The sequence below is a fragment of the Cricetulus griseus genome, chromosome 2, assembly GCF_003668045.3.
Source record: "Cricetulus griseus strain 17A/GY chromosome 2, alternate assembly CriGri-PICRH-1.0, whole genome shotgun sequence".
NCBI lineage: Eukaryota > Metazoa > Chordata > Mammalia > Rodentia > Cricetidae > Cricetulus > Cricetulus griseus.
Genome location: NC_048595.1, coordinates 259,820,644 through 259,892,732, shown reverse-complemented (window position 1 = coordinate 259,892,732; position 72,089 = coordinate 259,820,644). Strand labels below are relative to the sequence as shown.

At 41.0% G+C, this 72,089-nt stretch overlaps 1 protein-coding gene and 1 pseudogene across 1 annotated transcript; one reads left to right on the top strand and one right to left on the bottom strand.

Moving 5' to 3' along the window:
- Positions 1 to 17,790: 17,790 nt before the first annotated feature.
- LOC107980159 lies at positions 17,791 to 18,444 on the top strand (annotated as a pseudogene).
- Positions 18,445 to 29,013: 10,569 nt separating this feature from the next.
- Positions 29,014 to 53,819, bottom strand: Hdac2 (histone deacetylase 2). Its single transcript, XM_027402138.2, has 14 exons — positions 53,553 to 53,819; positions 44,281 to 44,393; positions 43,083 to 43,200; positions 41,036 to 41,110; positions 39,215 to 39,353; positions 37,306 to 37,447; positions 35,996 to 36,088; positions 35,812 to 35,920; positions 32,936 to 33,076; positions 32,565 to 32,673; positions 31,843 to 31,973; positions 31,291 to 31,446; positions 29,950 to 30,007; positions 29,014 to 29,331 (listed from the first exon to the last, which is right to left on the bottom strand). The coding sequence occupies exons 1-14, from the start codon at positions 53,602 to 53,604 to the stop codon at positions 29,301 to 29,303; spliced, it is 1,467 nt and encodes a 488-aa protein (XP_027257939.1). The 5' UTR covers positions 53,605 to 53,819; the 3' UTR covers positions 29,014 to 29,300.
- Between the last annotated feature and the right edge of the window lie 18,270 nt (positions 53,820 to 72,089).

The following is a 72,089-nucleotide window of genomic DNA, read 5'->3' as shown; positions in this document are numbered from 1 at the left end:
CAGCAACAATAAAAACAATACAACAAAATACCGATGACAGTATTAGCTGTGAAATGTCACAATTTGGAAGCCACCATCACTGCTCTGGTTAAAAACATGTGGAACATCTTTTAGAACTGATGAGAGTTTTGGGGACTCTTGGATGGAGGAATGCCCAAAATGTAGTCATTCTGATGCCAATTTTTACTAAACTATGATCTTATTTTTCATCACAAACACTTTTTCTTCAATGCCTAATTGTTATAAAAATTATCAATCAGAGGGTTCTTTCCCCCCAAAATACATTTTCTTAAGAAGAATAAACCTTGAAAGCTTGTGTGGAGGACTCTGTTCAAAGAGAAAGTAAACCTTGGCTCCAAATTCGTGTTCCAAATCAGGAAGCAGCAGATTTTTTATTTTATTTTTTTTTTTAGAAAAGCATTGGCGTAGGGAAGTAGATTTTTTCACCCATTGGTTAATTATTTTAAAATTTTTGAACTAAAAACATTACCAGCCATATCTATCTAAAAGCTGCTTAAGTGTCTTAGGCAATCAGCAATTCGGTCATTTAAGAAATATGTGGAAACTTCAGGGCCAAATAGCAGTCATATTTATTGCATTTGGTACATGCACACGCTCTAGGGATAACCAAATGTGTGTATAATACCCCCTTGTCTGTTTTCAAATCCCTCTCCAAAGCTCTGGTCTGAATTATATCCTCTAAATGTATCCTCCCTCAATTTCAGGGGAGTTATTCCCAAGCCAGTTTCGAACTGAACACACGTCGCATCTGTTTTCTGTATGTGAATTTCCAATGCTTGGCACTTTAATTGGGATACTTTTCTTTGGGATGAAATCATTTCAAATATTCGCTGAATCAAAACATTAGTCTCCTTTTGCAGTTTCCATCATAGATTGTTGGTAGGCTTCCCAGATCTTCCTTCTTGTGCTTCAGGGAGGGCCCCTCCCCCCTTGTTGTGTAGGAGGGAGCAGATGGGGAAGCTGGCTGTATCTGGATGACTTGCTCAATTCTTCCCCATTTCCCATCCTTTTCTAGATGCCACCTGACTTGCAGGCTCGTTTGTGTTCTTGGTCATTTTTAAACCTTTCAGTTTCGTCCTTTTTGATCATTTGAAACTTCCTTTTTTCCCCTTTGAAACAATGGTTTCTGTTTTGTTTTGTTGAGACCAGGTCTCATGTAGTCCAGGCTGGCTCCAAATTCATTGTCTTTGTCTCATTTCACCTGTTGTGAAATACCCTGACAACAAGTAATTTAGGCGAGGAAAAAAAAATGTATTTTAGCTTACAATTCCAGGTTTGGTTTGTTATTTCAGGGAAGCTAAGGGAGCAGCAACTTGAAGCAGCTGCTCACATGGTCACATCACACCCACAGCGCAGAGCAATGAATGAATGCATGCTTGGAATTCAATGCACTTCTCCACTCTCGAAACAGTCCAGGCCCCAACTCAAGCTATGGCCCTGCCCACAATGTGCTGGGCCTTCCCAATTCAATCGACCCTTAAGAAAATCATCCCTCACACGAATGTCCACAGGCCAACCTAATCCAGGCAATTCCTCACTAAGACATTCCCCCATGGTTCTAGGTCCATCCTGCTTGTCATAGAGTCAAGAGCGACTTTGACTCTCGATCCTGCCTTCACTTCTTGTGTGCTGGGATTATAGCTATGGACCACATGCATGGTTTTCTACAGTGCTGAGGATGATTGAACCTTGTGCATGTTAGGCAAGAACTCTCCCAACCGAGCAACATCCCAACCTATCTTTGAAAAATCTGCATGAGAGCAGAAAGCAAAGCAAAGCAAAGCAAAGCAAATGAACAAACAAAACAAGTTCCTCCACAGATGAAGATCTGTGGAGCCACTGGAAACTCACACCAGCCTTCTCTGGTATAACTAAAAAGTCTTGGAGGCCTAGATATTTTGGGGACATGGTTAAAGGAAATTAATATGGCAGCCGAGAAATATCAGAAAGTAGAGTGAGTATGCTTTCTAGTAGCAATCTTAGATTCTAGTTAAAAACAGATAGCCATTTGTCTTCTGTCTTTTGGAACTTGGGGAAATGACATTTCCTTTGGACCTGATCTCACCATAAGAAAAAAAAAAAAAAAATATATATATATATATATATATATAGAGAGAGAGAGAGAGAGAGAGTGAGAGAGAGAAGAGAGAGAGAGAATTTGGAGGGATAAACAAGTAGACAAACAGAATCTGAATTCATGAATGTAGTATACATACATACATGTAGACAAACCACTCACACACATAAAAAAATCTAAAAAAGTTGAATTATGTTTCATTTTATATATATAGAACATAGAAATGCATATAAGAAATAAAAGATCAGATTAGTCCCATCTTATGTACATATTCTATTTATCCCTCCAGATTCTATGTGGTACTATGTGGTGCCTATCCATATACCAGCACATGCTGACCTCTAAGACTCCTTCTATATCACAAGTACCTGGCACGTTTCAAAGTCCATGGAAGCATCTTAGCTTTTCTCACCTCCTCCCTCACCCCAAACTTCTCCAGCTCATGGGATGCCCTCTCCTCAGCTACTCAGCTACTCATTCTCCTTATAAACCTGCTATTTCTCAATCTATCTCTCTGCTCTCTCTCTCTTTCTTCTCTCTCTCTCTCTCTCTCTCTCTCTCTCTCTCTCTCTCTCTCTCTCATTGTCTTCCTGTCGCTATGCCTTCCCTATTCTTGCTTCCCTCATGGTCAGATCTAGTCTGCTGGCTATGTTTGGTCTATTACTTTCTCTCTCTGCTCTAGATTTTTTCAGATGTCTGTGGCTGTACTCTCATATCTACAATAAACACCTTCCTTTCAACTCTACCATGGAGCACATGTCATGAGTTTATGCATCTGGTTCCAAAACACTAGAGATGGGCATAAATCCATCACTTTCCAAGGGGCTCAGCCTCTCTTCACTGAACCAAGCTGCTGATTCGACTCTCCGAAGGTACGGATTATTTGTTTCTGCTGGCTTCTGCCACTCACCATCTTTACCTCCAAATTTTAGAGTCTGCCTCTTCAGCCACTTCTTCCCTCCACCTGCCATGCTTCTACACTGTGATTCAGAGCATCTCTTGGTTTCTCTGGCTCCTCTGTTGGGCATCCACCACATAGAAAGGGATGCCTCTCTTTTGTGATTTGGGACATTTATCTCTGATAAGTCTCTTTGCCACTTGGGGATGCCTGGGCTTGAAATTCTTATTACCAGGGCACTTAACCCTTCCCTATCCTTGCTTTCCCTCCCCACATGTTCTGTCATTCAGAATACTCCTCACCTGCCTGCTCTAATCTCTTCCTCCGTGGATTCAGAGATTCCATTATGTCTTGCTGCAAATAGCTTCGCCTCAGTCCAGCTCAATTGATGGCCAAAGATTGCACATTAGATTTTAAAATTCTTACAGTGTGCAATAGCTTCTGCTACCACACAAACAAATGATTCCAGAAGTCTCTTAATTCTAAGCTTTTTTCTACTTTCTACTCTTGAAAAATCTCTTATGTCTGTGCTTTCTTTGCTCTCTGCTCACAAAACAAAAATCTCTTAAGACCATTGTCTAGACTATTCTTATCTCTAAGATTATTGGGTGTGGTTAAAAAATTCTGTGGCAAAAGATAGGCTAAAACTGAAACAAAAAGTTTATAGTTAAACTATACATTGGTAATCTTAATTTGCTACCACATGCTTTTATGCAACTTGGGTTCAACTCATGTTTAGAAAATAGGTGTTAAAAAATACAAGCAAACAGAAAAGGGGTGTGTGTGCCTAATCAGTTCACTTTGAAGTAAGTAGCAATGATTTGGTTTGCTGGCATCTTGGCTGATGATGTCATCAGGATGGAAGCAACCCTCTGGTTGGCAGCCATCTTTACTAAGGTTAATGAGAGTACATGCCATGTAACTTCAGCACCATCTTGGTTAAGATGACCACAGGATATAAAGCAATTAAGGGAGCACCTATAAAACATCTTAGTCCCACTGAGCCCTCTGCTTCTCATTGTATCTCAATGAATACAGAGGCAACAACAGATCTCTTAGATATTTTGGATGAGTATAGATTTTCATGTCATGATTTTTTCCAGAGACTAAAAGTTTTATATCAGGAACAGTGTATATTTCATGAATAAGTCTTACAAATTGCTAAGGTCTACCAGAAACTGACTTGGAGATGCATGTCTAACCTCTTTGTCTTTGCTAACTATGTTAAACTTTAGCTATTTGGATAAATTGAGTCATAAAAGAAAGCAATATTCCGTAGGTTGAGTTTCCCTGTCCCAACAACTGGCAGATATTTCCCAAACAACTTATTCTGAGACTTAATATAAATTATAAATGGCCAGCCAATAGCTCAGGCTTTTATTACTAACCAGCTATTATAACAACATATTTCTATGTGCTGCTCAGAGGCTTTGTCTCTATCCCATTTTGTGTCTGACTCATTCTCCATCTGGACCCCTGTGACCCCTGCCCTTCCTCATCCCATCATTCTCAGTTTGGCTTTCCTACCTAACTTCATCCTTTTCAGCTATTGGCCAGGCAGCTTGTTTATCAAACCAACCATAGTGACATATATTCACACAGTGTATAGAACGATTATTCTGTAACATATTCTGTAATGTTACACTATGAAAAGATCACAAAATTAAGGCCCCCGATCTATCTGTGAACTGTATTTATGGTTTAAGGTTTTATTTTTGATGCTAAAAGGATCTTCAATTAAATCTTAAGTTCAAATTTTTAAGGCTCAAACTTTACAGGGATAAAACTGTAAATTCCTAATCTTATAAACGCTACTTACTCGTTATAAGCTGTAAAAGATAATTAAGACATGCAGGTTAATGGTCAGTCACCTTATAAATGATCAAATTCTCTAATGTGATTAGAAATATACTTGTAGTCATGCTAAGTACAAATGTAATTTATTTTCAGGGACAAGCTTTATTTAGCTATGAAGGTTAAGCTTGAAGAAAGTAACTAAAAAAAATAAAGTTTGTTTAAAGACAGGTATATTTAATAGATTAGCTGCTGGCCCTCAAACCCCTCAGAGAGAGCTGCTGAATGTGGAATTTAAGGTGGTTAATGAAAAAAGCCACCCACAGTAGAAAGAAATGCCAGCTCCTAGCAACAGTCCTAAGGGCTCCTCCAAAGAAAACGACAGAGCACAAAGTGTACCAGGACCTTGCTTCAAATGTGGCAAAGCTGGCTACTGGGTGGACTGCCCTTCACCTTGCCCAAGCCTAGGATCCCTCCCAAACTGTGGACAAGCAGAACACTGGCACATTGGCTGCCCCTCCTTTCTTTGCTAAGGCAGGTCAGCCTTTCAAGTTCCTCATCCACCAACTTTTTCACTTCCAGGGAAGATCTCCTTGGCCCTTAGAGAGCCACAAATACTTAGAGATAAAGTTGCTTTAGCTATATTGAATCTTTTCATTGGTTCAAGATTCAAAACTTAAACAAAACCAAAAGTCATAAATTAACATAAAACATCACACTCCTCTAATTTGTAGATGAGAATTATGTTAATAACTAATGTTACATGAGCACATAAAATGTTGCAGGCACGAACACTTGTGTACCTTATCCTTTGGCATTCCCATAGCAAACCTCTGAGGGCAACATTTTCATATTATCAGCCTTATTTTACAAATTAGGCAACTAGAGAATAATGATGGCCCTAAGTCAGTCATTTTGTTTGTGGAATATTTGTTTACACTGTGAAGATTTGTCTTTGCCAAGGCACCTTCTGATTGGTTTAATGAAGAGCTGAATGGCCAATAGCTAGGCCAGAGAGGATAGGCAGGATTTCTGGGGAGAGAGGAAAAGAGGAAGAGGAATCTAGGTGAGCAGATTTCACCAGCAGACTTGGAGCAAGCCAGACATGCCATACTGAGGAGAGGTAACTGATCCATGTGGCAGAATGTAGATTAAAAATATGAGTGAATTAAGTTATAAGAGCTAGTTGGAAGCACACCTAAGCTAAAGGCCAAGCTTTCATAATTAATATAAGTCTCCAGGTTGTTATTTGGGGACTAACAATCCAAAAGCAGTACTAAAAGACATCTTTTAGTACTACAAGTTGTTTAGGGCCAAAGGCCAAAGTAGTAGGGGGTACACATGGAAGGATGAGTGGGATGTGTCCCAGGGCATAGCAGGGCAGTGAAGCCATCCATGAAAAAAGCACCTCATTGGTACTAAAGCCTTAGCATGGAGACAGAAGCCAGCCCCCACCTGGGGAATGAAGTTGGCTTCATACAGGCCACTAGTCTAATAAAAATGTTGGGCCTAATTGGAGATTCACTTAATACTTATAGATAAAGAGCTGCAGTGTAAAAAAGAAATAACTGTAGAATAAAACCTGTGATGTTAGACTAAAATTTGAGGTATCAGTATGTACTCTGTACTCAGTATGTACAGAGAGATTTGGAATATTGGTGTGTGTGTGTGTGTGTGTGTGTGTGTGTGTGTGTGTGTGTGTGTGTGTTCCCAAATCCTGACCACAAATTGGGCTTGAAAGCAATTGCAATTCTAATAGCAAAGAGCATACACTAAGATCTTATAAATACTAAATTGTAAACAGTAAATTTTAAATATTATCCTCAACTAACAGGAACCCAATCTCTGCCAAGTGATGGCTGGTTCTGAGTCAAGGACAGAAATAAATTTAAAATTCTCTTGTAATAGACACTGAGTATGGAAGTGCTTGAAGCATGATTGGTTACATGCAAAGATACAGAAGTCAATGAGGTTCCCACCGACCAAATCTGGTACAGTGTAAGCATTAGAATAATGGCAGTAATGGATAAATTGGAAACTTGTGAGTTCACATAATAGAAAGAACAAAGTTTGAGGAGGAACTGGGTTTCCAAGTAGGTTCAAAGTCATTCTCCTCAAAACAATTCCTACACATGAAGAATAACTTCACAGGAAGGAAGCGTTCACACATCGCCATCACCAAGCTATCTAAGAGAACACATCCAGACTAAGACAAGTGAGACCATCTGCCAGCTGGTGCCCTGGGAACTGGCACAGTTCCTGGGATCTCCTGTGAAGGACAAAGCTGGCTCTAACTATGAAGAGTATTGACACAGCTGGCTTTAACCATGAAGAGATATCAGATGTGCCCACATTAAATGAGTATCAGATGACTTTTACCTTAGTGGAAGAAACAAGACAGGAGCTATTTATTCAGACTTGCACATCTGGCCTGTTCTGTTCCATCCACTTCCACAGATAGCAACTAAGGGCTTGTGTGCTCAGCTCTCTTCTAGACACTGGAGATTCATCTTCAATGGAGAGTGGGAAAAAGCCCTTGTCCCTATGGAATGCATTCCAAGGGGGTAACCTGATATTCCACTAGTAGAGTAAGTAGGCAATGCTTAAAGCTGAGCAAAGCCATGGAGTATATAAAGCCAGCACAAGTGGAGTCTTAAGAGATTGGATTTCACATTACCTATTTCACATTACAAACTCTGACGCTTTGTAATATAGTTTCAGAATTCTGCCACTCATTCCATTAAGAATCTGCATCTCCACCTTTAAAATCTGGCAGACTTTTGTGACTCATTCTACTGACAAAAGACAGTGGAATGACAGTTGTGAGATTTCAGATTCCATTGACAAAGGCTATACATCTTCCTCCTGGGTTTCTCTGCTGGGATGCTTGCTCTTCAAACCTGGCTGAGGTATGATGAAAATCAGGCCACAGGGAGAGGCCTTGCACAGGTGTCCTAATCAGCAGCCTGATGCTCAGTAGAGATCAGCACTGATCCCTTGCAGATGGGAAGTATGGTAGTTTGAATGAAAATGGTGCTGTAAGCTCACAGAGACTGGCCCTATTGGGAGATGTGATCTTGTTGGAGTGGGCATGGCTTTGTTGGAGGAAGTGTATCACTAAGAGTGGGCTTTGAAGTCTCAGAATGCTCAAGCCAAGCACAGTGTGACATTGACTTTCTGCTGCCTGTGGATCCAGATGTAGATCTCTCAGCTATCTCTGTAGCACCATGGTGTCTGTGTGACACCATGCTTCTTGTCATGATGATAACGGACTAAACCTCTGAACTGTAAGTCAGCCCCAATTAATTGTTTTCCTTTATAAGATTTACCATGGTCATGATGTCTCTTCACAGCAATACAACCCTAACTAAGACAGGAAGTTTCCAATAGACTTCCAAATTCAGCACCTGCAAATGCTTAAGGGATCCAGCATCAGACCCAGTCAGCATCCAGAACAAGGAAAGATAAGCCACTAAAATACCTGAAATATGAGTGGTATACATACAGAAATGCAGAGGAAGATGACGGGGAAAGACCAGACTTATTCCTCAATCCACTTTCCCCTTAAAAGAGGGGTCATCACATGATGGGGGAAGTACTTCTGTGTATGTTTATCTTATAGATTGTTAAATAAAATACTGTTTGGCCAATGAGACAACAAGTAGCTGGGACTAGGAGTCAAAGAGGATTCTGGGAAATGTAGTAGAGAAATGATGATCCAGACAGGAAATGACATAGCAAGGAGACTCATATTTAAGCGAAGGAGAAACAGGAAGGGCCCCCTTTTCCCCTCCGCTCCTGCTCCAGCAACAAGATGTGATCCCAGCAAGGAGAGATGCCAACAAGACGTCCAATAAGATAAGTCCTATAAAATATATAGGCTTATGATAGTTAAGACTGAGCTAACAGATGAGAAGTCCTAGTTATTAGCCAAGCAGCTTTGAACCTAATACAAGTTTCTATGTATTCATTTGGGCCTAACTGGGGCAGGCGGCTGACATAAAGCTCACACATGGCAGTGGGACTCAGGCGGCATTTGGCAGAAAGATTTATCGTAACAGAATGGTGTCAGAAGTGGAATGACTCCATGCCCCAAGGTTCCCAGAGAAAGAGGTAAACCTGCCGCCAGAGCCTGCCCTGTCGGGCTGCTGAGAGGCATCAAAATAGCTTCCATATGCTCACACCGACTCAGCACTTCTGGAGTTTAGACTCAACATTTCTAAGATGATAAAGACAGATCCAGATAAAGAAATACCTCTAAAGGTTTACACTGCATTTAAAAATATATGTAGGCTTATGAGAGAAGGAAGCAGAGGCAGGCAGATTTCCACAGAGAAACCCTGTCTCAAAAAAAAAGAAACAAAAGAAAGTAAAAGTAAAATAGTAAAAAAGCCACCTAGAGATGAAAAATACACAGAGAATCTGGATACTATATGCCATACTGTTGTCTTTAAATTGTTTGATTGCCGAGCAAAGATTTACCGCTACTAAAATACATTTGATTATAAATGCTGCTAAATTAATCCAACTTATACATTTTAAAAATGCCTTGACTTCAAAATTTTTTGCTTGTATTTCCACAGAAAATAAAAAGCTGTGGATTCCTTCCAGACTAATATGGTTTGATCAAGCAAGACCCCCTGAAGCTGAGATGATACAGCCTTACAGACTACAAAAACAAGGACTTGGTCAGTTTTCTATGTTTTATCATGATCCTATGGTAAATGAACATCGTCCCCAATCAGCAAAAAGCAGTTTAAAAAGAACAATGCCCATATTCCCAAATACTGTTTATAAATGTTTGTTTTCATTTAAATGGGGTTAGTTATAAATGATAATGAGCACAGTCAATCTCTTTTTAAAGAAAAGGGGAATAGGATATAGGAATGAATACTTTAAATTGGTAAAGATTTTTATTTATTGATACAACTTTAAGGTCAATTTTGTGATATGTATATGTCTCTTCTTGTTTAGGTATTATGTTTATACAGATCTTTTACCTATAATAGTCAGAATTTATAATTAGGTTAGCTAGGTTTTCTAGATATAGAGATGTATTTAGGATAGATAGGTATTCTTCAAACCTTTCAAAGACCTACAGAAATATGGCATTTAAATGGTTTAGGGTTTTTCTTGGCAATGAGACACAACTGCTCCTGGCACACCAATTATGTCAGAAAGGAGGATGAAACTTGTTATGGAGTTTGCTTTCAACATGGCAAGATTAGCCATTTGGGCAAGAAACTGCTCTTGCCTGGACTGTTTATTGCTGTGTAAACTAGACATACAGGACCCACAAGAAAATGACTGCTGAACTTACAAAGCAAGACAGTACTAAAGGGTTCCTATTAAAATGGAGAAGTGTGCTAGACACACTATGGCCTATAGGCTAAAGATGGATGCCCCAACGTTAAAGAGGAACTTTGGATGACTATCCAGGTAGCAAGAAGTCTCTTGTCAATTCTAGAGTTTATATATTATCTTTCTATGGTCTTTGATAGAGTTGAAGATAGAGTTGGGTATAGTTTTCTTCAGTTATAAAAGATAAGTTAGCCATTTTATTTAGACAGAAAAGAGGAGATGATGGGGGAAGTACTTCTGTGTATGTTTATCTTATTGATTGTTAAATAAAATACTGTTTGGCCAATGAGACAACAAGTAGCTGGGACTAGGAGTCAAAGAGGATTCTGGGAAATGTAGTAGAGAAATGATGATCCAGACAGGAAATGACATAGCAAGGAGACTCATATTTAAGCGAAGGAGAAACAGGAAGGGCCCCCTTTTCCCCTCCGCTCCTGCTCCAGCAACAAGATATGATCCCAGCAAGGAGAGATGCCAACAAGACGTCCAATAAGATAAGTCCTATAAAATATATAGGCTTATGATAATTAAGACTGAGCTAACAGATGAGAAGTCCTAGTCATTAGCCAAGCAGCTTTGAACTTAATACAAGTTTCCATGTATTCATTTGGGCCTAACTGGGGCAGGCGGCTGGCATAAAGCTCACACATGGTGGTGGGGCTCAGGCGGCATTTGGCAAAAAGATTTATCGTAACAATCACAGGTGACTGGAAGATGAATATGTGTTACATACACATGATGGAATATGATTCTGCTATGAAGAAAAATTGCAGGAAAAATGGATGGACTTGGAAAGCATAAAATTAAGCAAGGAGATCTGAATTCAGAAAAGCAAAAACCACACATTCTTCCTCATATGTGGAATATATAGCCTGTAATGTACACATGGACACATGTAGACAGATGTGAGAATGGACATAGGTTTCAGTGTTTGGAAAGGAGACCAAGAAAGGGTAATGTGAGGTGATGAGAAGGAGTGGAGTCTAGTTAATAGAATGCTGAGTCAGGAAGGAGGTTGTTGAGCTACTTCCGCTGTAGTTTCAACTCTGCCAGGTTTCCATTTGAGTGTGTGGTAGATACATTCATGAAAAAGTAGTGGATAAGGAAGGAGGGGGAACTGGGATTGAAATGTAAAAAATAAATTAATAAAAAAAGAGGAAAAATATAGTTGATAGTGAAAGTATAAACCCTTATGTGTAGCTCTCAGTTTCAGAATAGCCATCCCAACTGTATAGAAGATTGCCGAGATGTCCATAGTTTGGGACTTTACAAGGGGTTTGTTTTTGTTTTGTTTTTTTTTGTTTTTGTTTTTTTTTTGTTTTTGTTTTTTTTTTTTTTTTTTTTTTTTTTTTTTTTTTTTTTTTTTTTTTTGGCTACCTTAATCTAGCTGTGTGAGAGATGGCCAGTGGTGAAAAGCATTTGTTGCAGTAGCAGAGGATCCAGGCTTCATTCCCAGCATCTACATATTAGATCACAAGTATCTGCAACTCCAGTTCTAAAGGATCTGATGCCCTGACCTCCATGGGCACCATGGGCACTGGCAAAAAAATATCTTGATCTATAATCCAGTCTGGTGGCCTAGAACTTGTAATATCCTCCTCTCCCAAGTGCTTAGGCTATTGGTTACCATGCCTGGTCCTGTACGCATGGACATTACAAGATGCTAATGGGGATGGAATGTAGAAAACTCATTTTCTCAGTGTTTTACTACTCAAGTGAAAAACATCAGCTCCTGACTCTCCCTCCCTCCTTCCCTTCATATCCCTGTCTCTGTCTTTGTCTCTGTCTCTGTCTGTCTGTCTGTCTGTCTGTCTGTCTGTCTGTCTCTGTCTCTTTGTCTCTCTGTCTCTCTGTCTCTCTCTCTCTCTCTCTCTCTCTCTCTCTCTCTCTCACACACACACACACACACACACACACCTTTCTGGCTGTTAGGGAAGTGGGAGCTATATATCCCAAGAATCAGAGGTGATATGAAAACATTGCAACCACCAGGCATAAATCTCTATTGAACACTGTCTAAACTTCAGTCTAAAATGAATATTTGGAAATATATTTGTTGTGTGTAAATAGAATTTTTCTTACATCTGAGCTAAATATATTTTAAGGTCTTTTTCTTTGGTAGCATTGGAAATGCTAAAAATCATGTATTTTTTAACTGCATGTTTTATCAAAATAAAATCAAAGTCAAATGAGAAAAAAGAGATAGCATCCCCTTGTCCTAGTCACTCTACCTCAGGCCTAATAAACAGAGGGCTGTTTATGCCTTCTTGTTAGCATCCTCTCAAAAGCAACTTGCAAAGCAAATACCAAAAAATTTTGAGAAATTATCTGTTTTGCTATATATAATATGTGCTCATTATGGAAACTTAGAACAATACTTCAAAGACATGAGTCTTGGGGATCAACTTAGGTCTTCAGGTTTAGTTCCTTTATCCAATGAACCACCTTGACAGCATTCTCATTGTACAAATGTTGGTTTGAGGCAAGTTCAAAACACCAGTATATAGTGGGATCATGGGAAGTTAAGGAAGCCTCTTACCCAGTCTGACTGAGCTTCCCACCAGCTGAGATGCAAGAATTCCCACACAATTAACAATATTTATTGTGAAGGTTGCTAACACAAAATATTATCCACTTACGTCAAAGTAGCAATAACCTAACTAGGTGACATGGTGGCACATACTTTTAATCCCAGCATTTGGGAGGCAGAGGAAGGCCATCTCTGAGTTCCAGACCAGCTGCACAGGGAGACCCCCATCTAAAAAACACTGTAATTTAGGAAAAATGTGGGCAAGTATACAAGGTAAAATGTAAAACACTCATAATTTCACCATCCACTTGAACAGTCAGATTTGTCTTCTTCAAATTCGGTAGTGTCTGTGTTGTGTATTATTCTTTCATCCACATCCACAAATGACACTTACCTCATCCTGGTTTTGACTTACGTTTCTCTAAGTGATGCTGAACATCTCTCCATGTATTTGATGGCTGTCAGGACCCTGGAAGATCCCTAGGTATCTTCTTTGGTGTGACTTCAATTCAAATCTTTGTCCAGGTATATTCTGGATGCTGGGCGTTTATAAGACATGCAACTTACAAATATTTTCTCTAATTTTGTATGCCAGATCTTATATATTTATTTGTTTATTTTTGGAAATGTCATTGGTACACAGAAACTTTAGTTGCAAATTCCAATTTGCTTATTTTGTTTACTGCTTGTGCTTTTAGTGTCATACATACCTCAGAACCCACTGCCAAATCTAAAATCATGATTTAGCCCTTGATTTTCAGAGTTTTGCTATTTTAGCTCTTACGTTTTGATAGTTGGTTAAATTTTTGTTTATTTTGTTTATTTTGTTTTATTTTGTTCTAGTTAGGGAACAAGCTTGTTTCACATGTAAGTCCCTTCTCCCTCTCCCTCCCCTCACCCCCATCCCTCCTCCCCCACCCCCAGCCTACCCCCCACCCATCCACCCACCACTCCCCAGGCAGGGTAGGGCCCTCAACGGGGGCTCTGCAAAGTCCACCAAATCTTCCTGTGCTGGTCCTGGGCCCTTCCCCATGTGTCCAGGGCCAGAGTGTAACCCTTCACGTGGGATGGGCTCTCAAAGTCCCTTCTTGCACCAGGGAAAAATACTAATCCACCACCAGAGGCTCCCTGGAGTGCAGAGGCCTCCTTATTGACATCCATGTTCAGGGGTCTGGATCAGTCTTGTACTGGCCTCCCCAACAGCATCTGGGGTCGATGTGCTCTCCCTTGTTCATGCCAGCTGTTTCTGTGGGTTTCTCCAACCTGGTACAGACACCTTCGCTCTTCATTCCTACCTCTCTTCAACTAAATTCCCGATTTCAACTCAGTGTATATCTGTGGATGTCTGTCTCTGCTTCCATCAGCCACTGGATGAGGGCTCTAGTTCGGTCGGCGGAAAGGGCTGGTTAAATATTTTGAATTAAGAAAATGCATGTTCTATTTTTGTGTAAGAGTGCTTTGCCTTTGTGTATGTCTCTATGCCACTTGTGTGCCTGGTGCTCCCAGAGGTCAAAAAGAGGGTCAAATCCCCCCTAGAACTGGAGTTACAGATGGTTGTAAGCACCATGTGATCATTGGAAATTGACCTTGGTCTCTGGAAAATCAGCCAGTGCCCTTAACTGCTGAGCCATCTCTCTAGCCCTGATAGCTGATTTATTATGAATATATATATTGATAATGAATGTGTGTGTGTGTGTGTGTGTGTGTGTGTGTGTGTGAGAGAGAGAGAGAGAGAGAGAGAGAGACAGAGACAGAGACAGAGATAGAGAGACAGAGACAGAGAGACAGAGAGAGAGATAGGGATTTAACACTATTCATTTGTATAGATATCCAGTTGTTCAAGATCATTTATTAAAGAAACTTCAGGGCCCTGATAGCATGGTGGTGCATGCCTTAATCCAGCACTTGTTCAGGCAGCTGCAGGAAGATCTCTGTATTTGAAACCACCCTAGTGTACATAAGAAGCTCCAGTTCATCTAGGGCTATACAGAGAGACCCTGTCTCAGAGAAAGACAGGACGACAGAAAGAAACAAATTAACAAACTTTCTTTGCTCACTGAATGGCCTTGGCCATCTTTAAAAAAAAAAATCTAATGACCACAGATGCACGGGTTTATTGCTAGATGGTTTTATTCATTTGATCTAAACTTATGGAAGTATCATGCTGTTGTGAATGCTGTAGCATTGCAGTTCACTTTGAAATCAAAACACCTCCTACTTAAAATACGCGCACACACACACACACACACACACACGCACGCACGCACGCACGCACGCACGCACGCACGCACGCACGCACGCACGCACGCACGCACAAACAAACAAACAAACAAACAAACATACCAGAACCCTGTGAATTCCATATTAAATTGAGGGTTGGGTTTCCTAATTTTATAGGAATTGCCCTGAATCTATCAATTGCTTTGAGTAGTAGTGGAATCTTAGGGATAATATTTTCTAGTCCACAAATAGAGGGTTTTCTTAGTTTTACCATTTATTTTGGTCTATGTTGATTTCTTTAGACATTTTTGTAGTTTTAATATGTGTCATTGACTTCCTTGGCTAAATCTATCCTTAATATTTTATTCTTTTGGATAGTATAGCATATGGAATTGTTTTGTTAACATGTTTTATAGATTATTGTATAGCAATCAATTTATTAGCTCTAGTAGTATCTTTCATATATTCATTCTCTTGGAATTTTATACAGATATACAATGTATTTTGATCATATCTACTTTCTTTCCCTGATACTATTCTTCCTAGAGCCATTCCTTCATATCTGTGTCCCAATTTTGTGTTCTGTCCTTTTTTTAAAATTCTCCACCGAGTTCAATTCATACTCTGTATATGTGCATGGGGGTAGGGCCATCCACAGGAGATAGGCAGTAACATATCAGGGACCATACCTCTGAAGAAAACTGACTATCCCACAGCAAATATCAACTGCTAGTAATCCCTCAGTTAAGGGTGGGGCTTTGTGAACCTCTGCTCTTTTCATGTTGGAATGTTGGATGACTTGATTTTGTACTGGCCTTGTGTCAGCAGCTATAGCTGTTGTGAGTTCATGGTGCAACAGCACTGTGGTATCCACAAGACATCATTTCTCAGCAGTCCTCCCATCTCTGGCTCTTACAATCTTTCTGTCCCCTCTTCTGGGATGTCCCAAGTGTCTTGGGGGGAGGGGGAATGATATAGATGTCACATTCAGGGCTGAGAATTCTAGTCACTTATTCTTGTCACCTTGACCAGTTGTTGGTCTCTATACTAATCTCTGCACACTACAAAAGAGAAGATTCTCTAATGAGGAGTGAGAGTTGTGCTAATCTGTGACTACTGGATTAACTACTTACAAGATAGTTTGATTCTATGTTCATTTAGTAGAACAAAGTAGTGTGTTCTTCCTTAGAGCCTATGAATTCACCACCATGGATTCTTGGTCAGATTTATAGTACCAGGTATGCACTACTTCCTGAGGGATAGGCCTTAAATCCAATCAGAAAATGATTGGTAACTGCCATGACACTCATGCCATCATTGAACCAAATGGCATAACTTGTTGAGCCAATGATTACTGTAGCTTGCTGGGTTGACATCTGAGTAAGACCATTTACTGATGAGTGACCCTCCAGGAGCCTGTATAGCAGCTTCCTGCTATACAGGAATTGACCAACATGGAGATGTCCTTGACAGTACCCACTTGCTCTTTCTATGTACTGTTACCAAGGCATGTGATGTCTTCAGCAATGAGTTTTACTATCAAGTTCTGGTGAGCAACCAAGAACAATGGCAATAGCCGTATTGTTTGGGGGGACTTTGGAAACCTCTAGTAGCATTCTCAGACATTTTCTCTGTGGGATCACTTCGTCTGCAAATTATTTTTCTCATCTTTTCCCAATTTGGTTGTCTTCTGTCATCTCGCTTAATTGCATTGCTGGAACTTAATACAACTGTAAACAGTGATCATGGAAGCATACATTTTGTAGTTTCTTAGTTCTGTATCATGTTAAACTATTCTAGAGGCACAAGATTGCTTCCCAGCTTCTACCTTGAAGGTGGTTTCTGTTACCATTCAGTAACTTTACAGAATGATCATTTCCTTTTATGTTGTGAGGTATTTTTTTTCATCTTTGTATCTTTAAAAAAAAAAAACAAAACAAAATCTTTTTCCTCTATTAGTGGAGCTTTCAGAAGACAGAGTGATAAATTAATTTCTCATTTAGTCTTGGCCTGTATGAAGTTGGTGTTAGTTCCACTCTTGGATAAGGAAACTAAGCTTAGGAAATATGTCCAATATCATCACAGAGACAGTAAATGATGGAGTCCAGATTTAATGGTCTTCACGCTGCCAAGATAGCATTACTAAACATAGTGTTACACATTTTTTTCTAATGTGATTTAGCTTCAGCAAGTGTTCTGAAACAAGTCTTTTATCCTATTATATTTTGTTTATTTATTTTCTGTGTGTATGCATATGGGGGTGCATGTCACAGTACTTGTGTGGAGGACAATTTGTGGGAATCAATTCTCTCCTTCCACCAGGAGGATCCTGAGTATTGAACTCAAGTTGTCAGGTGTAGTAGCAGGTACCTTTACCTGCTGAGCCATCTCACCAGTCCTGGAGCAAACCTGATCTTAGAGTTCCTGCTTTCTATAAAAACAGCAAGCTCATCTTGATAATTGTACTGCAGGAGCACACAACTTCATTATTTTAATGAATTCCAGTCTTCCTTTACAAACAAGAATCTCTTCTGAAAGATTGCTAGCCAAACTTCAAAAAGACAGTAAAAGGAAGGTGAGGACGTTGAAGGGCTTTCTGAGAGTGGAGTGCAAGGCAAAGATGACTTGGATCTAGCCAGCTTTACACCCATGACTATTAGCTAATTCCATGGCCTCCAAAAGCCATGCTTTGGAAACTTCATCCTCAATGGAGTTGATGCTGGCAAGGTAGAAGCTAAAAGCAGGGAGTGGGGTTAGACCACAAGAACTGTACCCTGTGTACAATGGCTACATTGTACAAGGAGCCTTTTGGAAAGGGAAACAGTCGGTTGTCCATTTATTGCTTTCAACTTGAAATACATCCTTCATTGTCTGTGCTGCAGTGTTAAGAGTTGAACCCTGGCTTTGTAGCCACCACTGTCCCCTGTCACCTCTTCCTGTAGCCATGTCAACCCCACCGTGTTCTTCAGCATCACAGCCGATGGTGAGCCCTTGGCCTGCGTCTCCTTCGAGCTATTTGCAGACAAAGTTCCAAAGACAGCAGAAAACTTTCTCTCTCTGAACATTGGAGAGAAAGGATTTGGATATTAGGGTTCCTCCTTTCACAGAATTATCCCAGGATTCATGTGCCAGGGTGGTGACTTCACAGCCATAATGGCACTGGTGGCAGGTCCATCTGCGGAGAGAAATTTGAGGATGAGAACTTCATCCTGAAACATACAGGTTCTGGCATCTTGTCCATGGCAAATGCTGGACCAAACACAAATGGTTCTCAGTTTTTTTTTATCTGCACCGCCAAGAGTGAGTGGCTGAATGGCAAACATGTGGAAGGTAAAAGAAAGCATGAACATTGTGGAAGCCACAGAGCGTTTCTGGTCCAGGAATGGCAAGACCAGCAAGAAGATCACCATTTCTGACTGTGTGCAACTCTAACTCTTTTGACTTGCAGGCTTCTTACCTACCTGACCATTCCTTCTGTAACTTAGGAGAGCATCCCCACCACAACTGCTCGCAATGCCCTGTAATCTCTGCTCTCACTGAAATTCTTTGGGTTCCATATTTTCCTCATTCCTCTCCAAGTTTAGCTGGATTGCAGAGTTAAGTTTATGATTATGAAATAAAAACTAAGTAAGAAAAAAAAAAGAGTTGGAGCCTTTAAATATTTCCACTTCGCCAGCTGGCACAGTGCAAAACTTCATCAATAGAAGATGCTAGAAGGATAAAGAGCTTCTCTCTGGGTTTTTAGAGTATTCTCAGGAGCTCTCTGCAGCATGCTGACTTCTTCAGCTCTAGCTCCAGCATCACCAACCACCTGTCTAGTTCCAGGCCCTTTCAGTGTCTAGTGGTCAGCAACATGGAGGCTAGAGACTTCTCTTGGCTCTCTGAGCAGCTCAGTTAGTCTCTGGTAATTCCTTCCATGAGATGCCTTTTCTGAATAGCTTTCCCTGGAACTCCAGAGGATAGCACAATTCCAGAAAGTTTTTCTGTAGTTCCCTAGTGACTTCTCTGCATTCTATAGAGCCACAAGTGTGCCCTCCCCAGTGTAGATTTCAATCTTGGGTGGGAAGGTGGGTCATCCCATGGCACTGTCTCAGCCAGCCAGGGATGCTGATTGCTTCCTAAGTAAATGGTTCCAGCTAGGGTTTATTTTGTTGTTGTTTAAGAATTCCCCCCCCATGGTCCGAATGAAAATGGCCCCCATAGGCCCACAGGAAGTGGCACTATTAGGAGGTATGGCCTTGTTGGAAGAAGCATGTCACTTGGAGTGGGCTTTGAGGCCTCAGAAGCTTAACCCAGGTCTAGTGGCTTACTGTCTTTTCCTGCTGCCTGAGGATCCAGATGGAGAACTCTCAGCTCCTCCTCCAGCGCCATATCTGCCTGTGTGCCGCCATGCTTCCCACCATGATGATAATTGATTAAACTTCTGAAATTGTACTTCAGCCCCAATTAAATGTTTTTCTTTTTATGAGTTGCTGTGGTCATGGTGTCTCTTCACAGCAATAAAGCCCTAACTAAGACACTAAGTCTCTCTCTCTCTCTCTCTCTCTCTCTCTCTCTCTCTCTCTCTCTCTCCCTCCCTCCCTGCCTTCCTCCCTCCTCTCTCTGATAGCTCTAGTCTGTTCTCATCCAAAAGACCACCTGTAACCAAATGAAGTGAACTGGATCATGGGGCCCTTATCTTGAACCTCCTCCCAGTTCAAATGCCCACATCTCTCACTTGCCACCATTCTTTTACATCCATGGCTGGGCTCCACACACTGAAGTCTAAGCATAGTCTCTTTTGTGGTTTTAGATTTCTTGTGGAAAACAGGCTTGGTCCGCCCGTAGCTACTGAGGCTACTCAGAAGACTTGCCTAAAGCCACTGCGGCTTCTCAAAAGGCATGCCCATAACCATTATGGCTTCTCAGATGGCCTGCCCTTAGCCACTGTGGCCTCCCAGGGGCTGCTTTCCCTGTTGTGCTATGGCCCTTTGTAGAGTTGGAGCTTGACATAGTTCTTGCAGAAAATCCAACAAGTTTTAGGAACTCATTCCTCATGTTTGTAGAGCCCTATCAGTACAGGAAGAAGAAAATTCTCTATTTTTTTTGAAATGAGTCAATGCCTAATTATCCCAGTCCTGTACAAACTTTTGATGGACCCTGAATACAGGTAAATTCTGCTTTCAGATCTTCATATTTTCTTGATAGCAATATTCCATATAGTGAATTAATCACAACTTTTAAAAAGATACATTTCGATGTAAAACATTCTGAGTGGATATTTTGATAAAAGGAAGAATGTGCCATATTTAACTATCAAGAAACAACACAGCTGGACATAGTGGTACAGGCCTGAAATTACAACATTCAGGAGACTGAGGCAGGGGAAATCACACATTCAAGGGTAGCATGGCAAGACCTTCCATCTTAGTGGGAGCTTGGGTGGGATGGGGAGAAGGGAAAAAAATTTAAAGGCATACTATATTATTGATTAGACTGTAATGATCTTACAACATAGGAAAGGCAGAAAATTCCATCTTTAAAGCTAACTCTAATGAACCAGATTGGCTGGATTAATGAGGACTGTAAGTGTGGAGATGGTGTGGAGAGGAATCTGGTTTGTCAGTCCTAATACAAGACAGGGAATGGTGGGAACGAATACCTAGTTATCAGCCAAAGGCCATGCCTTGGGAACTTCATCCTCAGTGAAACAGTGCTGCGTGGTAGAGGCTAAATGGGGAGGTAGGGTTAGACTTAAGAATGCTGTCTTTTAAAATGAACAGATTTTTAAAAAAGGTTTATTTAATTTTAATTGTACACATCAGCGTGTGTCTTGGGTAGGTCTGTGAACATGTGAGTACAGGCACACTCAGAGTCCAGGAGAGAACATCCTGGAGCTAGAGTTACAGGTGGCTGGTTATAAGCCACCTACCTGATGAGGGTGTTGGGGACTGCATCTGTGTCCCCCACAGGGCAGCATGAGCTCTAAATTCCAGAGCCATCTCTCCAACCCCCATGAGTCAGTTAGCTATTGAAAGTGGGCCTGTTATACCATTAGGTTTGTCTTCTCCTTAATAAATCTTTTCTTATTAATTTTAACTAATTAATTCATTTGTTCATTCATTCATTTATTTTTTGGGACCAGGTCTCACTCTGTATCCCCGATTGGCCTGGAACTAACTATGTAGACCAGGCTGACCTTGAACTCACAGAGGATCAACATTCTTTCTTAAGTTCTAAGATTAAAGGTCATACAACTGCATCTGCCTAGTCCATCTCGGGTATCCGTTTGCCTTTAGCCACAGGATGGTGCAGCACTGAGGCCCTTCTGGATACTGGTACCTTAATGTTACACTCCCCAGACTCCAGAAATAAACTTCATTCTAGATAGGTAAGTCATCAATGTAGGGGGCATCCAGCGCTCTGTCCTTAGTGCTGGCATGCTAGTGTGCAGTCATGACAGTAAGCATTAGCAAGCCAGGCTGGGGTGACTTGCCACACTCATTAGGACCTTGGAGTATACATTGTGAAAACCAGACTTGTGGCCCTCCATGGTCACCAGCAGACCTGAGACGATACGGATTTCTGGGTGTCCAACTCCAGAAATAGGACACGAAGAAGAGCCGTTTGGAAAGCCTTACTACTTAAAGATATATCATGTTGGGGTGGATCTGGGAAGAGTTAGGAGAAGGAGTTATGGGGTGACTATGATCAAAATGCATTATATTCATGCATGCTTGAAATTCTCAAATAACTAAAAAATAGGAAAAAGATACTTCGTGTTAATTTGGATTTCAAAAATATTGATTTTAAGAGTATTCATCACCAAGCAGTAATAGCACAAAAGTTTCCCGACTACTAAGTTGGACATTAAACAAGTGAAAGTGAGTGACTGGAGTGTTTTTATAATCCACAGTTTTGGGCTGGAGAGATGGCTCAGTGTTTAAGAGCGCTGACTGCTCTTCCAGAGATGTGGGTTCAATTCCCATCACCCACATAGCAGCTCACAACTGTCTGTATCTCCAATTCTAGGAGATACAGCATGCTCTTCTGACCTCTGCGGATATCACATGCAAATGTTTAGGATATGCATAAAGGCAAAAACCCATACACATAAAACAAAAAATAAGATAAATAAACAAATGTTTGTATTTCACAATCTTGCTTTTATATCGAACTAGAGAGAGTGAAAACTAGTCACAGTTTGGAATTTTCCCTGAGAATTTTCTGAGTAGGTGCAGCACACTTACAGTTCTGAAATCTCTTATTTAAATGTTTAGTAGAAAATAACATTCCAAGACTCTATGGAAATGAGAAATCCACTCTGTTACATTATTATATTTATTAATGTATTTATATTTATTTATTTACTTCTTTGTTGATTTTGAAACAGAGTTTCTCTTGTGTATCCCTGGCTGGCCTGGAACTGGCTCTGTAGACCAGGGTGACCTTGAACTCACAGAGATTCATCCATTCTGCCTTAAGGTGCTGGAATTAAAGGCATGTGTGACCTCACCCAGCCCCAGCCTTTTAAATAGGAGAATAATTTCTGAGACACTGTGAGATGTAGGCTGCTGGGGGGGGGGGACGGAGGCAGGGAGGGAGAAACAGAGAGACAGAGAGACAGAGAGAAGTGAGCTGGATGTGGAAGTGCAGGAGGCTGAGGCAGGAGGATCATGAGTTTGAGCCAGAGCTTCTCACGTCTTTAAATCTGTTTTTTTTTTTTTTTTTTCTTGTACCCAGTGGCACTCTCAATGATCTTTGTCAGGTAGAAGCAGGGCTTATTTATTTATTTAGTTTTTTGTTTTGTTTTGGGTCAGATCTTAGTCGGTTTCTTAGGCTGGCCTGGAACTTGATTCTCCTGCCTCGGCCTCATGAGTGCTGACTACAAGTGTGAGGCCCACACCCGGCTTAGTTTTGATGACATTAACTGCCTCTCTGCACTTGCTTGTTTAGTGACCAGTGAGGGTTGACCTCAGTGCACTGAATGCCACGCATCTGGTAAGTGACCCTTGAAATGTTGATTTCTGAAGAAAGAAAAAGATGACTTGTTTGGTAATACATGAATGATGCTAGAAACTTCTGGCTTATCAATAAACCCAAAATATCATAACCTTAAAAACATAGCCTTAGATTTGAGTCATAATGTTTTTTTTCCCCTCATTCCTAAACACAAACTGCTGGATAGCAGGTAAAACTAGCCACAGCATTTTACCTATTCATAACTCTATTTTTAGAAAATGTATCATCATATACCCACTTTCGATATTTATAATAAAATATTCTTAGGTTATTATGAACAAATAGGATGCCATCCAGGAATCCGTTCTCATTCACTCAGCCAAAACTTTGCAGACAGAAACCAGGCCTTGTGCAAGCACTGTACCACATGACAATCTCATCCATAGCTCTACTCAAAGGCTGAATGACAGCAGTCATGGGACAACATTCCAGTTCCTTAAATATCAATTTCGCCGTATTAACTTGAATCCCTGGAAACAACTCTTGACTCTCTGCTATGTATATTAACAAGTTCCACATCCAGCCAACATAAAATTATTCTGACTCTAATATTCAGTTCCGCTCTACACCCAGCTAGAAAAATCACAAATAATTAATTGCTATCAGATACAGTGTTTTATGGATATAACGCTTGGAAATTAGTGTAACAATTGTTCAATTTAAGAAAAACGTCGATCACTACTCCAAATTGTAGTTCAATTTGAATAGACTTTAGCTCAATATTACATTTGATTGAATCTGAGGACTGGAGATTTAGTTGAGTGTTGGCACTTGCCTGGTGAGCTCTGGGTTAGGCTCTCACATCCAGAAAAGAAAGAATATGTTAGCAAGGGTCTCTGCTTGTTAAACAGAACAACTGACAGTAGTGGAAATGTGTGTGTGCGTGCGCGCGCGCACGCACACACACACACACACACACACACACACACACACACTTTCTTTTTAAGTGGAGACATTGCCATCTTGTGGCATAGTTGCAGAAAAGCAATGAAGCAGTTTGTAAAGGCTGTGGCCTTCCTGACTTTACTACTCAACACTGACATTACCACCACAGTAAACAGCCAGTACTAATAGTCTTAGGGTTTTTTGTTTGTTTGTTTGCTTGCTTTTGTTTTTGACCCGATTGTCCATCATTTTCCTTGGGATTATATTTTAGTGAATTACAAGGAGACTAATATGCCCCTACATTTGCCAAAAATTTATTAGTTTTCCTCTAGGCAAACTAGCCTTGGAAGATTGTTTCTATATCTACCATTACCTATTGATTTGAAATTAGAAGGATCAAACTGCAACAACAGTTTGAATGCAGTCCATTTAGTATCTACAAAAACACGTGCAGGTGTAAGCTTAGCTTGCTTCCCGAACCATTCTACTGCCCTTTACCTGGTTATAGTGATTATTGCAGCATTACATAGGCATTTAATGGAACCTCACTCATAATGAACTCAACATGAAACCTTTTTTGGTTTTTTTTTTTTTTCTCATTTTAGAGGATACGAATTTAGGAGTAAAGATGATAATTGCATGAGAGGACACTGAAGGGATCCAGGGCTGAGGAGATGATGCCATCAGGATCAGAGTTCAGATCCTAAGCACCCATGCAAACACTAGGCAGATATGGTAGCTTACCTGTAATTCCACCCCTCAGGAAGAAGACACAGGGATAGGTAAACTGGCTAGCTACAGCCAAATCAGTGACGTGAGCTCTGGGTTAGAGTGAGAGCCTGCCTCAGCATCTACCGTAGAGAGTAACCAAGGAAGACAAGAAACCCAATGTCAATTTCCGGTTTCCACATGAAAACATGTGAATGTGCACCTGCACACATGTGAATGTACACCTGCACACATGTGAATGTACACCTGTACACATATGAACACACACCTGCACACATGTGAATGTACACCTGTACACATATGAACACACACCTGCACACATGAATGTGCACCTGCACACATGTGAATGTACACTGCACACATATCAATGCACATCTGCACACGTGAAACGTAAATGTGCACCTCCACACAGGTGAATGTACACCTGCACTTGTAAATGTACACCTGTACACATATGAATGCATAGCTGCACATATGTGAATTTTGTGCACCTGTACACATATGAACACACACCTGAACACATGAATGTGCACCTGCACACATATGTACACTTGTACACATATGAATGCGTATCGGCACACATGTGAATGTATACCTGCACATATAAAAGTACACCTGTACATACATGAATGTGCACCTGTACAGGCATGTGCCCACACACATACAAATATACACACTCACACTCCAAATAAACATAAAAACAATTTTAGAGATTAGCTACTAGGAGGTAGCTTTGCTAGAAGGACATTGATGAGTTACAAGCTTGAGTAGTAACAATCCTGATTTAGGACAGCACGCCCTGGAGAAAGGAGGAACACTACCAGCAAAGTAATAACATCTCCATAAATGGTTGGATTTCCAACCTGGTCTCCATCTTTAAATGTAATTTTTAAGGAGGCAAGGATGTAGCTGAATGTGACTTTCTCTTCCCACCCGACTCTCCCAGATGGTCCTTGGTCCTTGGCAGTGGAACTTTTAGCCATATAAGGAAACTAAGCAACTATGCTTCCAGCACTCCTGAACTGTCTGAGTAGGCAGGTTCTAAAGGAGTATAAAACATTGCTAATTTGGAATCATCTGTATGTAGCAGAAACTACTTTTATCCACATGGCTCAACAGCTAATGTACAGTTTGTACTGAGTTTCTTGATTTTCCTCGCCAGTATGGAATTTAATCAAATAACTGAATATTGTTTTTAATAGAAAAGTTAGTCAGTCATATGTCTCACATCTCCCCCTCCCCATTTCTTTTTGAGACAGGGTCTCTTTATGTATGTAGTTCTGGCTGTCCTGGAGCTTGCTATATAGACCACACTGACCTTGAAATCAGATCCATCTGCCCCGTGTGCAGGGATTAAAGGCATGCAACACTCCCGCTTGTTTCTTCCATCTCTTGTATTCTGTTGGTTACATGAGGGAGCAGAAAGCTTGAGTCAGGTGTAGATTAGAAGAAAGGATATGTGATAGGTAGGGTTTTAGTTGTGAGGGATGGTAGGGGAGGAAGGGAGGGAGAAGGGAACTGGGATTGTCATGTAATTCAATCTTGTTTGTAATTCAAATAAAAAAAAGGCAAAATAAAAAGAAGCAAATAAATATCTCTGTCAGGAAGTAGAGTTTCAGTCCCTACTCAAGACCCCACTTACATCCTCATCTCTTTTTCTCCTGAGAAATCAAAGATGTCTTAGTTTCAAGCCTGTAGATCTGGCACCTGTCTTAAGTGCTAATCAATCATTTAAAAATACTAGTTGAACATTTCTTACATGTAACCAAGGTATCTGATACAGCTATCCCTCACTGAAAATCTCCAATTGCCTTTTATGTGTTAAATTGTTCTGTTGTATCCATTATCAAGATTCTGTGGAGCACACCTTTAATCCCAGTACTCAGGAGGCAGAAAGCTACATAGAGAAACCCTGTCTCGAAAAACAAAAAACAAACAAACAAAAAGATTCTTAATGTTTATACATCATTCTGGTTCAAGCTGAAAATTTTGTTATCTTTCCAGACAGAATATTTCTGTGTGGCTCAAACTGTTCTCAGACTTATGGCAATCCTCCTGCTCAGCCCTCTGAGTTCTAGAACTATAGAAATCCACTTCCACAGCAAGTTTAGTACTTTCTTAATGGAGCTTACTGTTTGTATATTTTGTTAGCTACAGGTAGTAAACAGGTCATTACTGAAAAACAGTACATTTAAATGTTTCAATAAATCGTAAGTGAATACCCCCTCCCCAAAGGCATGCAACACATCTTCCAAAGTTGCTGACATGACCTTGACAATACCCCACCACCTCCTATGTCTTGGCTGCACTCACACCATTCTTTCACAAGCATATCTAATTGTCCCTTATAGAAAATTTAATGTTATAAAATGAATGAAGTCTTTAGAGTCATTTGTATATAAAACATCCGTTTTCTCCCGGTGAAGTGCTGAATCCTATTAGTAATTCTGACAACGTCAAATTAAGCACAAGGGATTCCATTAGTCTACCTTCATGGGTTTCATTGAACTCTTACCAATTTTTTAAAGCTATTGGTTGACATGTATGGGTGTTTTGCACTTGTGTGTGCCTGGTGGTCTCGGAGACCAGAAAAGGGTGTGAGAACCTCAGGAACTAGAGTTACAGATGGCTTTGAGCAGCCTGGTAGGTGCTGGGAACTGAACCCAGATCCTCTGTAAGAACAGCAAATACTCATAAGCACTAAGTTATTTCTCTAGCCTCTTGCCAATTAAAAAAAATCAACTTAATTAAAAAGAAAGCTTTTGTTTGGTTGGTTTTTTGTTTTGTTTGATGCAGGGTTTCTCTGTGTAGCCCTGACTGTCCTGCAACTCTCTGTAGATCAGGCTGGCCTCAAACTCAGAAATCCACCTGCCTCTATCTGAGTGCTGGGATCAAAGGCTTGGGCTACTGGTGCAAATAAGTTATGCTCCCCACACATAATTTTACTTGTGTTTGCTGGCCTAGAGAATTCCTGTTAAGTATGTAACTTATTTTGAGTTTGGTGTCAAGCTTTATCCTTCTTCACTTTTGAAATTTTCCTGTGGCTTTTACAACTATTTTTTTTTTCCTATTTAAATTTCACACTTGTGATGGAAAAATGAACTTATTCTTCCCTCACTTGGTTATTATTTATTGTTTTGAATTTTTAACCTTCTCCAAAAAATCTCGCCTTCATTTCCTCAGTGTTGGTTTTAACCTTTGTCTTGACAGTCTATTGTTAAGTGACCTTATTCAGTGTGCACACAATCAGTTTTACAGATTTGTAGAAACCATGTCCCAAGTCACCTGTACTGAAACTACTGTAGTTTTACAGGCTTATAAATATTAAAACAGCTCCCAGATCCACCCAAGGAGATTCACTGTGGCATCTTCAAGATATAATTCCAGCAGATTCAGACAACAGAACTTAATACATAACAATTATGCGTCACATCAGAGGGCAGATCACAGTATCAGATGATGTGTCCAAGTGATGCACTTGTTTTATGAACACGACATACTGAATTGTGTCTGCAATGAAGGGACCATGCTTCCTTAGTTCCTAATGTTGGAAAAGTTATGGACTGCTAACAAATACACAGCCTGAGGGGCAAAAATCACGGATGTGACGCTTCCAATCCTCATGACAGTGGGGGAACTTCTCCGAGACACTGCCTTCTACCAACCTGCCCTAATCCCACAACAAGCAACCTGATTCTAGCAAGTAGGATGATTTCACACAACTTTGGCAAATCCTAACAATATCTGTATTCCTCTTCTACGCGACAGAACAGAAACTGCTTCATCTGTCCGCTTGTGATACTAACAATGAAAGCACGTTTTTAAATTATATTCAGCGGCAGTGATTCTCAAAATCTTAAAACGAGAAGACACTCAACGAACAACTGCTGAGTGATAAATCACGCTCTAAGTTTTATTTCTTTGATTAGGAACCTTGGATGTGATCTAACTGCAGGACGAGAGCCAGATTCTGCTAGTGGAGTTCATGTTACATTGACAACATGACATGAGGACATTCTGATGGAATAGGCCTACGAACGTGTCCAGGGTGTGTCTGGGAAGAAACAACCTTACAGACGGTTCAGCAGAGACATACGCAATGGCCCATTTCAATTACAGGCTTGTCTTTCAATTTACAATTTCCATTTCTAATTTTTGAATTTTTGGTTCAGTTCAATAATGATTCCTTCACCCCAGCTGCAAAGTTTATGAATTCTGGAGATAACTTATGCAATTCCAGTCTTCACGGCACTGGCCGAGCTATGCAGTGAATTGGTATTACTTCTATTGCAGGGGGAAATGTCTGTCAGAGTGAGCCAGTGAGCACCTTACAGACCAAGAGGTGGCCTCTCAAGCTGAGATCACCCTTGGTATATTCCAGTCCTACAAACACCATCAAGTCACCGGTTCGGAAACAAGTCTCCGCAATGAACAGACAGAAGACAATCCAAGTACAATTTTTTAATAAAGATAATTACAAAAGATGGAAAAATCAGCTCAGAAAGGCCAATTGCTGTTTTTTAATAGATCCTGTTTTTGACATAATAACACATCAATTTAAATACAATCACATAAAGCATGGTGGAAAAAAAAGAAATTTTGCTTCATAATTAGAAAAACTCACAATAAAACTTGCCAAGAAAATTAAAAACAAGCCATTCTGAAAATAAATACAGTCCATGCCAAAACAGTATAAAATGAAGCCAGGAGTCCTCAGACATCAAAGGTTTCTCATCCCATATCGTCTCACTTTTCAGGAGGATCTTTAAGTTGGGGAGTCAAATTCAAGGGTTGCTGAGTTGTTCTGATTTGGCTCTGTTGAGAGAGGTAACATGAAATATTACAAACAGTAGTCTTGGTTGAAGAGCACCGGCCTAGCTACTGATCAAGTCTTGTCAATTCACACCAAGTAATTCAGTGTTGTCTCTGAGCAATGAAAGATAAATGTTTTAATCTTTTGATGGTTTTACAACTAAGCATTCCAAGTTATTCTTGAAAATTAGCATCAACTGTGTGTGGCCAAGCACACATGATTGCTTTTGACACGGAAGCTCACTCTTCAGCTTAGACCCCCATTTTTAAAATTCACTATGTAGCTCATTCAAGACTGAAATTCATGGCAATCCCCCGGCCTCAGCCTTCATACCTAGCCACACATGCATTCTGATAATAAACCTCTCCAACAGGCTTCACCTAACTCAGCCTGTCTCCCAACACCAAATATTCCAAGCACAGGAGTTTCACGTTATGAAAACCATGATCCCAAACAAAGTTTAAAGCAAAATAGTCTAGGACACATTAACCCCATTCAGAAGATTTCTCTCTTGGAGTACAATGTTCCACGTTCTTGGGTTAGTCCAGTATGTCAAGTATACACGGCTTCCCCAAACACATGTATGACTGTTAGTCTCTGAGGTGAGAAGCACCACTCACCCTTTGGAATCTGTTTTTTCACCACTACTGTCCTTGGATTTGTCTTCTTCCTTAACATCTAAAGACAGAAGGAAAAGATTAAAACCTATTTTGAAATATGAAATATATACGCCTTATCTTAAATTATAAGAAGCTACACTAAACTCACTGCTCCTGAATTGTCACTAGAAAGTGTCCTTAGGCTCTGAGTGAGAGATGCAGGGGCTCACTGTCAGCATGCCCATATGCTTGCACCCTCTTTAACTTCCAGTTCTGAAGCATCACGGTACTGCAGGTACCGTGAAGAACTTCCAACCAGCGTAGAGCACAGGTCAGGAAAGCGGTCTGTCAGAGGAAGGACACTTGGGGTCCCAAGGCATAAACACACTCTCAGTGGGTAAGAGTGAACAGTGTGTGCTGGAGAAAAACTTAAAAGGACTATGAGGCAGAGGCAGTGGTAAGACAGGAGCCGAAGATGAGTGTGTCTGCTGTAAGACACATGATCCTAAAAGCAAGCAGAAGCGAACTCACTGTTTTAAAGTATTTATTTACAGGGTGTGCATGGCATCCACAGGGGGCAGGAGACAGCTTGTAGAAGTCACTATCTTCCTCCCACATTAGATCCCAGGGGTCACATCATGAGGGTGGCAGCAAGTTAAATAACCAGACCAGCCAGACCTACATGGTGAGGCTGCCTCGGATGATTAACAGGTTAACTACCACTTGCATTCATTATCATTGTTAGTATGAGGAAACAAATGCTCAACAGGCTACTTCCCATTCCTTACCTCTGCCTATGGCAGCACAGCAACCAGAGATGTGAACCCTCTAGGGAGGTGCCACAATGGCGTGCACGCTACATTCTGAAATGCATGAAGACAGCAGAAACTGTCCTCCATAGCCCGCACCTAAGCCCCTTCCTACTGTTCCTGTTTTAGTTTCTTTAGTTCCTGAAGAGCCTTCATGTTTAAAGCAACTTTTCAAAGGACAATGAACTTAACTTTTGCTTCACTAAGACAACGTTAAATAGTTTGGAGCAATGTTTGTGACTGCTCTGTTGTTTCCTTTTCCCCATCCCACGACATGTAATGGATCCTCTTTTTTCTTTGTCTGTGTTATCAAGGAGATGAAGTTTCTCTATCACAAAGACAATGCGAGCACATACACTTGAAAACGCTTGAAAAGAATTCTGAAAACATTAAACGACAAGCTTCAGAGGCAAGCATCATTTACTCAAGGGAAAGGTACCTCATGACAGCTCGAGCCCTGACCCTTGTGTGACTATGGGAGCTTCTAAAAGCTACAGTGCAACTCTTAAGCAGTAACAGTGACAATGAAATTTTCACCAAACCACAAACTGACCTGTCTTTTTGTCCTCTGTCTCCTTCTTGTCCTCTTCAATCCTAGCTTTCTTTGCTCCTTTCTTATGATCAGCAACATTCCGACGACCTCCTTCGCCTTCATCCTCAGAATCTGAGAATTCTTCATCACAAGCTATCCGCTTGTCTGATGCACGAACTGATACACACACACACACACACACACACACACACACACACACACACACACACACACACAAATAAATAAATAAATTTGACAATAGCCAGATTCAACAATCATTACATACATCAATACATATATAAGCAGTTACCACATTCAACTCAGCCCACTGAGGAAACGGAATACTTAAGTTTCTGGACTTAGCCATATCTGTGTACTCACACACAATAAGACTGGTATTATTACTTCAGGCTTTGAGACATCAGGAAGCTAAATAAATCTACATGCAATTAAATGGAGGAAAGGACAATCACCACACGTGCTAGGTGAAACACGCCTGTGCACTGCCTTCAGTTTCAAGTCTTATTTTGATGAACCAGAGAAAAGCAAGAATACAGAGCAAGGGCTTCTTACTCGAAATCCGCTTGTCCGGATCTTCTCCATCCTCATCCCCGCTCTCTTCATGAACAGCATCTTCTGGAATCGCTTGCATTTGAACGCCAGGTGCATGTGGCAACATTCGAAGATTTTCAAATAAACGCTGTCTAAATAACACAATTTATTAGACAAAACCACTTTATGTAAAGTTCCTGTGATCCACAGGTAGAAACATTAAACAAAACAACATCATCTTTCATTTAGTTAACTACTTACTGAACAAAACAACATTTAAACAGGAATTCTTTGCACATACTAATTGAATCCACAGATAAAGAGGTGGGCACTAACTAATTCATTCCCCATTTAATGATGAGGCAACAAGTGTACTTGCCCAATATCACACAGCTAGTCTACAGTAAAGATGATCACAACCCATACCGACGTGTCTCTACATTCTGTAGAGATAAAGCTTTAATAAACCGTTTCAGATAATGCAAACAAAGCACCATTTTAAGGGAAAGCAAGAAAGGGTAAAATTTAGTGCCCTTGGCAATTTAAAATTGCACTTGAATAAAAATGTTTGTTTACAAAGGTTCTGCATTTGTGTTGATATAGTAGATTAAAATATTAGTATTCTTAAAGTTTCAAATCCTTTAAAAACCAAGGAAATATCTGATGCATACAGCTAAAATAGCATTCTCTATATGACCTTATGTAGCCTTCTAAACTTGCATTAACATGAGATGAGTTCTTACTTTATCTTTTCCATATATTCTGGAGTGTTCTGGTTTGTCATGTTTGAAGGACTAATATGCAGTTTGAAATCCGGTCCAAAATACTCAAAGTAATCATTATATGGCAACTCTATTAAAAACAATGAAAAACAAGTTACATACTGAAAGCTTAGTTTCCATAGAAGCTAACAAACACTAATCCAGATCCCGATAGAGAAATACTCCCGAAGGAAGGCTTGGAAGTGAAAACACAGGGAATACCCTCATAGACTTGCAATCTAATCATTTATTCATCAGTAAGATTGCACGTTCCAGGCCTCTGGCTGCAATGTCCCATTCATTTATTTCTGCACATCAGATGTTCTAGTAGATACCACAACTTCAACACTTACCATTAGGAATTTCACAATCCAGGGCAACTGCAGTCTCATATGTCCAACACCGAGCAACGTTTCGGATTGTATAGCCACCTCCACCAAGCATCAGCAATGGCAAGTTGAAAGTTTTTACTACTTCTACACATTTAGCATGACCTAAGACCAAGAAATTCATGCTTGTTAAAGAGTAATTTCCCCCACTCTTTATTGTCTTTAGCCTTAATTAAAAAAAAAAAAAAATCCCTTTGAGTGACTTTTGCCTGGTACCAGGATGGTGGCTATGCTCTGTGGATGTACGGATCAAGATTCACAGGACTAGTCTCAAAATAGGCTAATGTAACTGTATAAGAGGGAGAATGCACTCATACAAGAAGTGGTGATGGCCACAAGTTCCAGCTCCAGGCTGCCCTCTGTGACCCCACCGGAAGCAAGAGAGAGCCACCTGTCCCGACCCCAGACCTAAACCCACCCATCATGTCTGCACCTGTGACCACATCTGTTTGAGTGTGGTCAGCGCTACAGGTGTGGGGTGGATATTTCACTGCAACGCTCAGCATAGATCATCAGTGAGTTACCGTCTTGGGGTCTGGTTAACTCCAGTGTGTGATGCTTTGTTGATTTTTGTAACCTTTTCATAACAAAGTTTAAAGTAATTTGGAAAAAATTAAAATGACATAAAGAAAAAAGATCACCATTAACTAAGGGAAGTTTATTTTTATGTTTAATTAACTGTTTCCTTCATGTAATTGTCAACTGGCATCTCCTGCTGGAACAAGTGTTTCTGATAGAACCATGTGGACATTTGTGAGGACAGAAGTTTCTATGCAGACTACAGGAACAGCAGCAAAACAGCATCCCATACTACCACCCAGCCCAGGCCAAGTAACCATAAAGGGATTTTATAAAATGAAGGCTAGAACCCCAAAGAGGAAGAAGCATGGAAAAAACAATTAAGTGGAGCAAGTTGGACATCAGGTGGCTGACTTCACTAGGCCTGAGAGAATGTAGCTGAGGCTAGTCGTAGGAAAGTGCATTTATTCTAAGTCTTAAAATGGAATTACAAACATCCTTATGTGCTTTACACAAATGAACTTCCTCTACCTTCTGAAACACAACATATATATACTGTAAGGGTCAAATGCAGTTTATAATGAAAACTACTACTTTTAAATATAAACACTAGAAGTGGGGTTACTGCTCATTGCAGTGTATAAGTTGCTAGCACCAAGAAAGAAGGGCACATCAGACAGGTCACTTCAGGGAACTCCTATCTGCTTTGACACTAAATGGTTAGTAACACTTCTGAGGCAACAACTTGACAGTGCTGCTAACTGAATGCTGACCTACCAAGAAAGTGGGCAACTAATTTTGTGTGGCCAACTCAATACACGCGAAGTAGGGTAACAGACTTATACCACAGTCCTAAGGCTGGTCTGCAGAGTGCAATCATAAGTAGTTGTTAACATCTATATTTAGTTATTTTAAAAGTGCTATTTTAGGATTCTTTACATCTTATAAGAGAATTCAAAGTAAGATGCCTTCATTTAAAGCTAATTGCTACTGCAAAGTTCACTTGGAAAAAAAGGACTTTACTGCAATATATGCAATGTGCATGACAAGCCATTTCTGATCCAAACATTAACTTTACTATGAAGGCTTGTTCTTTAAAAAGGTTTATTCTAAGCCAGGTGGTAGTGGCTCACAACTTTAATCCTACCACGTGGGAGGCGGAGGCCAGCCTGGTCTACAAAGAGAATTCCAGGTCAGCCAGGGCTACACAAAGAAACCCTGTCTCAAAAAACAAAAACAAAACAAACGTGTTCTGCCAGAGGTAACAACTAAGAGGGAAATGGAGAGCACACTGATCAGGGAGGTGTAGTAAAACAGAAGCAGAGGGCTCTATGTCCCACTAGACCCAGGAGGACACTTAGTTCAAACAGGAGGACCATTCTTAGGTCAGGGACGGAGCACCTGATACAGCTGAGCAGAATATATTTCCAAATTCAGTTTAGTAATGAGCAAAGAGGAAACTAAGCAAACAAAAAAGTCAGCAAAAAAGTGACTGGTGTGCTGCTGCTGTTTAGCAATGGCCATGGCCCAGATTCTTACAGCTATGAACAGATGTGGGAAGAGCATGCAGATCAGAGCAAATCCTCATCACTGTAACAGCAAACAAATTATTTAAAACTGATATAATGGATTAAAAACACTGACAACTCCTGTGCCAGTTAGGATGGCAACTAACTATTCATGGATAAATGTATAAACACAAATATGGCAACACAGGAAGGACTTGCTGGGAAACAAGATTACTAGTCAGCCACATAACCCCACCCCACCCCCCACAAAAGGGAAAAAAAATAGAAAAAAACAAAAACAAAAAACCCACTGAAAATACAACTACAAACCAGGTGTTGGTGGCACACGCCTTTAGTCCCAGCACTCAGGAGGCAGAGGCAGGTGGATCTTTGTGAGTTCGAGGCCAGCCTGGTCTACAAGAGCTAGTTCCAGGATAGCCTCTAAAAGCCACAGAGAAACCCTGTCTCAAAAAACCAAAAAACCAAAAAAACCAAAAAACCAAAAAAACCAAAAAACCAAAACAAAAAAACCCATACAACTACAAAGTTTGGCATCAAGTCATCAAGTTGGCAAGCAAAAAATAACAATGAGAACTTAAATTTTTTTTCTCAAAATACTTTTTAAAAAATGTGTATGTTGTACACCATGTGCGATGCCTGGTGCCTGTGGAAATCAAAGAGGGTGCTAGATCCCCTGGAACTGGAATAACATTGGGTCATGAGCCATCATGTGGGAGCTGCGAATCGAACCCAGGTTCTTAACCATCTCTTCAGCGCTCCACAGTGAGAACTTTCGTGGGAAGCAGCGCTTACCTTTGACAGTGAGATTGAAGCAGCCAAGCCTATCACCAGACAGTGAGTCTGCACCACACTGCAGCACCACAGCACTAGGCTGGTACATCTCCATCACTTTTGAGATTATCTAGACTCAGAACAAGACACATTAGTATCTAAGGATATTTTACAACTCCACTTTACTTTTGAAAGCAGTACTTACAGGCTTAAAAATTTGTCCATAGGACTCATCATCTATACCATCTCTCATGGGAAAGTTGACAGCATAGTACTTTCCTTTTCCAGCACCAATATCCTATAAACAAAAACAGATCTTAAGAGATTATTCCATAACAAAAAACTTGACTTAGTTTGAAATGATTAGAAGATCAAGCAACACAAATCTGAAAAAGGAAATAATAAAAAAAAAATAAAATAAACAGGTGTATGATCCAGTATTTGTAGACATACTTCCTAAGCTCTAAAGCAAGTTTTAGGGAAGAAACTTAACAGCATCATTCATTCAGTTAATACAAATAAAACACAAGTCTTGTAGCTTGGGCTGGCAGAAGGGCTGAGCAGGTAAAGCTCAATGAGTTTGATCCCCAGGACCCACCCACATGGCAGGAGAGAACTGACTCTTGCATGGTATCCTTTAACGTGCCATACTCATATCACTCCCAACACACAAAAACAAAGTAAAAAGTTCTTACAAACCTCAATCTGATTAGGTATGAAATGATTTTACAAGATGTAAAGGCAGACCCCACTTACTTCATCATTCTCAAACTGAAAGGTGTCCTATGACCCAGAACCATTGGTAAGGGAGGTCTCCAGAGCCAATACCAACCGCACCCTTTGCACCACCCTGGAGCCCTGTGACCACAATCCCAGTGAGGGTCCCAAAAATCAGTCTTCCACACAACCTACCAAGAAGCCCTGGGTCTATGTGGTCCTCTGTGCCCTTGATCCTGGATAAAGACCCTGTGTGGCCTCCCCTAATCCACAACCATCTGAGGACAGTGTGATATCCTGCACCCCACTGCTATAGAGCACTCTGTCCATTCCCACTGTGACACCAGTCTCTGCTACCCAAGGACTATCTGCAGAACCTGCCAAGACCACCGAACTTTGTCAGATCGTCACTTACGCCTAGCTGACTTGAAATCATTTCCTATACACCATTCCTACATAAACAGAGTGGTCAAAACTAAACACCAAGTACCACTGAACTGGCCACAACTTGACAAATCGTAACAGTGAACAATGATCCAAACAATTGCTCAACTAAGGCAAGGCCATACATCTACAGCAAGAAACCCCCCAATGCCTAGGTCTCATTATAACTAAACAACCAAATTAAGGCAAGGCCACATATCTGTACCAAGAAACAGAGCCAATAACCTAATTCTAGATGTCCAGGTTCCATCACAAATACACAAACAAGCAAACAATGAACAAAAAACAACTTGGCTCCTCCAGAAATTAGCAACCTCCTAAACTCATCTGATATTCTGACAGATTTGGCCTTACCCTCAAATCTCCTGTTCCAGGAAAGTATTCCCCATACTTATGGAATGAAACTGTCATCACACGATCTGTTGTATAAAAAGCTTCCTCAACACCATCACCATGATGGATGTCTATGTCGATATACAAGACTCTCTGATGGTACCTGAAAGGAAAGCACAAGTAAGCAGACTCAGGAACTTGCTTGGTTGTACAATACTCAACCCTTCTAACTCACTGCCAGTCTAAGTGAGCTGCCAGACCTTTGGGCAACCAAGAAAATCTAGGACTCTCTTTTATGCATGTTAAAGACAGCCATACATTTCTATATATTCACACCCAAAGATTATGCCAGTTGCTACTTTAGAAAATTTCAGCATTGCCAGGTGTGGTGGCATACCCCTTTAATCCCAGCACCTGGGAGGCAGAGGCAGGAAGATCTCTGAGTTCGATGCTAGTCTGGTCTACAGAGTGAGTTTCAGGAAAGCCAGGGGTATACAAAACAAAAACAAAACCAAGAAAGGGGGGATGGGGCCTGCAGATGGCTCACTGGTTAGGAGCACTGGCTGCTCTTCCAGAGGACCCAGGTTCAATTCCCAGCATCCACATGGCAGCTCATAACTGTCTGTAACTACAATCCCTGGGGATCTATCTGCTCTTCTGGCCTCTGTGGATACTGACATAAATGTAGGCAAAAATAAATAAATAAATAAATAAATAAATAAATAAATAAATAAATATTAAATAAAAATGAATCTCAAAGAAGAGTTAAATTCTCTGTTTAAAGTAGTAAAATGATTGTCTCGTCACTGCAGCTGATTCAAGACATTTTATTTATTATCCAAAGATGCATGGCTATGCTAAAATACAATGCAAACTGAATTATCAAACCAGGTACTTATCATGTTCTCAAGGCCCAGAAAAAAATCAGTAAGAGAATCTATGAAAATTGCAAACAGTGGGACTCATCATAGCAGAATTTCTTCACAAAGTTAAAAATGAAAAATGATCAAAGTTTTCAGGTGGCCAATGTGTTAGACAAGCAAGGAGAGCTGCTTAGCAAACAAATTGAATAAATCATGCCCAGTTTTACCAGGTGAAGGAACAAATTGAGCTTGCTCCCGACTCTGAGCTTTGAAAAGAAAAAGAGCAGCAAACTGCTCAGAGTTGAAGAGAGTGGAAAAAACTTCAAGTCAATTAAAACTGATTTCAGATATTTGTTGGTTCTGGGTGAGTCAAAGACACGTCACTTGTCAATGCTGAGTTTCTGTTTATTTAAAGTATCAATACCAAGTTTTAACTCTTGGAAAGTACATGTGGAGCACAAACATTTTCAAAGTCTGTAAAACACAAACTCAGCAAAATCTCAAATACAATCTACTAAACTATTACAGTTAATAGTGAAAAATGATCTAACTTTAGAAATCTCCAAATTCCTAGTACCTTCAAATTCTCTGAAACAGCAATTAAGAATAAATTCCAAACCTCTTTCAGCAATCAGGCAAAACTGTGCCTATGAGTAGAGGACAAAGCCTTTCTGGAATGAGGGAGCTGGGTCAGCCAGGCTCACTAAGTGGGGAGACAGACTTCCTTTAAAACAGGTTTCAAAGTTTTGTCTACAAGTTATTATGGACATTAACACTTCCAAAGTCTTAGCAATATTTATATTAGTTAAAACGAATGCAAACCTAAATTCACAAACAATTTCTAACAACTTTTAAAAGACCATTTAATGATAGTTTTAGACATCTGTGCTATTTCTTCGTCTTCCTGAGTAGTGGAATACTTTCTCATACCTCTGCATTGGCTTGTAATGAATCCATATAAGATTCAGGATTAAACTATCATGATTTATTTCATATTCTTTAAAATCACTTTTTATTTCATTAAAAGAGATTTGATCACAGGGAAAGCTCAGTTTGAATGAACTTACTTTAGTAACTCAAGGATGGCAAGTACAATATCATTAACATAGCAGAATCCTGATGCTTCTGACTTTTTGGCATGATGTAATCCTCCGGCCCAGTTGACAGCCATATCAGTTTGTTGCCGGTTTAACTTCACAGCCCCAGCTAAGTAGAAACATGTCATGGTATTTATAAAATATTTAAAATAAAAAAAATCAGTTTACACAAAATCCCTTTAAGTGAAGCCCTATTAAATATGTCACGTGTAAGAAAAAAAAAGAAAGAAAAAAGAAAAGAAAAAGAAAAAAGATTTAATGTTGAAAAGCTAAGGATTATCATTTAGGACTATTTTCCTACAGTTTACTTAACTAAATGGAGTATACATGGGAAGTTGTAGTAAAAATGGCAGAAAAAGTCTCTAAATACAAAAACTTAAAAACTTTTCTTGATTGTTAAACACAGGTGTTTTAAGGACAATTTCACTTTCTAGTTTGAACCTGAAATGCCTCCCCAGTGTTGTGGAATATCTGTAAAGATGTGCTGCATTTGTTTATGTTGCAGAATAGTTGTTTAACTATGTAAAGATGTGTTGCACTTGTTTAGTTATGTAAAGATGTATTACTGTTTTACATTGTCTGCCCAAGACACCTGATTGGTCTAATAAGAAGCTGAATGGCCAACAGCAAGAAAGGAGGTATAGGAAGGACTTCCCGCCAGGGAGATTAAGTAGAAGGAATTTAGGCTAAGGGAGAAAAAAAGGAGATGACAGGCAGTGGCAGGGGGCCAGTCAGCCAGATATCAAGGAAGTAGAAAAGTATGATGATCAGAAATAAAGGTAACAGCCCAAGGCAAAACATAAATGAATGGAAACAGGGTAAATTAAGTTAAAAGAGCTTGGGACAAGTCTAAGTTAAGGCCAAGCATTCATAATTAATAATAGGTCACCGTGTCTTTATTTGGGAGGTACTTCCAGCACAATGAAAATTCCAACTATATATACCCCAGAACCATGTGAAACATTTAGATGCCACTGTGGTGCCATTGGCAGGTGATGGAAGACTTGAGGTTTGATTTTAGTTTACTGGAGGGCTGATCTTTAAAAAGTCCCCATTCAGCAGCCATGAGGTAAATGGGCTTTCCTCTGCAAAAATGTACATCCCATAATGTGCTACCAGTCCCAAAGCAACAGGGTTAGTCATGGTTTAAGCCATCAAACTGTGAACCAAAATCAACAGTTCTTTTCAAAGTTGTCTCAGGTTGAGTGACACTAATGGAAGACTGAATAGTATACCATAACTTTACATGCCTGTAATCCCAGTGCTTGAGAGGCTAAGGCAGGAGGATTTCCACAAACTACAGGCCAGCCTGGGCACCACAGTGAGCTACAGGCCACCCAGGAGTACTGAGTGAAACTGTCTCAAAAATAAAACAAAACAACAAAACTACTGCTATTATGTTGGCATGACAACACATGTCTGTAACCTCAGTATTCAGGAGGCAGCTGCAGGGGGACTATGAGTTTGAGGCCTACCTAGGTGACACAGTCTAGCAAAAACAAACAAAAGGAAATCTTACTATCATTAAAATGTCTACTTTAAGCCAGGCGTTGGTGGCACACGCCATTAATCCCAGCACTCGGGAGGCAGAGGCAGACAGATCTCTGTGAGTTCGAGGCCAGCCTGGTCTCCAGAGTGAGTGCCAGGATAGGCTCCAAAGCTACACAGAGAAACCCTGTCTTGAAAAACAACAACAAAAACAAAACAAACAACGTCTACTTTAGACAAAACTACAAAGACACCACAGCCCCTTCAGATCATGTTTAAATCTCAATGACCCAGGATACTTACCAACTGAACCACCAGTGGAGAGCTGACAAAACTCAAAGAGTCCATCAAATACTGGACAATCTTCTCCAACGTTAACTGTGGGAGACGAATTTCATTAAATTCAACCCATTATGCAAATGATTGAAAGCTTTTTCTTCTTCTTCTTCTTCTTTTTTTTTTTTTTTTGGTTTTTCGAGACAGGGTTTCTCTGTGTAGCTTTGGAGCCTATCCTGGCACTCGCTCTGGAGACCAGGCTGGCCTTGAACTCACAGAGATCCGCCTGCCTCTGCCTCCCGAGTGCTGGGATTAAAGGCGTGTGCCACCAACATCCGGCGAAAGCTTTTTCTTAAAAGCTATTACAAATGTTTTTGTTTCAGGACATCATACAGCAAAAATATAAGTCATATTTTAGTCTCAACAATTATATTGGTATCTGTGGAATACCATTACCAAATCTTACCAGGATACTTGTGAAGTAGCTCTACCCAACCACCACCAACAAATAATAAAAAGTCTACAATAAAGTAAAACAGGCATAAATCTGGTTTTCTCCTTAAATAATAGCAAATTAGTCACAATTTAAAAAATTATGTAGCTCCAAGTCATTTTTAACTCATCTTTAGAACTCCTTAGGCACACACAGAATCCATAACTGAAGCATATATTAGTATTAAAAAATGTTAACAGATATTTTGTCTTTTCTGTGGTTAACATTAACTTTAGAAGATGCTAAGAATTAAACAGTTTCATGGAACAAAGATCCAGAAGAACGGGGTGCTGAGACAATAAGATATATAGATACACATGTCACACTGTCATGACATACTTGGTTCCTTGTGCGGAAAGAAAACACTACAGAAGTTGTGTATAACCCATTCTTAGTCATTCTTCATACTCCAACTTACAGCCCCTTTAGGAAGAGGACAACTGTCTCACAGACTTACAAATTACAGGTACTAGAAAGAAATCACTTGTAGTTTTTTGTTGCTCAAATATGATTTAATATAAATCAGCATGATGAAGGCTTTAAAAAAACCCTATCATATACCCAAGGGCTATCAATAACTCACTGTGTAAATCCTAAATGAAAACAACAAAAAACCTGTAAATGAGTAATATCTGTCCTATCGTAGCCTGTATCGATCAAATGGGATAGTCTCCAGTAGAGAAATATATTAAGTTCTATGAACTTAGGAAATTCTTATCAACTAAATTAAATAAAAAATATAATCATCACTGAAGTACATCATAAAAAGCCCATCTCTCACTGATGGAACTGACTCCAATATTAAGCTTCAAAAGATAGCATTCCAAATGTTTTAGGATATTCTGCAATACTTTTTAAATTCAATTTACTACCAGTCTCTAACAACAAAATCTTTAACCTATAAAAGAAAACATGTAGAAGAATAAGGAACACTTCACTAACGTCCCACCAAAGGGGAAACAGTTTTCACATTACAATGCAATGTAACTGAAGCATGCAAACAGAAGGCAAACTGCAGGAGGATGGCTTCTGTGAGTTCGAGGCCAGCCTCGTCTGCATTAGCAAGCTTCAGGATAGCCAGAGTTACAAAGTGAGCCTGTCTCAAAAACCTCAAAAAACAAACAACAACAACAAAAGGCTGAAGTATTATTTTTCCTTTTTATAAAACAGTGTGACCTCCCAACCAATCCTAAACTTGGCATGGGAGCATAATAAAAAGTAAAAGACCATGCTGACATTCAAAATTGGTTTGTTTTCTAATGTAACGTTAATATTGGTCCAATGACTTTCTGAATTAGTAATTATATTAATATTTTAAACTAGTAGGAAAAAATACGTACTCTGCCAACTCTACACATAAGCCCAAAAAGATTTATTCTAAGCCCAGCCGTGGTGGCACACACCTTTAATCCCAGCACTCATAAGGCAGAGGCAGGCAGGTCTCAGTTCAAGGCCAGCCTAGTCTACAGATCAGTTCAAAGACAGTCCGGGCTACACAGAGAAAGCCTGTCTTGACAAACAAAACAACAAGAAAAGATTCATTTACTTTCACCACTATAAAATACGTGGTTTACAACGTACATCTCTGCATCTGCTTACTATACTCAGACATGTTATCTGGTCTTATCGATCGTAGAAATTTGATATACTCATCACTGTGGTATTTTGTCATTTCTTCAGCAGTGGCTTTATGAGGCCTCTGAAAAGAAAAACACCAAGATAATGGAATTATTAGTTGTTACATCAGAATTCTCTTCAAATGAACTCGATGTACCTGAGTAATAAATTACAAAGCTAATCCAAACTCATATATTTGTCTTCCAGGACAAAGTAAGCCCCCCTGAAAGCGAATGTCACTCTTGGTCAGTAGAAGCAGGTCACATGTTGACATGTTCTGACTCATCCCTACCACATGCTTACTGCTGTCTAGCCACTGATTTTCATCACTGTCTTCTCACACCATCAGCTTAAGGTCTACCCTGGCCTCCACTTATTTTAACTTTTGTTCTGAAGAGCTCCATTTCACTGATGACATGGAAATGGAAAAGGCTTCCCACTGCTCTAAAGTATCTGTATCTAAAAAAAAAAATGATTCCCATAACACTATTTAGGATTGTTAACTGCTTCCAACCCTCTTCTCCCTGGGTAGTTAAGTATCATTCTATCTTATACTTTTTAATATATGCTTCTGCCCTTATTATGCAAACACATAAGGTGGCTGTGTATCTTACATTTTTTTTTTTAAACTTGGCTATCATCAACAATATTTCATATATATGACAACCAAAATAAATAAGATTAATTTTTCTACAAAACTCTTGCAATAATCCAGGTCAATTCTTTTCTTGTTAAAATTACAATGTGTTCACTTATTTTTGGCAGTGTGTGTGTCACTGTACCCATGTGGAATCTAAAAACAACTTGGGGGAATTAGGTCTCTCCCTCCACTGGGAGAGTTCTGGAGATTGACTCAAGCCATCAGGTTTGATGGTAAGCTCCTTTTTTATTAAATTATCTCATGAACACCAGGTCAATTCTTTTTAGCAGCAAAGGCAATTCAGCAATGTCATAAAAGTATGTGGTATGTTGGGCAAAACTATTCTTCAGAAACACAGCGTAAGACCACGGTGGAGTGAGGTGGTGATTTAAGATGATTAGATGAATAAAACCAAGAGCCATCTTCTTTCAGATCTTTTCATTTACTAAAATACATTGCCCACAGCAGTGTACGATGCTTCCAGACACTAGTTTAGAGAAACAGTGCCAAAGGAGAACTTACATATATTTCCATTTTTCGGTATAAACCATAATTTAGCAGCAAGTTATGAGTCATCCGGATTCTATGAGGCTTCATGGGATGACCCTGGCCATAATAATAATTTCCAATATCACCTAAAAGAAAAAAAGACGCCCATTAAACAATGTAGACATTTATATGTGTGCTCAATCTTAAAAAATTAATTTACTTAGAGTTGCTAAAAATTAGATTTTTTGTAACATTCAAATTGTATTAGAAATCTAATATGCAGATTTTATAAATGCTGAGGATTCAATTTCTTTGTAGAGGGAGGAAAATATTTCTTTTAGTTCGCCAATTTTAAAGTGAAACCCATTTTTAGTGGAGTTTTTTTTTTGTTGTTGTTGTCTGTTTTCTAAATTTAGATATATAAAAGGTATTCTTGAAGTTTGGGGTATGTTTTAATTTGTTCAGCTACTATCTCTTCTTGGATGTCTTTTTGGCACCCCAAAAAAATTTATTGCAGTTGAGCTGGTGTTATGGGAGGGCTTAAATGCTCAGTGTCTATTTTGGTAACTGAAATTTAGGGTCTAAAGAAAGTTTTGCTATGTATGCTACAACATATTCATGACATTTTCCAGAGTAATAAGAACAGTCTTGTGCTCATGACTAGATAGTTGTAGCCTGTCTGTTAAAATTCTTAGATCCCAATGTCTTAAAGCAACACATAAAATAATGCCAAATTTGATTTTAAACAACAAAATACTTTTAGGTAAGGTTTTACTGTTCATCATAAAATGCTGACAATGAGAAAGCCTGTCAACAAACTTAGAGAAAAAAATATGTACTACTTTTCTAAGGTTAAGGGCACTTTTTAAAAAAGATGCATTTATTTTTATTTTATGCAACTGAGTATCTGCCTGCATGTACATAAGCAGATCTCATATAGACCTAGTGCCTGTGGAGGTCATGTGTCAGATCCCATGGAACTGGGGTTACAGATGGCTGTAAGCTACTGTGTGGGTGCTGGGAACAGAACACTAGGTCCTCAGCAGGTGCCTCCATGTTCTTAACTGATGAGCCATCTCATCAGTCCTATAAAGGATACTTTTTACAACAGCCTTATCAAGCAAGAAATGAGAAATCACCATTAATATTGCCATTTAGATAAAACATTCAAACACTTGTTAAGACAGTTGTATTGATTTTAACAGCCTGTAAATCTTACTGTTTCAACACAGGTTTATACACTAAAAGTTAGACCCCAAACCCCTTATACCTGCCCTTAAAACAACAAAGCTTAATTTAAGATTGGAGTAGTGAATGAACATCTAGTACTTGGGGAAGCAGACACCAGCAGATGTGAGTCCAAGGCCAGCCTGATCTATCTCCATACATAATTCCAGGCCAGTCAGAGCTACATAGCAAGACCCTTTCTCAAAAACAAAACACCCTCTTTCAGAATCTTCCCTAATAATACCATTTCATTTGTACAGTGGAAATCAAATCTGTAGAATGTTTCACACTATCTACCTGGAAACATCTGCTTATTCTTTTTGAGACAGGAATTTAGCACAGGCAGGCATTGATTTCATGATCCTACTTAAAGACCTCAGCCTTTTGCCACCACCCCCAGCTGAACATTCATTTTGTAAAGCTTGTCTTCTAATAGTATGACTGAATTTGTTAGTATAGTACCTCCAATTGATTTTCAACACAAGCTATCTTCTGATAAATTATCTGAAGATAATTTACAATACAGGACCACTTAGAATGCTGGCTATCTTTTCAAAGATGAATGCAAACAGCAGAGCCAAGAAACAATACATCTTGCTAACCTGTGTAGACAACTGTTTTTTTAAAATTATACTTTTGTTGTGGAATAATCTTCAGGTACACTGTAAAGATGTGTCTTTGTCAGGTGCCTTCTGATTGCCTTAATAAAGAGCTAAATGGCCAATAGCTAGGTAGGAGGTATAGATGGGACTTCCAAGCAGAGAAGCCAGCCAGCCATGGAAACAAGAGGTACAAGATAAAAGAGGTAAAAGCCACATGGTAAAATGTAGATTAATAAAAACATGGGTATGGGGCTGGAGAGACGGCTCAGTGGCACTGCCCGTTCTTCCAGAGGTCCTGAGTTCAATTCCCAGCAACCACATGGTGGTTCACAACCATTTGTAATGAGATCGTCTGCCCCCTTGTGGCCTGCAGGGATACATGCAGACAGAACACTGTATACATAATAAATAAATCTTAAAAAAAAAATGGGTTAATTTAAGTTACAAGAGCTAGTGGCTAATAGTCAAGCTTTCATAATTAACAATCTCAGTGTCATTATTTGGGAGCTGGCTGGTGGGACAATGACAGCTGCTGAGAGACACTGGACTGTGGAAAGGACTGCTGAATTAAACCAGCCTAGATACTTTAGGGATGTCTTAGCTTCAAAATGGGAGTCATAAAATGTGTTGCGTTCAGGGAGGGTTATGCTTTCGTTTCCATGGGAAATGGAAAGCTATAGATTCCTTCAAAGTTAATTGAGATCAGATTTGACCAGGGGGTACCACCTGAGGAACTTGGCTACAGACATGAGGGGGAGAGCCAAGAAAGACTACCACACAGTTGAAGTATAAGTTGAACCCTCAACTTGGACAGTCACCGAGATGTCTCTGTCAATTCTAGAGTTTATATATTTTCCTTCTGTGGTCTTTGATAGAGTTGAAGACAGATAGTTATGATTATAGCTTTCTTCAGTTATTATAAAAGATAAATTGTCTTTTTATTTAGACAGAGAAGAGGAGATGATGGGGAAAGTACTTCTGTGTATGTTTATCTTATTGATTGTTGAATAAAATACTGTTTGGCCAATGGCAGCAAGTTAGGCAGGACTAGGAGTCAAAGAGGATCCTGGGAAATGTAGTAGAGAAGTGGTGATCCAGGCAGGAAGTGACATAGCAAGGAGACTCATATTTAAGCAAAGGAAACAGGAAGTGTCTCCCTTTTCCCCTCCGCACCTCTTCCAGTGGCGGGATGTGAGCCACCGGCAAGGAGGGACGCCAATAAGGCGTTCGGTAAGATAAGTCTTATAAAATATATAGATTTATGATAATTAAGACTGAGCTAACAGATGAGAATCCTAGTCATTGGCCAAGCAGCACTGTACCTAATACAAGTCTTTCTGTGTATTAATTTGGGCCCTAACTCCGGCGGGCAGCTGGTGCAAAGTGCACACGTGGCGGTGGGGCTCGGGCAGCTTTTGTGCAGAAAGATTTATCGTAACAAATGTGTCTCCTAGAAATGTCAGAAGCTACACCCATAAAGTCTCACCAATATGGCTGCTTAAACATAACCTGAACAAGGATTCCAATAGTCATGCTAATGTAGATCAGGGAATGCTTATGAGGCCTCAAGCCTAGACAAAGAGCTACGGGCAACTAAGTAATGATGGCAGCAGGAGAAACAAGTCTTCCCCAGGGAAGTGCACATCAAGTGGTTATCTAATACTAAATACTCAGCCCTGAAAACATCTACAAATAACAGGATAGACTGAACAGGTTGTATTTATGTATTTAGGAGAGAGAGAGAGAAAGAAAGAGAGAGAGAGAGAGAGAGAAAGAGAGAGAGAGAGAGAGAGAGACAGAGACAGAGACACAGAGAAAGGGAGAGGGAGGAAGGGAGGCAACAATGAAAGAAAACAGCAGCCATGAATTTGAAAGGGGGGACACTATATATGAGAGGGTTTGTAGGGAGGAAAGGGAAGAAGAAAATGCAAACACATAATCTCAAAAACAAAAAAACCCATTTTGTGGCACAGGACAGGCAATTTCTGGACAGTACAGGGAAGGGAGAATAATAATTTCTAACTTTTCCTGCTTAGTATCAGCTCTATATGGCTATTTTATAGACATCTACTTCTTAATAAAGATTTCTTTCTTTTTAAGAAAATGTTATCTCAACTGATTTTTTAAACTATTTATTTAATGTGTATTGGTGTTTTGCTTGCATGTATGTCTGTGCCTGGTACCCAGGGAGGACAGGAAAGGCAAGAAGACCCCCTGGTCCTGGAGTTAAAGACTGATGTGGGCAACAATGTGGGTGCTGGGAATTGAACCCAGGTCCTCTAAAAGGGCAGCCAGTGCTCTAAACTGATGAGCTACCTGAAAGATTCAGGCTTTAATGCTGATCGGCTCGACCTCTTTAAGAGACAGACCCTTCCCCCTGACAACAGTCAGGGCATGCACAGGGACGTGTCATCACCACATCACCCACCATGCATTCACAGCCTGCATGAGGACTCTGGGCATGCCTGGAACCTCAGTGCGCATGCACAGTCTTCCCTTTAAAAGTTCCAACTTCCCTGCTTCGGGGCTCTCTCTGCTTCTTCTTTGCTCTGCTCTTCTCCCACCTACGTGCTTTCTCTGTCTCTCTATGGTGACAGGCCATGGCGGTCAGCCATTACCCCTGTTCCTCTTCTCTCTTAGTCTCCCTACTCTGCCGGGCTTATAATAAACTGGTTAATATGTCTCATCTTGTGCCTCCTCTTTTTCTTTATATCTAATTTAAACAAAAAGATAACACCACCCAGCCCCCTTCTCTTTTTTTTTTTTTTTTTTTTTTAACTTTACGGACCTAAGGTCTTTGTCAGTTAGATAATTTGGGAACTTTAAGTGTTATTCCATTTTTGTTCAAATACTTAAATATATTTTACCAATCAATAACTTCCAGAAAAACTTGACTCAAGATAAAAACATACTGTGTACTAAAATTGGGGCAGCATTCTATAATCAAATGTATTTCTGAAGCAAAAATATGTAAATATCAAGGTAAGAAGAATAAAGATAAAGTACTTTTCACCCTTGTACACAGATAAGCTGTCAAAAGTAATCAAGGAAAAAGAAAACATGAATAAAAAGACTACTGTGTAATTTTGTCTGCATACAGCACGGAGTCCTGTAGAAGGTTTTAACACGACTGACCCTCCACTTTGACCATCGTGAGCCTGGGTTTCCACAATACTGTTTTCCTCTATTTTTGTCCCTTCCCTAAGCTCACTTCCTCCAACACCCTTTAAATCTCACCCATTTGACAAGAGCCTGTCACTGGCCAAGCAACTAAACTAGGTGCCCAAGGACTCCAGGGATAACAGTCTGTCTTGTGTCTTTTCTCAGGAACGATTCTTGTGTCCTGTGTCTCCTTCAAAACACTCCTACATACACATCTATACAATTAAAAAAAAAAAAAAAAACTAGAATGTGTAAGAGTGTGTTATGTGAATGAGCTCTAACTACAATATTCATAAGGATTCACTAGTCATTTCTTAATCCATAAGGCAAAGTTCAAGTTTAGAAACTGCCCTCATGAAACTTATTCTAGTGGGAAGAGAACAAACTTGAGCCACAGAAATGACAGGCAGAGAAACAAAAATGGTAACCGAAGACTGAGGAAAAGCTCTCTGATGTGATGAAATGTGAGGGAGGCCAGGAATAGAGGAATTCTGTGGAAATGGGATTCAAAAGCTCTGGAAATGTCTTCAGAGTTATCTACCAAATTTAAATGCTGCATGAGACAACATCAGTATTCACAAACTGCCTCAATGCTTCATTAGCACAGGTCTGTCACCAAAAAACAATTATCCATTTCATGGACAGTAAAGATTTATACAGCTGCTAAAAGCTAATGCAGTTGTACTAAAAATTACCTAGCAAGACACTGACACCACCATAAAATAAATCTGACAACAGGTGGCTGCTCTGTAGAAGTCTTGTATCTGTTAAGTGAGGAGTACATTGGGAGGCATGGTTTTGATAATTGTGATAGCCCTTATTTGTGTTGACTTTCTCTGGACCATGTCTCTAAACATTTTGATTATGATTATCTCCATCAGAGAAAAATAAGCGAAGTGTAAAGCAATTGATGCTTAATTATATAAATTATGCATACATTCAATTCTATTATACTGTATTCATTAGAAGGCACTATAGGATTGATCCCAAGCTTCATTCAAAACAAGGCATAGTTTATGTTTCCAGATCAATTAAAAATGTGAGCATTGCAATTAGAATCAAATGTACCTCAATCTGCTAAATTACACTTAAGTAGAGAAAAATAACATCAGTTTAAGGTCAGAAAGGATCTTAGTGTCTACCTAATTAGCTATAATTTGCTATCTATCATTTTACAAAGCACTGTCTTTTAGTATATAAAGAATGACCAACATTCAAAAGTGTTTCTGGAAACTACAGAGATGTCAATAGCCACAGTCCACCAATTAAGAACAACTCTAATTTCTCTTCTGAGGTATAGGGATAGATAGCTCATATACCCATATCCCAAGGTTCACAGAAGATCAGCGGATTTGTGATTTAAAGGGTACAATTCCAAAGACTACAGAACACAGAGAAAACCACATTTATCTTCAGAGTATTCTTCATTAAGCACACAGAGAAAACACTCTAAGTTGCCTAGAGGCTCAGTGTGTGCCTATTGGCCCCATTAAACCTACAAAGAAGAGGACAGCCATGGTTACAGGATTTGCTTCTTCACTGCTTTTCTTTTCCTTCCCTCTACTTCCTCTACCAACCAAGTTAAAACCAGCTAGCTTAGAGTGGGATGGTGCTGGCATGAGCCTTTAATCCCAGTACTCAGGAGGCAGAGGCAGGCGGATCTGTGACTTTGAGGCCAGCCTGGTCTACAGAGTGAGTTCCAGGACAGTCAGTGCTACACTGAGAAACCCTGCCTCGAAAAACAGAACAAAAAACCCCAGCTAGCTTAAACTAGTATATTATTCAAGTCCCATTACTACTGGTATTGCCCTTTGCCAACCCAACCCTTTGTGCATCTAAAAGTCATATGCTTTTCTTATACAAAATTACTTTACTTGGCACCCTCTGTCCACAATTTAAAAGACAATTAAGTCACTGCTTTTTTTTTGAAAACAAGAATAGGGTTTGGCATTGAAGACAGAAGTGTAGAGAATAATTTGTGTAGTCTAGCATGTCATCCCATGTTAATCAGCATAACCATGACATCAATTTAAGAATCTCTGTGGTTTTGTTAGCTCCCCCAAATGCAAATATTCAGAAGTTAAGTAAGTGTATTCTAAATACACACCAAGTAAGAACAGACAAGAGACAGATAACCCAGCAGACTTCCACCATCAGTTATACAGTTGGTTGCTTACAACTAGGCATATGTAAAAAATCAAATGACTGAAAACCTCCTCCATTCCTCCCATCTCTGTGACCAGTGCCTATCCTGCCCCTCAACAATGGCTCACCTCCAAACATGAACTCAGGAACCAATAGCTGCTCAGGAAACAGCTACAGTCCTGTTTGACAACAGCAGCTGACAGCTGAAGGTCCTAAGCACCCGTTCCGACTGTTAAACCTTTCTAACAAAAATCGAGCCTTTACTTTAGAAAAGCTATAATTATAATTTTTCAAATTCATTTACAGGGTTACATCTTTTCCAGTGGATCAGAGAATGCAGGACAAGTGTTTGCCATGAATCCAACTTCACAATGTAATTCAAGTTTAAACTGACAGGTTCTCCCATCTCTTCCCTCCATGATGGTGTAACTTCACATAAATTTATTCAACACATACATAGTCCTCTGAAATTTAAGCTGGGCACGCCTTTAAGGACTCACCTTTAAGGACTCACCTTTAATCCCAGCACGTGGAGACAGAGGCATGTGGATGGATCTCTGTAAGTGAGACATCAGCCTACATAGTGAATTCTAGGGCAGTCAGGACCACATACAGAGAGGCTGTCTCAAAAAAAAAAAAAAAAAAAAAAAAGCCCCCAAACAAAACAAAATGTCATTTAGATAGTCTTCTCTATTTTCTCCTAGCTTTCTGCAAGGTTTTTGATTTTCCAGCCAAAGACATGGGTGTCTTTCATTATTATTATTATTATCATTATTATTAAAACAGGTATTAATGCTCAACAGGGGTGGCACACACCTTTAACCCAAACACTTGGGAGGCAGAAACAGGAGGATTTCTGGGAGTTCAAGTCCAGCCTGGTCTACAGATCGAGTTCCATGACAGCCAGGGATACACCTAGAGAAACCCTGTCTCTAACCGCCCCCTACCACCCCCCCAAAAAAAATCCAAGCATTAAAAATTTCCACCAAACCAAGAATAGGTAGGACTATTTTCAAGTTAAAGTCAGTTTCATTCAGCCTAGGATCTCTAGGCTCTTATCTACCTCTCCAAGATACTGTGACTTCAACACAAAAAATATAGAAAACAGCTCCCAACTTTGCATTGCTTTGTAGATTATCAGTCAGGTCTTTCAGGGCAATGAGGCTAGTTCTGTCAAATTATTCCTTCTCTCAACAGTCATCTACTAATGTCTTGGTGAAATCCGAAAGACAGGGCATTACTTAGTGTAACTGAGACCCGAGACCTGCTCAGCCTATAGAACTCAGACAATTATTGCCCATACTCCAAATCACCCCTTACCACCACCTTGTACCATTCACTAACTACATTGTGAGCTCCACCCTACCTGTTTGGAATATTTAGTTCACTTCTCAAAAGTTTCCTGCAGCAGGGTCCCCACCACCCTTCCTAAGCAAGGTGCCCATGTTTTCTCCTAACCCCCCCAGAGCAGGGTATAACTGCATATCGAACAAAGAGCAACAAAGACGTGGGTGGTAACAACCTCCCACAGAGGCATGCTAGGACCCATCTAGTAGGAACAACTCCAAGCTTACCTCCCTCCTCTTACTACTTCCCCACAGGCCTGCCTAGCTCCAACTCCAAACCCCTAATTGTCACCGAGGAAGTGCATGCAGCCCTTCAGTCCGAACCCTGAGAAAGAGGCGCTCAAAGAACCCGGCGAACAAAGGCGAGGGATGGAGTCCACGCAAAACACGAGCGAGACAGCGCCGCTCTGCGAACTTGGCCTCCCGCCAGGAGTAACTCCTCCGCAGCCCCACCCGAGCGGCGGGGTCCCGGTGAGGCTTGGAAGCGCAGCACAGACAGATCGCCAGCAAGAAGGGGGACCCGGCGAGCGGGGGAGGGGACGGGGACGTGGGGCGGAGCTCCAGGCCGCCGGCTTTGTGTAGTCAGGCCCGGGGTGCCGAGTGGGGTTCCTCGGGGACCGGTTCGAGGCAGTACACCCCAAACCTGCGCGTGCCCGTGCGGAGGACCCGAGAGGAGCCAGGGCGGCCGTCTCCGGGCCACGACCGCGAAGCCGGGTAGGCCGTGTCCCTGTCCCCGCAGACAGCCACCCTTAACACCCCGAGCGGCGCGTCCGCTCCGCCGCGCCCTCCCCGCAGCCCCGCCGTTGGCTCCACGGCCACCCACCGTCATAGTAGTAGCACACTTTCTTCTTGCCGCCTCCTTGACTGTACGCCATGGGCTCGGGACGCCGCCTCCCTCCCGGCTGCGGCTCCTCCTCCGGCTGCTCCCGCCCGCCGCGGCCCGGCGGCCAGACAAGGGGGACTGAGGGGACAGCGGGCGCGGCGGCCCGCGGAACAAGGACGGCCCGGAGCGAGATGGGAGCCGGAGCCGGGAAGGCAGTGATCACCGAGCGGGGGTGGCAGCGGCGCCGACGCGCGACACTCGGCGGGGGAGGCCCAGGGTGGCGGGGCTGGGAGGCGGGCGCGACCACTATGGAGTGACAGGGGAAACCGCGTCTGCAGACGGACGCAGGGGTCGGTTAGGCGTGGACGCCGCCGGATGGGGCGGGAGGGGTGTAGTGACAGTTAGGTCGTACGCAGTCCCGAGGTGCGAGGGAGCGGATCTCGGCTCCGCGCTCGCAGCCCGGACCCCCGCAGCCGTCGGGTTCCCCCTCCGATCTGCAGGTACTGGTTGCGCCCGGACTGAGCCTGCGCACTCGGCGCCTGCTCAAACGTATCCCGGGCTGTCTGGACCCCTCCGCGGGGCCCACGCCGCTCCCCTCCCCCACCACCGCGACGCTCCGGCCCCAGCCCGCCACGTGCCGCGGGGACCCCGAGAGGAACCCGCTTGAGCACTCCCCAGGGCTTCAGAAGGTGGTGCTCTCCCGCTGTGTGGTGGTCGGAGATTCTCACGCCTTCCGAGATTCGCGTGTTCTCCTCCCCTCCTCAGCCCCTGATAACTCTTCGTTACTGACTTAGAGACTTTAATGGCAGGTTGTACCTCCTGGATTGAATAAGTATTCGTGGGACTTGAGTATAAGCACGGTTCTGAGCACCGATATGTGTTTATAAAGCTGTCAAAAGTGCTGGCATTCACGTGCATGTCCATTTCTTTATAGGCTCCAGTAGATGGGGGGAGTGTGATGCTGTCAACGGCTAAGGAATGGTCTGAGGACCGGAGGGGTGTCGAACTTTATCAGACTCCACATGCTTTGCCTACTGCATCAGACTGGATGTGGTATTGGCTGGGCACTGGGAGAAGAGCAGAAATCCAAAGAAAGGATTTGAAAAATTGAGTCCCTGTGTTTAATAGAGTGACATTTATTGAGCACCTGTGTAAGCCATCCTGCAAGGCCCAGGGAAAGGATGGGAGCTGACAGTCTAATGCAACACTCGCATCTCCTAACTATTACCATTTATAATTCCTTCTACATGCACACAAGCACACTGCCTCCTCCCTAAAGAGGTGATATTAAAGTAAGATCCAGCAATTCCACTCTTAGGCATATACCCAAAAGAAGTACATTCATACAGCAGGGACATATGTTCAACCATGTTCATAGCAGCACTATTTGTAATAGCCAGAAACTGGAAGCAGCCTAGATGCCCCTCAACCGAAGAATGGATAGAGAAAATGTGGTACATTTACACAATGGAGTACTACTCAGCGGAAAAAAAAAAAAAAAAAAAAAACAATGGAATCTTGAAATTTGCAGGAAAATGGATGGATCTAGAAGAAACCATTCTGAGCCAGGTAACCCAATCGCAAAAAGACAAACATGGTATGTACTCGCTCATATGGGATTTTAGATTTAAGAGTAAGGATTACCAGCCTACAATCCACACTGCCAAAGAAGCTAATAAACAAGGAGGTCCCTAAGAGAGACATACATGGTCCCCTGGAGAAGGGGAGAGGTTCAAGATCTGCTGAGCAAATTGGGAGCACAGGAAGAAGGGGGAGGGAGCTAGGAGAATGAGAAGGGGAGAAGAAGAGGGATGCCGAGGACATGAGGGAGCAGAAAGTATGAGTCAGGGGAAGAATACATGATAACAAGAATGGAGATATCATAATTGAGGGAGACATTTTTGGTTTACAGAGAAATCAGGCACTAGGGAAATTTCTGGAGATCTAGATGACACCAGCTACCTATCTCAGCAACGAAGGAGAGGCTACCTTAAATGCCCTCCCCTGATTATGTGATTGATGACTGACTTATATGCCATCCTGTAGCCTTCATCCAACAGCTGGTGGAAGTAGAAGCAGACACCAATAACTAATCACTGAACTGAACTGGGACCCAGATGCAGAGAAGGACCAGTGAAGAGCACAGAGGTTCAGACCAGGCTGGTGAAACCCACAGAAACAGCTGACCTGAACATCCGGGAACTCTTGCTCCCTGGTCTGATAGCTGGAATACCATGTGCCTTTTAAGTTCTACACTTAACGTATTACAGTTGCCCATAACTTGTCTACTTGTCTCAGTAGGATACAGTTTCACAAGCGGACAAGCCAAGCTTGTCTTGTACATAATTATTTCTCTAGTGCCTGTGACTTCCAGCAAGTCACCTGAAATTTCTGTATAAATGGTTTTACCCGTAAAATGAGAGACTTGCTTATATGACTATGAGGAAGCCTCTTAAGAAAATCCACATGGAATTGTTTTTGAAGCACACGAATAGAAGCTATTAGGAGTTGTAATAACCATTTTGATAAGAGTAATCATAGCTACTATTATTCTTTACCTCAATAGAACCCAACCTTAAACCTCAGGGAAGAGCTGGACAAATCTTTCAATTTGTTGCAGGACTTGTGATATTATTTAATAATTATAAATGGGTAGAACAAAGGATTTTATTCTCAGAAACTGGCTTTAAATGAGACTGACCGAGTAATAAGCATTTTCTGTCACATTTATGTCTCTAAGCATCTTTAACTTGATTTAGAGAAGAAATAGTTACTAAAATTTATAGACATGTCACTTAACCATATTTAAACTCCTTCCTATCAGACCTTTCAAAATACCAAGTTTTAGATAATATATAAAAGATCAAATCAAACTAAGAGCAGAGATAATAGAATACGTACGTGGTCAAGATCAACCTTTGCCTTCAACTGTTTTTCTCTTGCTCTTATTCTGCATATGAAAACTTCATTGTATTTGAAGATGTTTAGTACTCTAAGATTATTCAGTAAGATGATATATTAAATGCTCCAGCCTATTTTAAAAATTAGATCCTGTTGCTAGGCGTGGTGGTGCATGCCTTTAATCCCAGCACTCAGGAGGCAGAGGCAGGCGGATCTTTGTGAGTTCGAGATCAGCCTGATCTACAAGAGCTAGTTACAGGACAGTCTCCAAAGCTACAGAAAAACACTGCCTCGAAACCCCACCCACCCCCCCAAAAATTAATTTTGATTAGTGCAACAGTTAAAAAATTACTTGGTAAGAAAAGTTATAATATAAAATTGCTTTTACTCTTAGGAAGTTTAGACTTGTTGTTAAATTCCGTGTAGCAGTAGCAGTTCCATGAGGAAATGCAGAAAGTAAAGGCTTGTAGTGACACACAGGGTGTTGTCACAGATTGTAAGCCTCCTGCTGAGTTTTGATCTCTTCCTAATCATGCTTCCATCTTCCCACAGGACTGCAAACTTTAATTGGTAAATTGGAACAGTAATATCATACACTGGAAGAGAATAGTTTAAACCCTGAATTTGTCAACCATTTTCAAATTGTACGTTAAAAGCACCTTTGATAGCATATCTACTAAACTGCTAGCTGTCGAACATCATTCTCAACTACCATTTTGCTATGGCCTTGTCAGTATCCTTTCCCTAACTAACAATGCTGTGGAATTTAGTAGCAAACAATCAGAAAAGAAATGGTTCCCTAATTCATTGCATGTTTGCTTGTTTTTAAGTTGTTATATATTCTGTGTTACCTTATTCGATTTAATGAAGACAGTTTCTTTCATGTATATCATGTGTCTTGACCATATTCCTGTCTTATGTTCCCTCATTTCCCACCCGTGCTAATCTCCTTCTGTGCCTCAGTCTCCCTTCTTTCTCTCTCTCTCTCTCTCTCTCTCTCTCTCTCTCTCTCTCTCTCTCTCTCTCTCACACACACACACACACACACACACACTTATATTCAGCTTAGTAAATATATTAAGAACCTAGGATCCACTAAGAGAAAACGTTGTATTTATCTAAGTTTGGCTTATTTTACATCTAATAGTATTCAGTCTCCACAAAATGACACAATTTCATTCTTTTTTATGACCAAATAAAGTTCTATTGTGCATGTATACATTTCTTTATCCATTCATCTGGTGAAAGACAACTATAACTTGACTATTGGGGGTGTTGCTGCCATAAATATGGATATGCAGGTCTCTGTGATATGTTACAGGAAGTTCTCCAGAAATATATCCAGAAGTGGCTTATGAGTTGTATGGTAGTTCTTATTATTGGTGTGTGGAAATGCCATACTGATTTCCATAGTGTCTGGACAGATTATATTCCCACCAACAGTGTATAAGACACCCCCCCAATCTTTGTTAGCTTTTGTCCTCATTTGTTTACTTTTGATAGCCATCCAGACTTGAGTGAGAGGAAATCTCATTGTATTTTGATTTCTGTGTCCTTGTTGGCTTAGGATATTGAGCATTTGTTTTATCTGTTTGTTGTTCATTGGTCATTGATACTTTGTGGTTTTTAGGGGTGCAGAGTTGAGGTTGAGATAAATACCAACTTTACATATTCTAACTTTCTATGTAGACTAGGATGACCTTGGACTCTGGATTTTCTACCTATACTCGTGTGCCTTATGCCAGATTTTGAAATTCATCTTTTAAAAATTGTTGGTTTTCAATAACCTATTTATTAGCTGGGTTGTTTGGATTTTTGACATTTTATTAAATATCAAGTTACTTTACATATTCTGAGTGTATTAGTTACTTTTCTCTTGTGACAAAAAGCCATGGCAAAAGCAATTCATAAAAGATAGTGTTTAAGTGGGCTTACAGAAGATTGGCATCCATGGGGGTGGAGCAAAAGCAAGGTAGCAAGAACAGCTGAGAGCTCACATCTCAAGCCACAAGGAGGTGACAGAGCACACACTGGGAATGACAAGAGTTTTTTGAAATCTCAGACCCTTTCCCAATGACACACCTCCTCCAACAAGGCCACATGTCCTAACCTTTCCCAAACAGTTCCACCAACTAGACATGAATCTAGAGGGGCCATTCTCTTCCAGTCCATTACACTGAGCATTAATTGTCTATCACTGTGGTTCTCAACCTTCCTAATGCTGCAACCCTTAATACAGTTCCACATGTTGTGGTGACCCCCAACCATAAAATTATTGTCATCGATACTTCATAATTGCAATTTTTCTGTTATGAATTATCATGTAAATATCTGATATGCAACCACGTGAAAGGGTTGTTAGAGCCCCAAAGGGTTTGGGATGTAAAGGTTGAGAACCACCGCTCTATCAGCTGTATGGTAACAAAAAAATGTCTCCCATTCTGTAGGCCGTCTCCTCACATGATTGAATGTTTTTGTTATACAGAAACCTTTAATCTACTTGCCTGTTCTTGGTGTTTCCTGAGGTGTCAGGTGTCCTTTGCAGAAAGCCCTTACCTATCCTTGTATCTTGAAATGTTTTCATCTACAAGTTAGGTTAAAGTCTAACATTCAGGTCTTCGATCCATTTGAAATTGATTTTGCGCAGAGTGAGAAATGCGGATATAGTTTCAAATACGGAACTTCTATTTGTGGATATTCAGCTTCCCAGCACTGATTATTGAAAAGTCTCTTTCTTCAGTGGATTTTCTTGCTATATTTGTCAGCAATTAGGTGCTGTGTGGATTTACTTCTGGGTCTTCTACTCTACTCTATTGATCTATATGTCTTTGTGCTATTGCCATGCTATTTTTGTTACTATATCTTAGTAGTATAATTTTAATAGCAAGTTTTGTTATTAAATTGCTCTTTTTGCTCATACTTGCTTTGTCTATCTGGTATCTTTTGTGCTTCCTTATGAATTTTAGAATTTTCTCCTGGTTTCATGAAAAATGTCTTTGAAATTTTGATGGGTATTGCATTGAGTCTGTAGACAACTCCTGATATTATTATGGGTATGGGTCCACACGCATGCTGTCTTAGGGTTTCTATTGCTGTGAAGTGACACCATGACCACAGCAACTCTTAGGAGGGAAAAAAATAATTAGGGTGGCTTAAATATTCAGAGGTTTAGTCCATTATCATGGCAGGACACAGCCACGTATAGTCGGACACGGTGCTGGAGAGGTAGCTGAGAGTTCTACATCTTGCAGGTGGTATCTTGAGCATATATGAGAACTCAAAGCCTGCCTCCACAGTGACACACTTCCTACAACAAGGCCACACCTACTCAATTAAGGCCACACCTCCTAGTAGTGCTCCCTTTGGGGGCCATTTTCTTTCAAACCACCACACATAGAGAACCTCTATGTTGATGTTAGGAGTCCTTCTCAATAATTCTTCACTTTATTCACCGAGGCAGAGGCTGTCAGTTGAACCCAAGGTTTGCTGATATGGCTCGTCTGGCTACCCAACCTGCTCTGAGGATCTCTCGTCTTCTAAACTTGACCTTCTAACCTCTAGAATTCCAGAGGGGGCTGCCATGCCTACCTGGCATTTACAATGTGTTCTGAGACCTTGTTTGGAGGTTCTAGCAGGGAAACACTGCCACTCATATACCCCTAACCAAAGAACATTCATCCTCTACAGGAGGCACACAGCTTTGGCAGCAATGTATCTGAAATAGTGAGAGAGGATTGAATAGTGAAAAGGATTCCCAACTATCCACTGATTTATGTGTGGTAGATGTCATAGCCAAATGACCCCCACACCTGATTTCTGGGGATCCAAACTCCTAGACACTAGTAGGCCTGCCTTTGTGAATTCCCTTTGTATGAAGTATGTGTGCCAGGTCTGCCTCATGGTCCCTTGAAGGGTCCAGATGTTGATCTTTCCTCTGCACAAGCATGCTCCCTGTGGTTTCTCATGGAGGTGGGATGCAGAAGCTGGGTCTGTCTCTATGTAATACAATTCTGTCTGTGTCTCAGACCAGATTTCTACCTCATGGGTGGCTGCATGCATCAAAGCTCTTCTCCTCTACCTAGAGATATTCTACAGGCCACATCAGAGCATGGTCCATAACAGTTGCTCTGAGTTTCCAGAGATGAATGGAAGACCCTTTGCATCTAGAGCCATGTAGTGTCTACTTCAGCAGAGATCTTTAAACATTTGCTTCTCACCACTGCATTCTATTTCTGAGTTGTTTTTTGTTTTTTTTTTTTAAGCTGTGTCTCCCTCTGTCTCTGTCTTTGTCTCTCCCTTCCTTCATTTCTTTTAAAAAATACAGTGCCCGTTTACTGCAGCCCTCCATCTTAGAGCATGGTTCTCACCATCTCCAGTTACACTCACCCTTTTTTGGGAGCACAATGCTTGCCAGTTGGGGGCTGAACCTCCTGGCACAGGCTCTATACTGTCTTCTACTTTCTAGTGTCCTCTCCCTCCCTCCCTAAAGCTGTTTCTGAATTATCTATCATCCATATCACAGAATTTGCTATTCTCCAACTGTCACCAAGGACTTTGGGCAACTCTATATTGGGCACTGTTGTGTTACCAGGGAAATTGGGGCTCCCTCTTGGGGTTCTTAGTCTTTCTTAAAAGAATTAAAAAACTGACACTAGGAAACTCAAGGACAGTTTTGTTGGATATTGAAAGATAAGGCAGACAAACTGTAAACTTCAGCAGTCATTGACAGGAAGAGTATGTTATGCCCAAGTCTTGAAGATCCCCAGAGACCAGCAGGGAGATAGACCCACCGAACTGCAAAAGCAAGATTTGTTGTCCATCCAACCATGACAGGGACTTCGTCTAGCTAGGTGACCCATCAGCCACTAGAGGAAGTGGCCACCTAGTCTACTACGGAGTTTTAAATACAAAAATCACAGGATTACTTCAGTGGGTAGGGGGAGGCACAGGTCGGATCCTGATTGGTTGACTTTTGGGGAACAGTTAGGGGAATTTCTTGGAGTCAGGGCAACTGGCTTGTTAACATTTTTGATTGGTTGACTACAGATGGGAACATTTGTGGTTTTTATGGCTTTGTCTGTTACTTGCAGGTAGCCTGTTCTCATTGGTTGGTGCTGGGAGGGAGCATTCTGTGGTTTCCATGGCTTTTGTCTGTCTCTTGGAGGTGGTTTGTTGTCAAACACAGTTTCCAGGTGTCTAAGAGGAAGGTTGTCTTGGAATTTTTGTGCTTAGTTTTGGTCCTTCATATCTGTTTCTTGCAGGTGTCCTGTTGCTCACAACACAATCTCTAAGAACTAATATTTCCTTGAGGCTGGGGGAAGGGCAGACTGGGTTTGTTTTGAAGGTTTGAAGCCTTTTTGAGTATAGTTTAACCCTTTCAGGTATAGAGAAGGCAGTCTGCCTTCACTGAGCTGCATGGCAGTGGTTCAGTAAGAGCATGCCCAATGGGTAAGTGTTTCTGGGAAGGAAAAGTCCTTTATCTCATTGAGGAGATAATTGTTCACATTGCTTTACCAAGGCTTAGGGTAATTGAGCCTACCTGAAGGGTGGTCTTGGCCCAGATGACTGACAACTGGCAGACTGCTGGGTTAGCTTTTGAGGGAGGTGACGATAGAATAAAATGTCAGAACATAGTTCTGTAAATAGATTCCAGACCTCCCAGCCTGGGTCAGACCATGTTTCCCTTCATCTTCCTGAACAGAAATTTAAGACACTCTTGGAGGGTGGCTGGAGGGGTGGCTGTGGAGATATTTTGTTTGTGTTTTAACAAATAAGGCTTGCCTGAAGATCAGAGTGCGGAGCTAGCCACTGGTTAGTCATAAAGGCCAGGTAGTAGTGGTGCATCCCTTTAATCTCAGCACTCAGAAGGCAGAGGCAGGTGCATCTCTGTGAGTTCAAGGCCAGCCGGGGCTACATGAGATTAATCCAGTTTAAAACACAAACATATCCAGGAAGTGGTGGTGTACACCTTTAATTCCAGTATTTGGGAGTCACATGCCTTTAATCCCAGCACTAGGGAGGTAGAGAGAGGAATATAAGGCAGAGGAGACTGGAGTTCATTGCATTCAGTCTGAGGATTTATAGGGACAGGAATACCCCTCTGGTCTGAGGATGCAGTACAGGTAAGAACTAGTGGCTGGCTGCTCTGCTTCTCTGATCTTTTGAAAGACCCCCCCACATGGTGGGACCCCGGGGTGACCACTTGGGAATTCGGCGATCCCAATCACCAGGCAGAGGCGAGGACTTGATGCAAACTGCAAGAGGCTTTATTGCAGTTGTTTAACGAGCTAACCCCATTAGCTCGGGCCTTTCATCCATCCACCATGGCAGATAGCTGGGGAAAGAGACCCTGAGAAACCCCGGGACAAAGATCTTATAGGACAGCATAAGGGGAGTGTCTAGGGGTAGGAACAGGCTCAGGATTGGTGTGCCTCCAGGCTTGGAGGACTTGCCCTGTGTTAATTGGTCAACTGGTTGTTATGGCCTATAGACCCTCCCGGGGTGGTTGCTATGCTCTGCATGTCATTGCTGTGCACTTGTCCGTAAAGCACACCCAGGGCGGTAAAGCAAAGCACCACCAGCTAACTTCTGATTGGTTCCATGCCACGAGGCAGGCATCTGACCTCCTAGTGACCAAGGCAAGGTCAGACAAGCATGTGTTAGACTGTTATGGCTGCCAAAAACGGGGAGCTGGTCCCTTCATATTCAGCATTAACCCCTATATCTGATTCTGGGTTCTTATAATTAAGACCAATTAGAATTGGAGCTACAGATGGGCTCAGTCATTAAGAACACCTATTGTTCTTAAGATTACCAGAGTTGATTCCCAGCACCCTCCTGGTGGCTCATAACCATCCATAACCCCAGTTTCAGGGGGTCAAACAAGTACACATGTGATATACATACATGTATGCAGGCAAAACATTCATACACATAAAGAATAGAAGGAAGAGGAGGTAGAGGTGATTGATTGGTGGGGGCACAGCCCATTGTGGGTGGAGCCACTCCTGGGTCGGTGGTCCTGTGTTCTATAAGAAAGCAGGCTGAGTAAGTCATGGGGAACAAAACAGTGAGTAGCATCCTCCAGGGCCTCTGCATCGGCTCCTGCCTCTAGGTTCCTGCCCTGCTTGATTTCCTACCCTGACTTCCTTTGATGATGAACAGTGATGTGAAAGCATAGGCCAAATAAACCATTTCCTGCCAAGTTGCTTTGGTGATGGTGTTTCATCACAGCAATAGAAAGCCTGACTAAGACAAGTGTTATCTGGGAAATGCAAGTTTAGGTGCAAAGCTTTGATGGCTTCTAAGGCTTCTGTAACATTTCTCCTCTCAAGAGTGGGCATCATAAAATGTTTCAGGAAATGGGCTGACATCAGGGGAAGAATATAACCCATTTCTTCTGTGAAATGGAATATCCGTTTCCAAAGCTTCTCATCAGGGCTAAGTATCTGAACTGGAGTTTCAGTCACACCCTCACATGCAGCTTCCAGGCAGGGGCTCCATTAGGAGGGGTGCCCCCCCAACATAGCTAACCTGAGAACCAAGGACATTCCATGCTTCCAGCAAGGACAATAATATGGTTCACTTTGGGAGTCCCTGCCCCCAAACTGCTTAGCAATTTTTTTTTAATCTCCTGTCCTTATCATACTCCTCAGAGTCTGTGTATGAGTTTTCTTCCATCTTTTCCACGTAACCACTTGTTCATGAGGAAGTAGAGAGGAGTTTGGGCCTAATATAAGTTTAAAATTGTCTCCATCATTGTCTCCATCAAAAGTCTTCAACTTTCCTCTAGATTGGGGGGACTGTGTCACTATATTGGTAGCAATACCAACCTATACTTTCAGAATTATGTTTGTACAACTAGGGATTCTCTACAATCTTAACATTTTCTTCCTTAAATATACCTCATTTGCTTCTTTATTTGGATAGGAACAAGGCCATTTCTCTGCTCCCAATATCATATTTATTTGTACCCTAGTGACTTTCAGTTATTTAAAGAACTTGAAATTGATTATCCTCCCCCCCCCCACACACATGACCATATAGTTCTTTCTGATACAGCCACCCTTTTTCACCTTTCTGAAAAAGCACCTCCTTACATGGAGGAGTTCATTAGAAAACATGGTAAGGGGACTGTCCCGAACTTAAAGTGGTAACTAATTATCACTTGATAGAAACCTGTCAAGTCAGCCTCAGATCACTGGGCAGATTGTTGTCAGTGAGAGAATTGGTCTAGATGGCAACACATCTAGCTGAGCCTGGTTTATTAACCAGGTCAAGAGAAATCTCAGACAGGGGTCTTAATCAGTGAACACGGAGAAATCAGGCTGAAACTCACCTGGAAACCTTATCCCTACTGTCTAGCTTCTGTAGTGCTAGAAGGTGCTATGCATACCTCTGGAGACAGGTGTCAGTCTTACTAAACTGTGTACCCACTAATAAGCTCCATTAATGATCAGCCTGGCAAGATATGTCCAAAGGTTCAATAGTGGCATGAATGTCATGGGAGTAACGAAACATTGCCTGATTGGATTTAAGACCCACTCCACAAGATGGAAACCGTGCTTGGAACTGATATCAAGAGCCTATGGCTAGACAGGCCATATGAGAGAACCTAGTACTATTATTCTGCTAAACAGACATAATGTTGGAGACTTCTAATGACTTATTATTATACCTTTAGATCAGTGTTTCTCTCAAGCCGAATTCAAGAAGCTCCTTTTTGTAGTTGATGGGAATTAACACAGAAAACACCGCTAGTCAAGGTGCAGAGAATGAGAGATTGCAGAATATTCAGCTCTAAGTGGGACATCTGTATCACACCCCTCCTCCCAGAGCTCAGAGATAATTGGGGAAGAGGAGGAAAGATAGTAATAGGTTATCTGTCCCCATATAAGTTTCTTCACTGATTCAATAAGCCAGATCAAGCTGAAATGAAAAGGATAACAGTTATTTTGAAGGCAACACAACTCCCTGGTTCACTAGTCCCAGAAACTGAAGCCTGAGAAGCTGCACAATTGAGCCAGGGCAGGAAAGTTTTATAGATTGTAGGCAAGGGGTGATTATGTGTCCACCACAAGCTTTGTTTATACCCATGTATGGTCAAAGCTGAGCTCTTAGGTAGGAACTTGGATGGTTGATGGCAACAGGAGAGGAAGTTGCAATAGTTGCCAAGAATGAGGGGTTGAGCTTTTTGGTGCCTTTTCTTTCTGCAGAGATACGCTGAGCAGGTGGGGTTTTTTAATTTAATTTATTTTATATTTATTTATTTATTTAGGTTTTTTTGAGACAGGGTTTCTCTCTGGCTTTGGAGGCTGTCCTCTTGTAGACCAGGCTGGTCTCAAACTCACAGAGATCCGCCTGCTTCTGCCTCCCGAATGCTGGGATTAAAGGCATGTGCTGGCACTGCCCAGTGAGCAGGTGGGGTTTGAAGAGAGACAAGAATGGGCCTTCCAGGACTATGCAGGGACAAGCTAGTAAAAGACAGAGGATTAATATTATAAGTAAACGGTGCTTTCTGAACAGAACAGGTCAGATGCACAGGACTGTGACAGCAAACAGTAAACCTATGCAAGATCAAGCCAGCCAAATACCCCAGCATGGAGAGGAAGGTGTTCTTTACAGCCCCACTCTCACTGTGCAGCTATTGGCAATCAATACCTGCTGGAAGAGGGAGAGTCTATTTTCTTTAAGGGTGTGCCTCTGAGGGGTGGATAATGTGCCAATTGATGGCCACACATCTAAGGGTGTTTAGGCAGCACAAATAGGACTTGATGGATTAAAGAAAGAGAGAAGAAACACAAAGATGAGTTGTCAAATGACCACTCAACAGGCAATCGGGCTAAGGTTTTCTTTATTCAGATACACCAGCCAAGCACAAGCCAAAGTGAGGAGGAGGGAGCCGGGACCAGGGCCAGCAGAAGGAGAGAGAACGTCCACGAGTCCACGGTACCTTAAGAACCCCTTTTACGTCACCTTAGACTTCCCCTCACCCCGCCCTCACGGGCGTGTTCCGGCACACCTGTGCGGGTTACCTGGGGCAGGGCTAGAGTGTCTCCCTACTATGAGTAGGTAGGGCAGGGGGTTAGATATTGGAGGAGTTACTGGACAGAGTAAATATGATCAAAGTACAATGTACAAAATTTTCAAAGAACTAGTAATTTTTAAAAATTATTTTGGGGAAATGATGTATAAGGAGAAACCCATTGGCTTTGTAAAGTAGCACCTGGTGGCTTATGGGGTTTTAGGAGTCCAGAGGTTATAATTGAGATCAATACTGTATATTAAGTTTGGTCTACTGCTTAGATATTGTTGATAGTGCCTATAGTAGTTTGAATGTAATTGGCTCCCATAATTTCATAGGGAATGGCGCTATTTGGAGGTCTGGCCTTGTTGGAGTAGATGTAGCCTTATTGAAGGAAGTATGTCACTCGGGGTGGGTTTGAGGTTTCTTTTGCTCAAGTGAAGGGACCAGCTCTCCATTTCGGCAGCCATAACAGCCTAACTCGTGCTTGCCTGACCTTGCCTTGGTCACTAGGAGGTCAGATGCCTGCCTCATGGCAAGGAACCAATCAGAAGTTAGCTGGTAGTGCTATGCTTTACAGCTCTGGGTGTGCTTTATGGACAAGTGCACAGCAATGATGTGCAGAGCATAGCAACCACCCTGGGAGGGCCTATGGGCCATAACAACCAGTTGACTAATCAACACAGGGCAAGTCCTTCAAGCCTTGAGGCACACCAATCCAAAGCCTGTGCATACCCCTAGACACTCCCCTTACGCTGCCCAGTAAGATCTTTGTCCTGTGGTTTCTCGGCACCTTTTCCCAGTCATCTGCCATGGTGGATGGATGAAAGGCCCGAGCTAACATGGTGTTAGCTCCTTAAACAACTGCAATAAAGCCTCTTGCGGTTTGCATCAAGTCCTTGCCTCTGCCTGGTGATTGGGGTCGCCACGGTCCTGGGCTGACATCCTGGGGGCCTGAGCCACCGGGGTCTTTCACAAGCTTCACTTAGTGTGATAGCCAAACCATTTCCTGTTGTCTGCAAAATGTAAGACTCTCAGCTGCTTCTCCAACACCTTGTCTTCCTACAATATGTCATGTCCCACTGATGATGATAATGGATTGAATCTGTAAACTGGAAGCTGCTACCTAGATTAAATGAGTTACTATGGTCATGGCGTCTTTTCACAGCATTAGAAACCCTAAGACATAAATTGGTTCCAGGAACTAAGGTATTGCTGTGATAGGCCTGACCATGTTTTTGTTTGGAGTACAGTAGTGTAATGATTTAAGCATTGCTTAATGGGCCATACTAGTGGGAACATGGAAGACAATGGTGTTGGTAATGATTTGAACTATCCAGAGCTTGATCAGGAGGATTCAGAGGATAAGAATTTTATTATATTGCCTAGAAATAATTCCTGTGTTATTTTGGGGAATAACGTGGCTGCTATTTTCCCTTGCCTGACAACTTTGCCTGAGGCTAAAGTGAAGAGTTTTGGATTAATTCTTTTGGCAGAAGAAATCTCAGAAGATCCTACTATAGTCTCTGTTGTGTGGTTACTAGTGTTAACTCTAATGAAAATATATAATGAAAAGGAGCAAGCTGAGTAAGGAAAAATATTTTCAAGGAGACAAACAGATTAAAAAATGTAATAAAGGGAGTGGTGACCTCAGGGCAAGATCCTACCCAGCTATATTTCTAACTTGTGAAATGAAATTAAAAGAAAAGGTTAGAACCAGTTGTGGTAGTACTTGCCTTTAATCCCAGCACTCAGAAGGCAGAGGCTGATGGATCTCAGATTTTGAGGCCATCCTGGTCTACAGCAAATTTCACAACAGCCAGACTTGGGCAGTGAAAGGCAGAAAGCTGGTAAAGATGTAATTGCACAAGGGGGTCATGTTCCAACCCCAGCAAGCAGCAGAACTTGTCAGCTTCGGCCATGTGGTTCTGGCTTTAAGAGTTAAGGATAGAAGAAAAGGGTTATGGAATTTGCCTCCACACCTAAGGAAAGCTGCTGAGGCCAGGCACATGTCAGGAGTGTCCCTAAGTGGATAGAGAAGCCATTGTGTGAAGCTGTGAAATTGAAGTCTGGGTTGCCTTGGAAACCCCAAGATGTTAGAGATGCCCAAATTGTAGGATACCTACTGAGGAGAGCTGCTAACAGGGAGTGGAACCAGCCCAAGAGAGAGAAGTGTGTTGCAGTCAACAGAGCTGAAAGGAAATGGAGATCTGAAGAGCGTTTTGACATCAGACATAGAGATGGAGTTTGGAGTTTGCCCTGCTGAGTTTCTGCATTGCTTTGGTCCAGTCTTTCCTCACTATGTTCCCTTTCCTATGTTTTGGAATGGTAACGTGTATCCTGTGTCTTTATATGTTGGAAGAATGTGATCTGTTTTTTGACTTTGATTTTATAGGGGCTTACAGTTAAGAGAATGTATAAATCTCAGAAGATACTTTTTTTTTGGTTTTTTTGAGACAGGGTTTCTCTGTGTACCTTTGGAGTCTGTCCTGGAATTCAGTCTGATCTGTATACCAGGCTAGCCTTGATCTCACAGACATCCACCAGCCTCTGTCTTTGGAATGACGGTATTAAAGTTGTGAGCTCCCACTGCCCAGAATTTTTTTTTTTTCAGAAGAGACTTTGGACTTTTACACATTGTTGAGACTGTGATAAACTATGGAAACTTTTGCATTATGATATTTTTGCAGGTTTATGGGGGCCAGGGAGTAGAATGTAGTAGTTTGAATGTAATTGGACCTCATTATCTCATAGGGAGTGGTGCTATTAGGAGGTCTGGCCTTGTTAAAGGAAATGTACCACTGTGTGGGTGGGGTTTGAGGTCTCTTGCTCAAGTTTCCATCAGTGTGATGGTCACACTGTTTCCCATTGCCTGCAAGACATAGGACTCTCAGCTCCTTCTCCAGCACCATGTCTGCTTGCAGTTTGCGATGTCCCACCATAATGGTAATGGACTGAATCTCTGAACTGTAAGCCACCACCACAATTAAATGTTTTTCTTTTAAGAGTTGTCATGGAGTCTCTTCGCAGCAACAGAAACCCTACCTAATATAATGCCCTAATTAAATCCTATATAAAATAGGTAGAATGAAGGTTGTGCCAGTCACATTTATCAAAATGATTAATGTGAAACTTTGAGTTCTACAAACAGGAGTGGATTACTATAAGAAGCAGGCCTATGTCAGCCTTGAGTCTTGCATAGTTTTGCCTTGTACACCAGACTGCAAGTCTTATATATTCCCTGAGACTGATCATGTTTGTAGATAGACATGTACAACTAAGTAGGTCAAGGTGACCACACCATGCTTATCATGTAACCTATCACTATGAGACGAAAGAGACTGGCCTGTTTGTTGCTACTTCCAGAAGTGCCGGCCCTTGGCACTGGGTTCCTCTTTTGCAATGCTGAGCTTATTACATATTCTGCATTGGGCTAGGAGCAAAGAAACTGACACAGATATGCTGATGTATATACTGCTTGTTGTGCTGTGAGCAGTAAATACTGACTCTCCTCCTCAAAAACTCTAGACTTGTAACAGCAACCATGTATCTCCAGCAGGTTAGCTCATTAGCTTGCTAGAAGGCTAAAAAAAATCCAAATGTTTTACCGCTCAAGGCAACATAAAACCAAAGTACTGTTATCCAGATGAAAATTTTCTTTATATCATGATCCCTGAGATAGGGCAGTGAATCTTAGACTCCTCTTTCCACACATTGAAATTGGGAATAGAGTGGTAAATCTTAGATTGTTCTAACCACACAGCTTTTTTAAAAATGAACTCTGGGAATTTGAGTTCAGATCCTTATGTTTACTCAACAAGTCCTCTTGCCCAATGAACCCTCTTCATGGCTCTCTTATTTTTACTCTGTCTGTTACATATTTGTATTCATGAACAACCCTGGATGCTATGTTGTCTTGGAAATTTTTTCTGCCAAACAGCTTACCCTATTACTTTCAGATTTAGCCTCACTAACATTTTCAGGATACAAACAAAACATAGATAGATTCTTCATATGACTAAAATGAGAATGGCCTCTATCTGGATTCCCAGTACAGTCTTGTTCCTTTATGAATCCTAAGCTCAAACTAGACTGTACATATTTCTGTTGGCTTTCAAATTCCCACTATAGTGGCTGTTAAGTTCTATTTACAGCATTCTACCAGTTGTTTAGCCCAGAGCGCCAAACTCTTCAACATTGCACTTATAAACCAGTTCATAAAAGCTAAGAACCTCTTGGTCAGGTTTCTTAGACCAATAATGCTACTTCTTGCTACCAATTTCTTGTATCAGTTACTTCTTTGAGAGCTTTGATGAAATATCCAACAGAAGTAATTTAAAGGAGAAAGGACTTGTTTTGGCTCACAGTTTAAGGGGATATAGTTCATTGTGGCGAGAAAAGGATGGCAGCCAGAGGGTGAGGCAGCTGACATGGTAGTCAGAAAGTACATCAAGATGATTGATGGTGCTTATCTGGCTTTTTCCTTTCCCTCTTTTTTATTTTTAGTCTGTATGCTTGGCACAGGAGATGATACCACCCACATCAAGGATGGATCTCTCCTCCTCAGTTAATCCTCTCCAGAAATGCCCTTATAGATATACTCAGGTATATCTCCCAACGATTCCAAACTCAGCCAAGTTGACAGGACACAACTTATATAAGAGGATCATAGTGGAATATCTTCATTTGAAGAGTCTGGTCATGATGTTGCTATACTGGGCATTGTGAACTGGTAGTGTGAGTACCATCATGTCCAGTACCAGACTGTGACATCACCTGACATGGTCATTGTCTAGATAGTTTCTTAGCCTTCCCCCTTGCTGCTTTTCACTTCAGGATTAGTCATGACAAGGATATCCAAAGAACAGTTCTTAGATCATAGTATCCAGCTATTATGAAACACCTGGAGAAAGCGTGTGACCTTTTTAATAGTAGATGAGATTTCTGGGTCACAACAAAACACACCACTGGCAAATTTTCAGGCATAAGAAGGTCAAGATACTGTATAACTAAGAAAAGTCTCACCTCTTAATTGAGATGGCTGACATGACTAGCTACAAGTGTTTTCTCTTTCTTTTTTTTTGAGGGTCATCATATTCTTTGATAAACTTATACTGCATGCATTATCATTTTACACAGTGGGACCCAATACAGTGGCCTGAACTACCGATAGGTTCTTAAACTTTATAAATATCATCAATCCATAAATAGAAAAAGTTAAGAGAAATTTTTAACTTCATCAGTATAAATTGTGTTTAAGTAAATATAGAAGTTTAAGTTTATATAACATAGCTGTATGAGAAAAATCCAATTTTGATTATAGATTCTTCCATTTTTAAGGACAAAAAATGCTAAGTATCTATTTACTTGCTAAGTCATTCTTCATGAGACAAATGGAATTCTTTCTTTAATTTATATTTATTTTTTATTAGTTCAAATTAGGAAAAAGCTTGCTTCACATGTCAATCCCTTCCCCCCCATTTTCTCTTTCTTAATGTATTGCAAACTTTATCTTTCTTGTTGTAAACACAACTTTATGTTATAAAAATATCCTGCCATAAAAATTTCAACCATAAAACCATTTCTGGGTAGTATTTTAAACAATCATTACA

Coding starts and splice junctions, on each gene's coding strand:
- Hdac2 (XM_027402138.2), bottom strand. CDS start 53,604: ATGGCGTACAGTCAAGGAGGCGGCAAGAAGAAAGTGTGCTACTACTAT. Junction 39,354..41,035: donor CTCCACTGGTGGTTCAGTTG/GTAAGTATCCTG, acceptor GTTTCTACTTAG/CTGGGGCTGTGAAGTTAAAC. Junction 33,077..35,811: donor CTTCAATCTCACTGTCAAAG/GTAAGCGCTGCT, acceptor TCTTGGTCTTAG/GTCATGCTAAATGTGTAGAA.